The sequence below is a fragment of the Eubalaena glacialis genome, chromosome 14 (assembly GCF_028564815.1).
Source record: "Eubalaena glacialis isolate mEubGla1 chromosome 14, mEubGla1.1.hap2.+ XY, whole genome shotgun sequence".
In the NCBI taxonomy this organism is placed as follows: domain Eukaryota; kingdom Metazoa; phylum Chordata; class Mammalia; order Artiodactyla; family Balaenidae; genus Eubalaena; species Eubalaena glacialis.
The window spans coordinates 58,204,019-58,276,107 of NC_083729.1; the positions used below are offsets into that span (position 1 = coordinate 58,204,019).

General features: G+C 34.5%; 1 protein-coding gene across 3 annotated transcripts; it reads left to right on the forward strand.

The window, feature by feature from the left end:
• Positions 1-16,175: 16,175 nt before the first annotated feature.
• On the forward strand, positions 16,176-31,275 carry ETAA1 (ETAA1 activator of ATR kinase). 3 transcript variants are annotated; one of them, XM_061211155.1, is made up of 7 exons: positions 16,176-16,581; positions 17,667-17,795; positions 18,068-18,144; positions 21,245-21,357; positions 21,620-23,670; positions 29,121-29,275; positions 31,233-31,275. In XM_061211155.1, exons 1-6 carry the CDS (start codon positions 16,275-16,277, stop codon positions 29,246-29,248), a joined length of 2,805 nt encoding a protein of 934 aa, XP_061067138.1. In that variant the 5' UTR covers positions 16,176-16,274; the 3' UTR covers positions 29,249-29,275; positions 31,233-31,275. The 3 variants fall into 3 exon arrangements, with proteins under 3 accessions (XP_061067138.1, XP_061067137.1, XP_061067139.1); XM_061211154.1 differs by lacking the exon at positions 31,233-31,275 and having other exon boundaries at positions 29,121-29,606; XM_061211156.1 differs by lacking the exon at positions 31,233-31,275 and having other exon boundaries at positions 16,176-16,497; positions 29,121-29,606.
• Positions 31,276-72,089: the final 40,814 nt, after the last annotated feature.

Below are 72,089 nucleotides of genomic sequence, written 5' to 3' on the forward strand. Positions count from 1 at the left end.
TCCCTGGTGGCACAGTGGTTAAGAATCCTCCTGCCAATGCAGGTGACACAGGTTTGATCCCTGGTCTGGGAAGATCCCACATGCCACAGAGCAACTAAGCCCGTGAGCCACAACTACTGAGCCTGCATGCCACACTACTGAAGCCCGCGTGCCTAGAGCCCGTGCTCCACAACAAGAAAAGCCACCGCAATGAGAAGCCCGCACAATGCAACAAAGAGTAGCCCTCATTTGCTGCAGCTAGAGAAAGCCTGTACGCAGCAACGAAGACCAAACACAGCCCAAAATAAATTTTTAATAAAAAGAGAAAGAAAAAAATGCTTAGATTTAGTTTTATAAAAATCCAACTGTTGCTTGTAAGAAAAATATCTAAAACAAAAATTTTAAGAGTTTTAAGAGAATGAGATGGTCAGCAATATTACCAAAAAATGTTAAAAAAGCAGAAGCAGTGATATTAATATTGACAAGGAAATACCCAGAAAGAAAAAGAAAAGCATATATGGGATAAAGAGGATGCATTTCTAAGATTAAAAAGAGATATAAGAATTAGGAATTATGTGTCAGTTTGTAAAAATATTAAAAGTTCATATTGATAAAAATAGAAGACATGGACAGAAATATGACTTTAGTTGAGATCCTTTATAAACCATTATTATAAGTTTATAAAACATCATATAAATTTAATGATGAAAAGTTAATTAAGAAAGATAGATTATATGACATATATTTTGATCTATGACAAACATACAATACTTTCTTTAAAGTGTCTGAAAAATATAATTTCTTCATTTTCTGGAAATAAAGAATATCTCAGTAAACTTCAAAAAATGGATATTTTACTGGCCACTTTCTTTGATCATAATGAAATAAAATAAAGCATAACAAAAAGAAAACCACTAAAAATTAATAGTAAAAAATCAGACAAATATTTCTAATCCTTTGGGAATTAAAATAATTTCTCCCAAATAACCAATGGCTAAAAATAAAGTGAAATGCAAAATGAAATAGCATATAAAAAGGTAAGGCATTCAACCAAAATCTATATTTAAAAATAGAATCAAAAGTTTGCAGTAATTTTTTCAATTAGCAAAATAAATAGAGAAAATGCACTAATCATTTACCTTAAGATACTAGAAAAGAAACAACTACAATAATATTCTAAGGAAAATAGAAGGTAGAAAGTAATGATGGCTATGTTAAGATAGTAAATTAGAAAACAGGAAAAACAAGATAGATAAAGCCATGGTCTACTTCTCTGAGAAAAACCTAATGCAATTATAATTCTTTAATAAATCTAATAAAAAGAGATTGTGAAGAATATGGAGAAAATTTTCATCTGTGTAATTGTGTTCAATTCTACATCAATAAAATTAACAATCTTGGGACTTCCCTGGTGGTCCGGTGGTTAAGACTCTGCACTTCCAATGCAGGGGGCCCGGGTTCAATCCCTGGTCGGGGAACTAGATCCCACATGCCGCAACTAAGAGTTCGCATGTTGCAACTAAAGATCCTGCATGCCGCGATAAAGATCCTGCATGCCCCCGCAACTAAGACCCGATGCAGCCAAATAAATAAATAAATATATATTTTAAAATAAATAAATAAATAAAATTAACAATCTCGATGACAAGGAAGAAATTGAAAATCTAAGCTTTAAGGAAAATTTTAAGTTATCATTAAATAACTTCCCCCAAAGACTATAGACTCAGATAATGGAAATCTCAGTTTACCTTATGGATAAATTATTTTAATCTTCTAAGAAATTAATAATTCCCACACAATGTAAATTATTCTACAACATAACAAAATATGGAAGGATTCCCCGTGTACCAAATAAATTAAGAATTAGTCTGGGGAATAAGAGGCTTAGAATTTCCTAGATAAGTGACATTTGATGACCCTCTCAAACCCAGGTTCCTATAAAATGAGAACAGTAACAGTACAAACTTCATAAAATGTCTGTGCAATTTAAATTGGATAATTCTTGTAAACCACAACTTAGTAGATTCCCAGGGACACAGTGTAAACTCTATAAGGTTTTTTCAGCTAGAATAACCCTGATATAAAAACTTGTTAAATATAATGCTGAAGTCAACAACACACCAATTTAGTTAATGAGAAATGATGGACAAATCTAAATAAAATATATGCAATCAAATTTAATAGCCTATTAGAGAATAATCAAGCATAAATGCAATGACAATTTAGTATTAGGCCATGTGCTCATGCAATGAGTTCAGCTACATTGATGTACCAAATAAGGAAAACACTATCACATAAAGAGCCTATGCCTGATAGCATCTTATAAGTGAGGAAGGAAAGTAAGATATCTCTCTAATATGATAAGTCAACAACTTCTTAATGATGAAACACTGGAAACATGGCCACTGAAATTACAAGGAACACACAAATGGCTGCCATATCCAGTTTTGTTCAGGATAAAAGTGTAGCTAGTCAAAAAAAATCTACATGTCCAAATTGCTATTACAGGTAAATGTGGCCACGTGACACAGTTCTAGCTGGTAACCTGTAAACAGAAATCCCTAGGTGAAGCTTGAGGGAAGGGGGTGAAGAGCGAGTAGTGGAGAGGAGATATAGGTGGAGCCTATTCCTCCTCCTCCCAGGGAACATGGAACAGTCATAGGACTATGAAGCCCCAATCTAAGGACTGAGGAGCAAAAAAATTCAAGGAGCCTGAGTTCCCAAGGTATTACACAACCAAGGTGCTAGGCCTGGGTGGCTTAGCTCTAGACAGGCCTTCAGTTCCTTATCCATCAATATTCATCAAACCTTTACTCCTTTAAACCAGTCATTCTGAGTGTGGTTCCTAGACCAGCAGCATCAGTATCATCCGTGAACTTGTTAGAAATCCAAATTCTTGGACACTACCCCAGACCTACTGAATCAAAAACTCTGGAGGAGAAGCCCAACAATCTAGGCTTTAATAAACCCTCCAGGGGATTTAAGCCACTGTCCTTCAGCACTCTCCAAAAGCCAAATTCAATTCTACCTAAAAATATATTCTGCTGATGAACATGCTGAGAAAATTCACTAGTCTTTCAGGAAAGAAAAAATTAAGTTAGATATTTACTTTATACAGAAAATTGAATTTCACATGGATTCAAGATTATATACATATGCAGATATGTGTATATACACATTATATATATATATATATATATATATATATATATATATATACCTGAAAGGTAATTTTTGTGGTTCTTTTTGTCTTTGAGTTGTGGAAAGATATTATAAGCATAAAGGAAAGAAAGCAAGTCTGAATAAAAATATCAATAAATTTAACTATCTAAATCTTAGAATAAATTTTAAAGCAAGAACACACATTCATACGCAGCTTTTGGCAGGAAAGAGCTCTCTGCAGGAGGCCCTTTTGTCTAGACACTAACCTTAAATCAGGCACCCCCATGCTCTACTCTTCTCTGCCCCAAGCACACCTTTCAAATCTTCCAATCACACAATACCTTGCCTAATGTGTTGGTTCTTTCCATAGATCAAAGTAGTAGAAGTGAAGAGTAAGTAATTAACAGACGACCAGATCTCTTCCCCAGCTTCCCCTTCAGTAATCTCCTGAACAAACTGTGTGAACAAGATAACATCTAAAGAAAAATCAGAAGCCCACAAGCCTGCACACAGTGGCAGATGGCGACAACTCTGACCCCCCTATCTCAATGATTAACTGAGATTACTTCCCTTTTTCCCTTTAAAAGCTTTCATGGCTGAGCAGAATCTTCAGAGATGGTTTTTGGGGGACCCTGAGTCCACTATCTCCCCAGATTGCTGGCATTCTGATGAAAAGCAACTTTCCTTTCTACCAACATTTCTCTCTCTCTCTCTCATTTATTTTTGAGCAGAAAGCAGCGGGACCTAAGTTCAGTAACACAAACACAGTCATCTTTAAAAGGCAACTGACACACATAAATTTTTTTAGAAAATACAACAAAGAACTGCCATTCTTTCTATACAAACAATAACATAAACAAGTAAAAATTTTAAGAATAAATGAAAAGGCCCATAATATAATGTAGTATCAAATGAAAGCAATCTATATATGTTAATATATACTATGCATATATGTGAGTATATGTATTTATATCAGTATATATATTACACATATACACCTATATCCACAAGGAAATAGTCCAATATTAACAGTAGTTATCTCTGAATTATGACATTAACTAAATTTTTAATTTTTCTATAACTTCCAAGTTTTCTACAATGAACATGAATTGCCTTTAATATCAGAAAAATATATGCATGAAACATTGTATGTCATGAATGTGAACAATAGGCTTGAGAATAGATAGCATGTTAGGACTGAAGGGCCTAATTGCTAAGAATGGGTCTCCAAGACATCTTACATAAAATTGCAGAATGGAATAAGAGATTTGCTATGTTTTTAATACTTACTGTACTTAAAAAATTACACCCTGAAATGGCAATTTTTTCTCCCCAATTTCCTCGAGTTGGAAGCTTACCTAACCAAATTTCACTCTTGACCTCACCAAAGCTCCTAAACTCACAGGCCCCTCCTCCACTGTGTGGCTTGGTACCTTTAGGAATGTATCCAGAACAATGAGTAGTCTGGGGTCTCCTTTTCTGAGTGAAATCAGGAACAATCTCATCCCTTATCTCATTCTCTCTGGCTGTCGAGTTTCCCATCCTGCCTTGTTCTCTGTCCATTTTCAAGTGTCTGCCTCCTGTTTAAGTCACTGTTCACTCTACCCTCTTGTCTTTCAGTCTTCAAGCTTCACTTCTCTGGCTTTAATCCCTACTGATTTGGCATTTCCATGGACTAACAGTGCAACAGTGGCCAAGCCCTGAACTTTCCATGCAAGTGGTGTTCTGGTAAATGGTTAACGACTAGCTCCCTCTGAAAAAAAAAAAAAGAAAAATTGATACAGATACAGCCAGAAGGCACACACACACATTTATTATAAATTACTACTGATATGAAGGATACTTCATATCACATAATTTCCAAATAATAATAAAATATACAATACTTTTTATCATGAATTCAATATAGTTAATTAAATCTCACAGAATGCTTTTGTAGATTTTTGTTAAACTCTTGTATTCATAGCCAGCCTAAGGCTTTGATTGAGGAGCAAGAGTGTAGTTCCGCCATGAATGATGGCTGATATATTCCTTTAAGTTAATGAGAAAATAGAACACTGAAGATCTGTGTAGAAGTTCAATAGTTTCTCAATGATCTGAGTGACTTATTTACTCAATCAGAGAATTTTCTTTGAATTCTGGGAGAATATTCCCTCAATTTTTTCTGCTATTCACACCTTACTTGTTATTGTCAAAGCATTCTTTGAAGTGTAATCTGCGTTTTTCTCCATCACTTTCTAAGATCTAGACAATCAACAAACAGTAAATCAAGCCTTGATCTGTAGTGTTTTATCAGTTTCTATGGGGTGAGTTTTCCCATCATGGCTGATTTCATGCTGCTGAGGTAGCATCACTGAATGTGGAGTTGAAAAGAGAGGAGTAATGACAGTAATGACCATGGTGTTTCTACCGTATAGACACAATGGGTACAGATAAGCTCAAAAGCATAGATTATAGCTAAATAATTACTGATGGTGAGTTCTGAATATTTATTAACTTTGTTTTTAATATAATTTAGTAGATGTTTACATAAATTAATTTTTAATAATGGCTTTCAAAATTCCTGAAATGTTGTTTTCAACATTTCAGGGCCCCACCTCCCCTGTGTTTCCCCAGAAAAGTGCTTTTCGTCATTTGTATATTAATAAAGGGGACTGTGGAATATATACATTCATAAGTAGCCTGAATATCTTCCATCTTGCTAATGTGTTCTTCCAAGAAGAAGACAAATACTGCAGAGCATCAGGGAAACGTATTGGAAATTTGGATCATTGGCTGCATAAGCCCTAATCTATTCAAGCAGTAGGCTCATTTGAGAAGCTCAGGCCCTACCCCTCATATTCAGCCTACACATTTGCAAGAGGACAGTGCTCATGAAGGGGGTCCATGGCAGGAGCTTACTGAAGGGTCATTGAAATTCAGGCTGAGTTGTCTTGGAAGCCCAATGGATGTGTGGAGTAAGAAGCCAAAAAGACTCCTTTCTACTTTGACTGTGGCTGTACTGTTATTCTTACACATAGGTTTAGATTCTGGTCAAGTAGGGACAATAAGAAAGAATAATAATTATTTAGAGAGTACTTGTTCTGTGCTAAACACCATGCTAAATGCTATACATACATCATTTTTATAGTTCTTAAAATGACCTTGGGTGGTAAGGATTATTATTCCCACTTACAGCCAGAAAACTGAGAGACAGAGCAATTAGGGGATTTGCCCAGGATCACCCATAGAGCAAGCGATAAACTAGGATGTGAAACTGCTGGGTACCTCCAAAGCCAACGCTTTGCTATACCACCTCCTTCTCAGTCTGGAGATGCAGGGCTTTTGAGACCCATATAATAAAATATATAATAAAAACGTGGACGGTGTCCATTCATTCTTCAACATTCGTCATTAACCCATTAACCAAATATCCTTAGTATACTCCTGTTTTCAGCTGAAATTGTTCATGGTATCCCTTTTCACTATCAGAGGTGTCGTAGTTTGAGTGTTAAATTAAATGGTCCCTCTACGTTTAGAAGGACATGTTCTGTGTGTAAGCAGAAACAGAGGCAAGTTGTGTCTCTGCCCTGACTGCAGTGGGTCCAAGATGGCAGCAGCACAAAACCAGCCTCTACTCTGTTCTTCTCCACCTTACTAGATCAAGTCTGCACAGCCACCTCTCCAGGGGCCCTACACTTTCATGTGCATAGGTAAAGGGGAAGAACGAAATTTTCCAAACACAATTTCAGTAGTAATTAGAATGTGTGGGTATGACCTTTGACCTCTGAGATTACCTTCACTGAATCCCACTACCTACTACTACATCATCCTACTACTACATCATCCTACTACTACTTTCTCAACTTGAAAGAGTGATTTCCCCCCCACCCCACCTGACTTCCTGTGGAGATCTAGTCCTGACAGTCACAAGCAACTTTCTCTATGTCACACTGGAAAAGCACAAGTTTTCCCTCCTACAAAACGCAGGGGATACCTGTAAAAGGGGAAGCCCCTCAAAAAGATCCAGCTTATCTAATGCTTCTGAGATGTGAAGTCAACCATGCTCATTTTACAGCAGTATTCTTAGATTATTAAATATAACTCCAGAGAAGAGAAAAGATAAAGTAAAATTTGGAAAACTTTCCAAGGAAACATTAAAAAAAATATTGTGGAGAACTAGACAAAAATAAAGGTGTCTTAACTGATTATTTGTAGATTAGCTGTTAACTATTCTTAAAGCATGTGTAAATTGAAGGCTTTCTTCTTGTGACTGTATCAAGTGAACCCTAAGCTTAAAAAGATATCAACACAAATAATCCACTTTTAAATCTTGAAAATTATACAATCTCTTTCTCTGTAGATGAACATTATATTAAGAAAAATTATGTATCATATTAATAGCAAATGTTTTCACAACTTTAAATATGTTCTGTGTAGTCATAATTAAATTAAGATCTTCAAACACAGGCTAGTTCTTTTGATTTGAATGAAAGAAACAATCTATGGGCTATATAAGAGTAATATTTTTTGGCCTTTACCACCAGGAAAACATCTGGCTTTCTGGTCTTAACATGAACTTATTACTGGTTTTCTTATAAGGGTCAAGAAAAAAATCCAGAAAACATCAGCCTAAACAGAAAAACCATCTCTCCTGACACTGCCTAGAGCAGTAACACAAGTAAACATGCGTGTGCGTGCACGTGTGTGTAATATATGTGTGATGTTGCTGCTTTTCCTGGAATGTTTTCTCATTCCTCTCTTGCTAATACAGTTTTAATTCTTAAATATTAATGCAATCAAGGAACTAATCCCTATGGATTATACCTTAAACACAAGAGATGGCTCATAGTGATATTAAGTTGAAATCTAACACTTAGAGACTAAAGAATAATACTGTGGTCAAGTCACAAAATAGATATTGCCATAAAAATGTTTAAACTAACTACCATGGCATATTACATTTATTCTTTTCTGCTATTGATAGCTACTTGTATTGGGCTGGAATAAATGATCACATTTCTTTACCAGTATGGTCTTAATGAAAAATTATAGATTATGATTATATTCTTTTGCCAAGTGAGGACTCATGGTTTACTTTTTATGTCTTGACATCAATAAGAAAAGAAAAACTAGGTTTTTCAAATAAAAAAGTTTATTTGAAATCTCCTATTCTTATTAATAGCTTCTTTCTAAAGTAAGAAATATATCTTTTTATTGATATTAGGATACTTTTTCATAACTTTTCCTAAACCTTACCTCAAAATGTTTTAGAACATGAGGCAGACGGGAATATGAAATAACTTTAACAAATCGCTGAATGATAGAGACTGATTGCAAAACTCCATAAGAGTTAGCACCGTACCAAGAGCCCAGGATACAATTCTGGCTCTGCCATCTACGCCAGGGGTGGGCAAGCTGCTGCCCATGGACCAAATACAGCCTGGGGCTTGTTTTTGCAGGGCTCTCTACCTAGAATAGTTTTCAAAGAGTAAACAAGTCCCAAAAGAATATACAACTAAGATAGTATACAGTCTGCAAAGCCTAAAATATTTACCATGTGACCTTTTACAGAATTTCCCCTGGTCTAGAAGGTCACAATTTTGTCAGGGAAATGAGATTTGCCTATGTCCAATAATTAGTGAGAAACAGAAATTATATAGACTAAACTGAAGGTAAGGTGGGAATTCAGAGAAAAGACATTAATCATTGTGGACCAAAATTACTAGGGAAATTACTATGTGCAGATAGTCACCTCTCAAACTTTGTGATCATGAATGACCTGGGGATCTTGTAACCATGCAGATTCTGATTCAGCAGGTCTGGGACAGATTCTGCATTTCTAACAAGCTCCCTGGTGATACCCCGGTTGCTCTTCCACATACTACATTTTAAAAAATGAGCATTTAGAGGACAGTGAGGGTTTGGAAATGCCAAGAGTAGCAGGTAAAAGGGCCTGCCTGTTGCTGCACTTAGAAGCCATGGTAACAGGCTTAAGAAAATAGTTCAAGAGCAGAATAAATGTACCTGTGTTTTCCATATGTTTCTTGCCAATGAGATGACAACCTCCAGGGCCCACTTTTCCCCAACACAGTTACCCGGATTATTGATACTAGACCAAAGCCACACTCATATGAAATATACCAATCATTTTTTCCAGAAGTCTGAAAGACAGGAAAAACCCTGTTGAAAGGAAAAATTTCTTACACTGGGAACTGAATCGACATGAGTAGAGTTAGTTTTGTAATATAGACTTTGCAATTTAACTACCTTCTTGTCTATCCTTTTACATTCAAACTGATCTAAAATGTTATTTATAACTTTAATATGTTTTCAATGCTGTAATTTCATTCCTAAACAATCAAAAGCCATTTTCGGCTCTGACCAGAAGATTCTGTATAAATAACCACTCACAAAAAGAAACATTTGCATGTAGGACACTTCAAGCACCCCTAAGCATGCATTTGGCTAGGCTAACTAAAACACTATTAACAGTAGTAAAAATATTAAGAAGACTTTATTTTTACTGTGAAATAAAGAAATTTGTAATAATCTCAGATACAGTTTAGGAGTGTTTTAAAATTATGGTGGCAGAGTGAATGATGTGAATCCTGCTGCTTGAAGAAGAGTCAAGGGTAGTCTTTAAAATCAGGCCATCTTCCTGGTGTTCATAACCGCAAAGACACGCGGATGATGACTGAATTCCATTACAGCCAGGGAAAAGAAAGTTATTAACTTTGAATAAGACATTTTGGGGCTGTTCAGATTTTTTTCCCCCAAGGTTTCACTTAAAGCAGTAGAGAAAAATATCTTTTTAAATTACCTCCATGACACCCACAGACATTATTCCTGGGTAGATACAGGCCCAATGGGGGTTGGTGCCTGAAATGATCAGTGGGGTTGAATTCACTTAGTGGCACTGCTAAGTGGTGCCTGCGGAAACCACGGTGTGCAAAATATATGCCCCACTCCAGAATCTGAGTAACTTGCTCTGCTTTCTCCTAACAACATCCCCAGACTGAACTCCCGATTGTCACTCAGTTAGAAAGGGTCCCTTCCTCCAGTGAAGCTCCCTTTCCCAGCAACCTTCTAATTTCTCAGCCTTAGCAAGTTGCCCCAGGCTTTCTTTTCCTGTAACATTTACAGCTTGGCTTCATTTTTAAACCTGTAACCTATATATAGTGTAGGACTCTCTGAGTCCAATTCTGAGTGCAATCACTGAATTGGGAGGCTTAAAATTGACGGAAGGTTTGAAAAATAGGTAAGATGAGGAAATGCTGAAGGAAATGAGGTTACTTAAACTGGAGAAAAGAGCATGAAAATCAGTGGTATGCTATAGCCAACTCATCCTAGCTATTAAATTTTTAGGAATTTTGTGAGCTGATTGTTAAACACAACCATTAATCACAGGTAAATTATATAAACATATATTACAAACAAAAGTAATACAAAGGAGCACAGGAAATTTTGGGGGGTGATGGTTATGTTTATTATCTTGATTGTGGTGAAGATTTCAGGAAGTATGTTGAGTACTGTAGAGTGATTGCTAGAACATTGTAAATCTTATTTATTCCATTGTAAAATTTTATGTAAGATTTATCATAAGCCCATTGTTAGTAATTAAACCCTTCATTTCTCTTATGGTATCTATTCTTTTATAGAAAGTGGTAGAAATTTGGAATCTCTATTTTGGAGTGGGGAAGCATGCATTCTCCTAATCAATGAGATTTGTCACTTTATCATGTGACATTGAAAGCTCCTGGTGACCACAGGTTCATGGTGGCACAGTTGGGAACCTCTCCAACAAACTCAATAACTCAGGGGTAGGAGCTAAGAAAGCTAGTGGCATGACTGATCCAAAGTTTGAGGCCAGCAAGGAAAACGTACTGGCAGGTTGAGAGGTGAGGAAATTGAGGAAACATAAAACAGGTTATTCTGGAGAACGGGCTGGAAAGACAAAAAAAATACGGTCCATAGTTTCTAAACTTTTAGGTATTTATAAAATAGTGAGCCAAGAAAAGTTTTTAAAAAATGATTTTAAACAACAGCTGGTGCCCACTATAATTTGTCTCAGGTTCAAATGAATCACTAAAATATTTTAGCTCCCAACTCCATCTTTCAATGGGATTCTGTTACATTCTATTGTGAACTTTTTGAAATAATATTCCTTTAACTTATTATTTTAAAAAAACTGCTCAAATCATTTATAATTAAGCATGATTTTGCCAAAGTTCATAGCAACCTTCTTGCCCTTAAGAATGGTTTTGGTATCACGCTTTGCAAACAGCAATTAAAATAAAAGCATTCTGCAGCGGGTATTTCTCTGTTCCCAATTTGTGCCTTCTAATAAAAATTGAGAAACAATTAGACCATAACCCTTAAGCCAAAGCTTTGTTTTAGTTCAGCTTTTGTGGCTATAAGGAATACAGACTTACTGGCATTAGCTAGCTCAAGGAAAGGAAGTTTACTGTAAGGGCTCTCATTGAAAAAGAAAAGGAAATGATTGGAATTACAATAGCACCTGGTCTTAGGGACCCTGGAGCTGAATGGTTGCTCAGTTTCCAGTATCTGAAATCTATAAATATTCATCCCAATGATCCTGACGCTGCTTCTTTTGGCTCCACTATTAGAAGGTTTCCTCGGAGTTTCTGCCTCCCCCCACCCTCCACGTTTTTGCACAGGGCCCTCTAGCAAATTCTTACTTCAAATCTCTGAGAGGAAATATGATTGTCTCAGTGAATCTTTTTGTAACAGTCAGAGGTGGAGAGTCAACCTATGGATTGGCTCCCAAAGTCAAGAGCCCATCTCTACTCCAATCAGGGATAACCTGGGCAGCAGAGGCTCTCCATGGAGTAGCTCCTCCAGAAGAGGGATAGACATGGTAGGTGATTTTAATTACAATTGCCAGCAGCAAGGAACTACTGTATAGCACAGGGAGCTATATTCAATATCTTGTGATAACCTATAATGGAAAAGAATCTAAAAACTGAAACTAACACATTGTAAATCAACTATACTTCAATGAAAAAATTAACTAGTTAGTTAATTAATTTAAAAAAATTGCCAGTAGGTCAGGGCTGAGGAAAAATGGGCCCAGTACTTATCCAAGTGCATTCTGGGGTATATTTAAGAAACACAGTAACAACACTATTAAAAAAATTCTCTAGTCATTTTGTTGCCTATTCAGATTCTGTCAATTGCATCCTGATAGATTTGGAGCTGGGGTAGAGCTCTGTACACAAAGTGTGCTACGTAATAGAACATTATGATTTTAATTATTTTTTTTCTTGAAACAAAGACCTCTTACAATTGGCCATTGATCCGGAAGATAATATCATTATAATATAAGTGACAAGGCAATCACTCCACAAAAAAGCTCCTGAGAAAGGCTCTCAATGTCTCAAATTTTTGCTTAATAATCACTGTTAAACTTACGGATAATTTCTGCAGGTAAAACAAGTCAGAGTTTAACTCTGGTTTATTAAAAAGTTTTCAGTTGTACTAAAACTTACTTATATGTACATGTTATTCAAATGCCTAGAAACGTTATTTTGGCATTTTGAATCATATTGCATTCAGATGTCTACAAGACTTATCTTTTGTTTATTAAAACATTTTATCCAGAAGTTAAGTGTACTGTATTCATTTCAGGAGTTATATTCAGGAAGAACGTTTAATTTGAACTATGTTTAGAACTGCAACAGATTGTGTGAATTAAGTAATTTTAAAACTAAAACTTATGATAGTTTCCTACCACATAATGATTACAGATTACAGCCATCCTGGGGGTGCTAAGATAACAACACATGTCTGTTTTTTGAGCTCGAGTTGTTCCTTTTTACAAGGGTTACCTGGGCACTATAGAATTTGGACAGTTAGGGGAAATTATTCATTGCTATTTTATTTGCAATATTAATATGCTTTAAAGGATTACTACACGGTTATTACTCCTATAAGCATTATTAAATTCTTCAGACTCTTTAACTATCTTCTAAGTGTGAGTTAGACGTTTTTAGGATAAATTCGGTCTTAGATAGCTATGATGCCATTTATTTAAGAAAGTGTTGTAGTAGACATTTGAGTTTTTTTATTCTGCTTCTGGAATTCTTGGTCAGTTGAGAGGTAGGAGAGATCCCAGAGAAAAATTACAGTATTCCTATTAATTTAGACAATTAGAGGCTCAAGTAGTTAATTTGAATTTTAAGAGATGTGACCTCCCAAGCAGTCATATCCAGTTATAAATGTATAAAACCAAATAATGGTTTTAAAATATGTAGATTAAAAACAATCAGACAGGAAGGAAGGGGATAGGGCACAACCATTAAAAGAATGACATAGGATACTACAAAAACTGGTTAGACCCAACTAGGCCCAAGGTGGCGGAGTATTTGACTTCCGGTAGACCTTGAACCTCATTGTAATACATTAGCTAAAGGACACACCCACCAGCACCATGACAGGTGTCATGACAGTTCCGAGGCCGACCATAAAAGGCCAAAAAGTGGGCTGTGGCCCAATTCCTGGAAATCCCTGCTCCTTCCCCAAAATAGTTAGAATATTCCTCCCATTCATTAGCCTGTGAAATTACCTAGCCCATAAAAACTAACCGCCTCCACACCTTGGGGCACTCTCACTTTCTGAGATGGTCTGCATTCTGCCTATGGAATGTGTATCTCTCTAAATAAACTTGCTTTCACTTTGGCTCTTGAATGTTTTCCTGTGCAAAAGACCCTCAGTTGGCGGCCCATCCCAGGAACTTGCTTGAGACCTGGGACATGACCTTTCTCTCCCTCCCTCTTCTCCTGCAACAATGGCAAGAGAAATATTAGTAGAAAGTCAAGTGCTGAGGAAAAAGAAAATAATTATTTGATCACGATGTTTTACATAATTGCTAGAACCTCAAATTTAGGTCTAGGATTCCTGTCAGCCAGACTAAAGAATAAAAACAGAGTAAATTACAAAAAGCAATATAAATCAGCTCTTCAGTAGAAAGAAAGATTTTTCCTTACATTAAAATTTTAAAACATTTTTATTGATAAATATAACATGTATACAGGAAAGTAAACAAAATGACATGTTCAGCTCAATAAATTATCACAAAACCAGCAACTAAAACAAGACAATGAACAAAACCAACACATCAGATACTTCCCCTTCCTCTTGGCTTCTAATCATTGCCTCTTCTCCCTTCCCCAAAGTAACCATTATCCTGACTTTTATGTTAATCACTTTCTTGATTGTTCTTTATAACTTTGTCACTTAAGCTTACATCCCTATACAATATAGTTTAATCTTGCCTATTGGAATTTATGTAAATGGAGTTATATAGTATGCTTGCAGAGGAAGGAGTAGGGGAGTCTGGCTTCTTTTGCTCAAGTTTGTTTATGAGATTTTTTTCCTTGTTGTTGAAGGGAGCTGTAGTTTTTCATTTTCATTACTATGTAGCATTTTGTTGAGCAAATATAGCTCAATATATTTACCCACTCTACTGCTGAAGGGTATTGGGTTGGCTTCCAGTTTAGGGTAATTTTGAATTTACCTGCTAAAACCATTTTTATAAAATGTATCTTGATGCACAAGTCCATGAATTTCCATTGGTTATAGCCCTAGGAATGGAACTGCTAGATCAAAACCCGTTTTCCAAATTGTTGGACCAAGTCATACCCTCACCAGCAGTTCCGTGACAGTTCCCATTGATTGGGGCCTCTGGCTCTGTGTTAGCTGTGGCTGTGCTTTCATCACTGTTTTACTTACTTGATACCCACCCCTATTGTCAGTCTTCTTAATTTTAGCTATTCTGATGGGTGTAAAAGAGTATCATATTGTGGTTTTAATTTTCATTTTCCTCGTTACAAATGAGGTTGAGCAAGTTTTGAGCAAACAAACTTTAGACAAGTTTGTTGATCACTTTGATTTTCTTTTGCAGAGACTGCTAAAGCATTATATCTGACCCATTTTTCTTAACAGTGGTCAACCATTTCCTTAGTGATTTACATCTGTTCTTCATATATTTTATATATGGGCCCTTAATTTTGCATATTGTAAATATCTTCTCCCAATTTGTGCCTTGCCTTTCATTCTCTTTAATGTCTTTGGACAGACAGAAGTTCCTAAGTTATGAATTTAATGTAGTCACATTTATAATTATTTTCTTTATAGTTGGTGACTTTTTGTTCCATTTAAAATTCATTTTCTGTAATGAAGACAATTTATGCCACACTGTCTTAACTAACTGGTAGAGATCCAACTTTATTGTTTTTCAGGAGATCTTCAAGAGTTCCTTGGATATTTTTAGCCTTTTGCATTTCCATGTTTATTTTAAAATAAACTTGCCATATTACACACATAGATACACACACCTACTGCCATTTTGAATGGATTTGCATTGAATCTATAGATAAATTTGGGAAGAACATCATAACAATATTGAGTCTTGCAACCTATGAACATAGTATAATTCTCCATTTATTAGGTCTTCAATTTCTTTCAAAAATATTTCATAATTCTCTCTGTAGGGGTGTTGCAATCTGGTTAAATCTATTCCTAGTTAATTGATACCTTGTATGCTACTATAAATCATATTTTTTTAAAAAGTCAATGTTACATTATTAATCTATTGAAACATGATTGATCTTCGAATATTGACTTCATATCGGCAACTCTGTTAATTTATGAATTTAATAACTTTTCCTACATGTTTTGATTTTCTATGCACATATCCTCCATGAAAGAAGTTTCATGCCTTCCTTCCTAATCTATACCTTGTATTTCCTCTTCCTCGAAATATTAAACCCCACAAGAACCTGAATCCGAGTAAACTCAATACAAAGATGCCAGTGGATTCTTTCCACGTCGCAGGCTCTCATTCTCAGCTATGGTGGCCAGACGGCTGTCCCTTACAACCAGTTCCTATCCTGACGAATCCGAGCAGAGCACAGCAGGCTCGCGATGCGGGCTGCCGAAGCGCCCGCTCGCACCCTGGCCGCCCCGCCCCTCGTCCGGACGCAGCCAATCAGAACCCGCCTCTTACGAGCGTCCCACCGGCCAAAATGGCGGCGGCCGTTGGTGAGGGGTCTCGCTTGTAGTTCCGTTGCTCTACTCCTCCCGTTGCAAAATGTGAAAGGAGAAGCGGCTGGTGGAGGGCGTCCTACGCAATGAGTCGGCGAAGGAAATATGGGGACAGCCCTGGCCTGAAGAACACGCCGCGCAAAGCGGCGGCGACTGAGGAATGCAGCTCGGTGGTCGAAACGGGGAAGAGGCGGCTGAGGTCGGCCCGCGGTTCAGGGCCCTGTGGGGCTGGAGAGAGGCCTCCCCGGCCCCTGCCGCAGCAAGAGCAGCCTCCAGTAGCCGCTTCGTGCAGTAAAAGTAACCCCGAGGGTGAGACGTGGGCAGGGGGGCCTCCCTGGGCTTCGGCGCCACAGCTTCAGAAGCCAGCTCGTGACCGGGAAACCCCGGGTGCAGGTGGGAGTGGAGTCTGAAGTTGTGTTTTCTTTCCCTGGGCTTCTCCCTTGTGAGTCCAAAATTAACACGACACCACTCCCCCAGGGCTTTCATCCCCGAGTGTGAGCACTGCCCCGTTAGGCGTGACAACCCACTCGTCGCCCCTGCCACAGGAATAGATTGTGGGGTTTACCTGTTGGAGGGAGGAAGGCTAATTTGTAGGCTGCTCCTCCAGGCATCAATAGTGGCAGCGGGAGGAGAAATAATATCTTGTGCCTTCTGCTTATTCCTACGGGAATTATTTCCCCTTAAACTTTTTGCCCTGATCTGACTTAGAGAAGGGGCCGTGTGGAATATATAGCTGTCTTTATCCTCAAAGCCTTGGTGATGTCTCAACTCGTTATAAATAAACCGGAAGTTCCTTTGTATAATGTCCCTCATAGTAGGAAACCCAGGGCCCCTGAGTATTTCATTCTGATCACTTTTTGGTGTTCAATTTTTTCTGATAAATCCTGGTAGGAATTGAAACTCATATCAGAGCTCTTTCCTAGAGCATGTTCTTAAAATAAGCTTTTCTTAACCTTACTTGTTTTTAGTTTGACAAAGCAATTGCAGAATAAACAAAAACAAAAAGTGATACTAGACAAAACTTAACCAAGAAATGGCTCACTAAAGCTTTTTGAAGTAATTAGTGTAAGTTGGATAGAGTTGGCAAAAGGAAGCTAAACATAGACTTTTTCTGAAGTTTCTGTTGAAATGTTTTTGATTTTTGAAATGTATCTGTAAATTACAGGTGGTTCCCAAAACTTCCTAGTTCCAGGGGTAATGAATGGAATGACTAGGTTATACAGTATTGTACATTTATAGAGCTATTAGATTGTCTTAAAATACTTGCTATTTACAATGTCAAACTTACGAAGTACTACAGGGATTTTATGTGAAACATTTCAATTGTGGCTAAAGTAATATAATCATCTTTGGGAAAGAAATTTATTATTGGACTCTAAAAAAAACTTAGTCTAAGCTGGTATTTAACATTGGGATATTATGAAGTAAAGTAATGCTTTAAAATGCAACAATTGTTATTTTAATCTTTTTTAATGTAGAAATGTATGAAACACCGAAGAGAATGCTGCAAATGGATTTATTGTCATCTACCTTCAGTTCTCCTAATGATCCAGATGGACAGAATGATATCTTTTGGGATCAGAATTCTCCAATGACAAAACAGTTAGGTAAGTTGTTAAAACATTTTTATCTGGGTGAATATTTGATTAATGATTAGGATTTAACTGTAAAATTTCAGTCGGGTATCCACATCAGGAACTTTTATACAGCAATTGTTTTTCGAGAATATTAAGTGATCAGGTTGCTGTGATATGCGTGTAGTGTCAGAATGTGTAGTGATCTAAGCCATGCTAATTAAAATTGTGTTCTAAGATGTGACCACTATTTTTAAAAATTAGTTTTTTGTTTTTAATTTATAGAAATGTCTTTGTTTCTTTAGGTAAAGGAAGAAAAAAGCAGACTTACACCACAGATAGTGATGAAATCTCACATATTGTTAAGCGTATTGCTCCTCAGGTAAATATCAGTATTTTATAGTTTATTTTAAAACAGTGAAAATATGCCACTAAGTTTTTTTTTTATAGTTCATTTATGTGAAAAATATTTCATCTTATTCAATTCTCTTTTCTAAAAACAGAGCAGCAAAGATTATTTTTACCTTTTCTACCACTGAAATGCATGTTTTGAAAAAAGGACCGTAATTTAAAATTGGTAATATATATTTTCCTAAGCATATATATATATACTTTTTTAGAATGATGATTTTTAACTAGAGCTTTGTGTTTATTTTTAATGTTATTTAACAATATATGGTATCATTTTTCAAGTTACTAAAAGAGTAGAATCAGAAAATAAAAGTTTAAACTTCTAAGTTTTTTGTGATGGGTATTTTTTTTTCCTGTCTATAGCACACCTTTTCCTCATTGAAACTGCCTTTCTTAATACTTGTTGGCTTATAATATGATCAAGAAACATAAAAATGGAAAAAACATTGGATTTGGAGTTAGTTCTCAGTCTGCCTCCTATGCTGGATGACCCTAAGCAAGTCACTTAAACTCTCAGAACTTTAGTTCATTCAGCCATTAAAATAGAATTATTACTTGTATTGCTCTCTTTCTTGGATTATTATGGTGACTGAATTGGATAAAAATTCTATGTAAACTACAGAGCACTACAAATGCTAGGTTAAAGTTAATTATGATAGTTAAATTATTTGCTATAACAGAACTGTATTCAAAAATGTCTTCTTTATTTCAGCTCTTGTAATGCTTGAGTGTAAGAGAAGTATAAGTTTAGGTCAACCTCTGTTCTGGACCTCTTTCCTTTATCTTTTTCTTATTTAGCAACATTTAAAACCAGAAAACATCCAATTTTTGCTTAGTGTCTTCTCCATAGGAAGTTTAGTATTTTTCCTTGAAATGCCCTTGGATAGTGACTATATGTTGACCATAAACAATAGATGACACTGGCCCAAACTGTGATTGCAAGGATCACCATCATCCAGGTGGAGGAGACAGGAAAGAAAGTTTTTCTTAGCAACTATAAAACATCCAGAATTACAACTAACACAGTCAAAACAACTCTGTTGCTACTAGCTCTACATTCCATGTTTGGCATGTCATAGAAATGCATTTTACATACAGTTCATTAGTTAAATAGCCTTTATACCATATACTACTTGCTTCATGAGTTAACAATAGAGCTTCATTAATTGTGGGTTTCACATGAAAGAAGCATAATAAAGTGTGTTTGGGCTGGCCAGCCTCAATAGTGATAAAAAGAGAGTTGAGTAAATTATTGGACTCTTTACCTAAGTGGGCTGGAAATAATAGCTCACATAAAGAAATGGCAACAGTATGCAAGTGGTAACTTGTATATAAGAAAAAGTACAGTGAAATTAGTTGCTTTTAAATATTACCATTTTCAACTGAGCACTTTTAAAGTACATAAATCTTTGGTAATATCAAGGTCTTTTTAAGAACTTGTCATTTTCTCAGAATGACATATTCATGTTGTTTATTTTTAGGTGAGTTACCCTCCTCAAATAATTATTTAAGTCACCTTAATAGTTCCAGAGATGACATTTTTTAAAATTTGTACTTTTAATTGGTCAGTCATTTTGCTTTCTTCAGGGATACTTTTTGTACAATGTTGTTCTTTGAAGATGGTGTATATTTTTCCATCATTTTTACAACTCTGCACAGTATACTGTAGGATATGTGCTTAGATACCTTTTACACTACCTGGATTGTAATTATTGTAATTATGTAAGTATTGATGAGGAAATTTTAAAAATATAACATTTACAAATACTATAAAAAATACATAGGACCCATGTATATATATAACTAGATGTATAAAGTTATCGTACTTTTATATTCTAAAAATGGAATGAATTTAAAATTACTTGGTAAATGGACCAAAAAAAAATCCATAATTAAATCATTAAGAATCTTATTTTTCCCCAAATTCAAGATTGTTGAAACAAAAGGGAAAATATGTATTGCGTCTAAAATCAAAATTATTGCTTTCCTTGGGTATTTTGCAAAGCTAAAATCTACTAGGTTCAACTGGACATCTAAGAAAACTGCTTGTTGATTGAGGATTTTGAAGTACCAAGTTGTAGGTATCTTTTCACCTAACTTTCTAGTGAATAAACATGAACTGGCATCTTTATGCTCAGCATTTTGCTAGATGCTGAACTATCAGGAATAGTCCTTGCCTTCAAGTAATCTATAATCTAGTGATAAGATTATTTTAATTTGTGTGATAGTTGCTTGTTTATGCTCATTCTAGGTACTATAAAAATAGAGTAGAAAATGATTAACTTGTTTAATTTATTGGTTTGGTTTGTAACTAATACACAAATTTATTCTCTAATTTTATGCATGATCAAGTGACTGAAGGGTATAGCAGAAAGATCCAGGACTAAAATGGCTTTTTTCTAGCCTTAATACTGGTTAAACTTCTTTACCTGCTTTCTCTACTTACTTTTTGTTCTTATCCCTCATTCACAGCATCAGTTCTAACCTTGCATTTATCTCTAACTTGGTCCTGATTTAATTCTAAGTTGTCTTAATTCTACCTAAGTGTTGTCAGTTAAGGTCAACGTGGATTGTCCCAACTTTAGATAAGCATTATAATGGGGATAGGGAAAATTTGGAGAATCAGGTGATACAGAAAAAACTCCATATGTATCTCTCTTTATTCAAAATTCTAATGATTCCTGCTACATGGTTTATTTCTGATACTAATGTTTATTTTATGAATATCTTATGACAACTGAAATAAGTTGTTCAGTTTTCTTTTGATAAAAACACGTGCTTTTACTATTGAATATGCATTTCCTAATTAATTAAATTCTTAAAAACAAAAGTTTTTTGAAAATAAGGAATTCCCAATTCTGAGTGTTTTCATTCCCAGAAACATAAATAGATCACTTCTTGCAGCTTGTTAGTGCTGTCCTCCATCTTCTCATTGTTTTGGAGTTTGTTTAGTAGCTATCACCTTACCAGAAATTATTGCTTTAAGAAAATAATTCAGCATAATTAAAGTGGATTTTTGTTTGGTTGGTTTTGGTACTTTTACACCTCTTTTTTTTCCCCTTCTGCCAAAGGATGAGAAACCAACAACAGACTCCATGCTGGGCGTGTGGATTGGTGCAACTGCTATTCCTTGCACTCCTAGTGTAGCAAAAGGAAAATCAAGAGCAAAACTCAGCTGCACAAAGTAAGTTCAAACTTTGCAGTTTTTCTAACATTCAGTGAAGTAAATATTTTTAATATTCTGTTTTGGTTTTGTGAATATGTCAAAATGGTTATAAATTATTTTCCTAAATTTTGACATGTAAAATTTTGACTTAAAATAATTATAATATCAGTATGTGTTAAAACTTTTGAGTTTTAACATTAAAATATGTTAAATAACAACTGAATATTTATGACTCTTAGCACTTTACTTAGTTGTAATTTTTAAAATGTTTGTTTAATAGGTTAAAATCACAAAATCAGGAGGAGGAACTTATGAAATTGGCTAAGCAATTTGACAAAAATATGGAAGAGCTAGATGTGATTCAAGAGCAAAACAAGAGAAATCATGATCTTATCCAGATGATTTCAGAAGCAGAGACTTTAAATAATTACAGAGATAGTGTACAGACACAGTTGCTACATGATATAGTTCCTGAAATAGATAATGCTATGATAAAGAAGCCAGTGAAAGAAAACAGGATATTTGTAGTAAATGATCAAAATAGCAGTCAGAAGCCATTTGACCAAAATGCTGAAGCAGCCTTTATCGCCATTTTTGATGGTTCTACTCAGAAATGTAGTGGACGGTTAAGCCAAGATCTGTCAGCTGCTTTCTTGAACACCAGTAATACTACCTTCGGAAAGAAAAACGCTTTGAAAGAGGAGAACATCATTACTAATGAAACTCTGGTCACTGAAAAACTGCCAAATAAAACCGAAGGATCACTTTCTCGTCAAGTAGATAATCCTGGAATGACAAAATCGCATGTGACTTCCTGTACTAAGGAACCAGGAGCTTTTAATAAGCACATTGATACATTTACTACCAGTGATTTTGAGGATGATTGGGAAAACTTACTAAATAATGAACCTTTTGTTATGCAAAATATTGAAATGTCTGAACTTTTCCCTGCCCCTGAAACAGCCCAGATTACTGATCAAAAGGAAATTTGTACCTTTAACAGTAAAAATGGTAAAAGTAAGTCAGGAATGAATACAAGTCTAGATACCAGGTTAAGAGATTCAAAAATTTTACAAGATCTTCCTTCAAAGACATGGAACAGTGAATTAACAGATGCTGCAAAATACAGATTTTCACCAAAGCCGAATGATAAACCAAATAAATTATCATCCACTGGAAATAAAATGAAATTGGAGAAATCTTTTAATACAGTTGTTGTTCAAGACAAAATTCAAGACTGTGCAGTTGCATCTAATCTGGCAAAAGTAAATGAAGATACTCATATTAAATTTACTTCTAATGTAAATGCTTCTGAAAAGAAGTCTACTTTGAACCCAGGATGTTCTAATGAACAAAAAAATAAGTCCATTTTTAATCAGTCTTTGAAGGCACCTACTAATGTCGAGCCTTTAGGCTCTGCAACTTTGGGCAATAAAACCAGTGTTTGTAACCCAAATCAGACTAATGCGTCAAAGCTTAGTTCTTTCTTTGATGATTGGAATGATACATCATTTACCAATGAAATTGTTAAAGCCTGTCATCACTTAGAGAATACCTGGGAAGCAGATGATGTAGATGATGATTTATTATACCAAGCATGTGATGATATTGAAAGACTAACTCAGGAACAAGACATTAGAGTGGACAGCAAGACATCAGAAAGTGTACTTGGGATCAATAATAGTTCTAAACATGGAGCCAAAAATGTGTTTACTACACCTAAACAAGGAAGTCAGTTGGTGCAATCAAAGCGTTTGAATCTGAACAGCGTTTCAGTGCAAACATCTTCATTGACAGATAGCTTACAAATAAATAAATCAATGAAGACGGAGAAAAGGGAAATTTGTGGAAATTCTCCGGGGTTTTTAGGTGCCACGACAAATTTGACTATATATTCTAAGAACTCAAATTGTCGGATCAATAATCTGCATGTCTCTTGGAATAACACTGATGTTCCAAAACAAGTGAATAGTTCCAAATCGGTTCTTACAGGAAGTTCAAGTTTGAATGTGAGTTCAGATCATATGAGTACAGAAATTGCTGCTAATAAGAAGAAATTGAGTACTCCACATCTATCGCATAGCACCGTAACAGATGAAGCTCAGAGTGACCTTAACAGAACAGTGAGATTTTCTAAGTACACGTTTATAAAGATGAAAAATTCTCAAATTCTTTCTCAGTTTAATAACAATTGTATAACAGGAAGTATTTCTGGTACCAGAATCACACAGGGTTTGCAGAAAAATAAAACTGTCAACCCATTATGTGGGAATGCTGTTCAACAGCAGTCTTCGGTGAAATTTTCTGAATCTTTGAAACAAACTTCAAAAGGTATGTATGAAATAATTTTCTTTGAAAAGTAACCAAACTAGTTATTTGTTTTATTGAATTTGCATAACATACAAGTTAAAAACTATGATGTTTAACTGGAAGTCTTAAAGTGATTCTTAAAAATAATGCTGGAATATACAGACACTGGGTGATTTATGTTTTTAAAAGACGGCATCGAATTCTTTGCCAACGTTTAATACAGTGACTAGTGTATAGTAGGCACTCGATAAGTATGTGTTGAATGTTTTCTGAATTATTTCCTGGAAAATTTTACTTATAGATTCTTGTATTACTGTGTGAAGATTCCTTGTGTTCACTAAATATCTCATTGTTTTAAAATTTGAATAATCTTACTCCTGTGTTTAGCAGAATATTGAGGTGAACAATATTTGAAGATTTAGAGCATTCTAATTAAATGCCTTTGCTAGAATACCATCTGATATAAAACTGTTAGTTATGATGGTTAGAATTGTTATTTACTTACTCAGTACATCCTGTGATCTTTGATTCTTTCCAGTTCTTCTTTTCCCCAGTTCTCCTTTCTATCAAGTTCCATTGTTTCTACCTCAAAAAATATATCTGAAAACTGTCCACTTTTCTCACTGTCTCCTGCTACCACCCTTATCCAAGCCAACGTTTCCTGACTGGACTACTACAGTTCTTTTACCTGTTCCCTGTCAATTCTAGTCTCCAAACAGCAGAATCATCTTTTAAAACAAGATAAAAAATAAAAACAAATATGGCATTTGTCTGCTTAAAGACAACCTTCAGCCACTGTCCATCATATTTCAAATAAATGCAGACTTTACCCTGTGATCTACAAGGCCCTGGATTATATCTCCTTAACCTTCCTGTCCTCTTTTTTTTGCCTTACCTATTAGGCTTCAGCTACGTCAGCTGTATTTCAGTTCCTCAAACAGAGTAGGTTCTTTTCTAGTTCAGGAGCTTTGACTGCTAGGCCCAGCTAACACTGCTTCCCAGCATGTGACCCCCACCCCTCCTTTGGCTGGTGCTTTTTTTTAAAAAATAAATTTATTTATTTATTTATTTGTGGCTGCGTTGGGTCTTCATTGTTGCACGCGGTCTTTCTCCAGTTGCGGCGAGCAGGGGCTACTTTTTGTTGCGGAGCATGGGCTTCTCATTGTGGTGGCTTCTCTTGTTGCAGAGCATGGGCTCTAGGCACGTGAGCTTCAGTAGTTGTGGTGTGTGGGCTCAGTAGTTGTGGCTTGCGGGCTCTAGAGCGCAGGCTCAGTAGTTGTGGTGCGTGGGCTTAGTTGCTCCGTGGCATGTGGGATCTTCCCGGACCAGGGCTTGAACCCATGTCCCCTGCATTGGCAGGTGGATTCTTAACCACTGCGCCACCAGGGAAGTCCAGTTGGTGCTTTTTTATCCTTAGGTCTCAGTTTCAGTATTGATATTACTATCTCACAGAAGCCTTCCTTCAACAGTCTATAAATGCTTTCCTTGTTATTTTCAGTCATCTCTCTTATTTCGTTCATTTCTTTTCTCACAGTTTGCAATCAAATATTGATAACTGTCTGTCTCATCAGTGAATACCTAGGCCTACCACAGCAGCTGCCAGTTAGATGTTTAATAAATATTTGAATGAACATCATGCAATATAATGTGAAAAGTCTGTCATTCACTGATACTGTAGTAGTTTTTAAAAGGGAATATTTCTGGCATAACTACATGTGCTTCTTAATGCCCAGGGCTCTTCACTAGAAACCTAGTGCCCCCACATGCATACGCCAAATCTGCTGGCTCTTTTCTGTTTATCCTTTAAAACCCAGTGCATTTCTAACCACGCAGAGTGATTAAGATTCGCTTTCTCTGGGTTTCTCCAATACCCAGTGCTAACTTCTGTTACAGCATTTACTATGCTAGCTTGTAATTATAGATTTCCTTAATCAGTCTCCCTCACTTGGGGCTAAACATTAGGATTCTTACCTATTATGTAGATCAATGCTACTATGGTAAGGGAGTTTTTAGTTTCTTTTAACATGATTGTTGTCTGTTTAGATGATGCTTTTGTTGGCATTATTGCTACAACTTTCCTATTTAAGTGATCCTTCCCTTTAAAAAAAATTGTAACAGTAATATGTAGTTTTATAAAAATAAAGAAAACAGTATAGATTAATTTGAAGTAAAAAGGTAAGTCCTCTATTTCTCCTTTCCTCCAACCATTCCTCAGGGAAATTATATAGTATACACTATCTGGCAACTTGGTTTTGCTTTCACTTAATACATTGTAACTATCTTTTCCTGTTAGTACATATAGATTTGCTTTAGTCCTTTGAGTGACTACATAGTATGTCATTATATGGATGTACCATAATTTATTTAACTGTTTCTCTGTTGATGGAGGTTTAGTTTGATTGCAGTTTTTTGCATTATAAACAACAGTACAGTCCTCCAGTGAATATTCTTCTACATAAATTTACACACACTTGTGTGATTGTATGTTAATTACTGAAAATTTATGTAAGGTTCAGAATGTTTTAAATTTTGATGGATATCTCCAAATCGTCCCCGCAATCGCATCAATTTATATTCTTATCAACACTGACAATGAATACTTCTCTACATTGTCACCGAAACTAGATACGTTGAAGCTTTAAAATTGTTGTCAGTCTATAATAGTTTAAACATTTAAGTTTATGTTTAAATAAGTGTAATTAATTGAAGCATGCTTCCAACATGAATTTATTTACTTATAGTTGTAATTCCATTAAAAACTAAATCTCTCTGGAATATTTGAGTTTTTCCAAAACTCCTGTCTCCTGTCTTATCTGCATTTTTTTTTATGGATGGATAATCTGCCTTTCAGTTTACTTTACAATTTTTCTGTTAAGTTTATTGATAGTGCCTGATATTCTAATTAATATTAACGTTGTTGATATTTTCTGTTGTTTCTATTTCCTCTTACTTTGGTATAGCAAGCTGCTCTCCAGGAAATATCTTTGAAACAAAACCCTTCTAACTACCTCATTGCTTTAAGCTAGGTTTGGCTAACTGTGGCCTGTCCAAATCCAGCCTGTATAGCCTGTTTTTGTACAGCCAGCATACTAAGATGAGTTTCACATTTTATTTGTTTATTTATTTTTGGCCGCATTGGTTCTTCATTGCTGCAAGTGGGCTTTCTCTAGTTGTAGTGAGCAGGGGCTACTCTAAGTTGCGGTGCGTGGGCTTCTCATTGCGATTGGCTTCTGTTATTGCAGAGCATGGGCTCTAGACGTGCGGGCTTCAGTAGTTGCAGGACGCAGGCTCAGTAGTTGCGGCACACGGGCTCTAGGGCGCGTGGGCTTCAGTACTTGCGGCGCGTGGGCTCAGTAGTTGGGGCTCGCAGACTCTAGAGCGTAGTCTCAGTAGTTGTGGCGCACGGGCTTAGTTGCTCTGCAGCATATGGGATCTTCCCGGATCAGGGATCGAACCCATGTTCGTTGCATTGGCAAGCGGATTCTTAACCACTGCACCACCAGGGAAGTCCCACTTTCACATTTTAAGTGGTTGAAAAAAATCAAAAGAAGAATAATACTTCATGACTTTTGAAAACTATATGGAATTCATACTTCATTGTCCATAAACAAAGTTTTATTTGAACACAGCCACATCATTTACTTATATGTATTGTCCATTGCTGTTTTCATGCTACAAGGACAGAACTGAACAGTTGCAACAAGAAATCACATGCCTCTTAAAGGTTAACATACTTTCTGGCCTTTTACAGAAGAAAAAAGTTTCCTGACCCCTGCTTTGGGATTAAGATTAAAAAGAGCCACTCTTGCTTTGTACCTCGCAATAGTTTGAGACCTTGCTATGTGTTTTTATTGCAGATTGTGTTGAAGGAAGTGCTGATGGGAGAAATGAATGACTCTTGAAATCAAATTTGCCTAATGAGACTTTATTAATATCACAAAACCAGCTGTAAGGCCAGTTTTAGGGAGCTATGTTCTTTTCTGCCTTCATGGATTATTAACCTATTTTCCTTCCAAATTTATGGTCAACTGAATGTAAATTGTGTGTGTGTATTCTGAGTTTCTTGTGTTTCTCAGCTTTCAGACTAAAATAATAGATAAATTAGTCAAGCAAATTTTAAAGTACATTTTAGTAGTATTCTCTAAGAAAAAATAGGTACAGTCTGTGAGATAATTGATTTAGAAAATAAAAGGCAACAGAATTATCCAGGGAGTTTGAGATATATGTCTCTTACCCTGAACACCTTCTCTCATTTCTGATTATACTGAGGAAGGAAGGGGAGACAGATGATATATTTTGAGTAAATATATACCTTAGTTAACAAGAGAAATATCATAACAACTAAATTCTGAACCTCTGTCTAGATGTCAGTGTAAATAATATTTCTCTGCTGACAGTGCTGCAAATTCTTATTTACTTCTCTGAAAGGTAGATTTTACAACATAAACAGTTTTACCAATACACGGTCACTTAAATATGTATTAGGATGATGGGCTTGATTTTAAAACATTATTTAAATGAGAAAATAGGTTTGCTAATTTTAAAGTTTGATTTTTATAGCATTACATAGATAATCTAATATTTTAGCCCAGAGTGACTTAACTGTGGAATTAATTTTATTAGAACTCAGAATTTTGGTAGAGGCAGAATTGGGTGTGTTATTAAAATAGAACTTTCTCATTTTCATTTATCTAATTTAAAACATTGTTTATTTTATAGTAGGCTTATCTGAAGTATACACTAAAGTGTGTTGCATAAGAATATATCAGAATGATTCATATTTTATATATTAAAAGACATTCATATTGAAAATTTTATTCAGATATCCTGCTTCTTGAAATAGTTTTCCAATGTTTGTAGAAAATATATCTTCCGAATAAAAATGTAATATCTGATAGTGAGTTACATGTTTATTGACATGATAGATTTCACTCTATTACTCCAAAATATTTTTCCTGGATAGCTGAAATGAAAATCTTGGAGTTCTATAGAGGAAAAAAAGTAGGAGTAGGAATATTAACATAGGATATCTTATAGTAAAAATATACTCTTTGAGGTGTTGGTATCTAATTTAATCCATTATATTTTGACTACTTTTCTATTACAATTTATATAACATTTAAAATTCCAATTTGTTTTTAAAATACATTCATTTATTGGTTATATAAATTAGATGTCATTGTTCACAAAAATTATTTGCTGGGTAGTCAAAATGTACAGGTTTTAATCAAATGGATTTTATCTCACTGTGAAAAGAGTGCATCAAACAGATTGATCAGTGCTTGATTTTATTTTGGCCTAGAGCCTCGTACTGTACTGTATCTGTACTTGTAGTCTTATATTTAGTAAAGTATAGTTTAATAACGAAACCAATGTAGCAAATCTGGGTAATAAAAAAGTAAAAATTAAAACTTATTCAGAACAACTATATAGTCTGTAAAGCTAATATCTATATTTGGTTTCGTTTTTAGAGGAAGAAGAGAAAAATAGAAAGTATTCTCCTGAAGAAATTCAGAGAAAAAGACAAGAAGCGCTGGTTCGAAGAATGGCCAAAGCACAGGCATCATCTGTAAAGAAAGACAGCTCCCACTTAACTTGATTTCTTTAATGAAATGTTACTTCGGAGGTAACAAAGACAGTTGATAACTATCTATGATAGGAAATATTTTTTCTTGATTTCTCTATGAGAAATTTAATGCTGAGTTATAAAGCATGGACTTCTACTTTATTTAATAAATCAGTGTTTACAATGGTCAATGAAACCTTTCCTTGGAGATGTATGTGAAAGTAATTGCATGTAAGTTTTGGAAATTCAGGAAAGTTAGCAATTATGTAGTAGAATCATACGGAGGAAACTAGTTTTATTTTTAAATACTGTGATTGCAGAGGATCATCAAAAAATAGATAATCCACTTAATTTTTATTGTAATAAGTCTTTTCCTAATACAAAGCTTCAACTTACTAAGAGAGACTATTTCTTTATAGCTTTATTTTCAATAACTGTTCCTTAAGGTTTTTATACGTTTCTGAATTTTAATTAATACTTCCATATTCTTAGGAACATGCTTGGTAGGAAATAAAGGACTTCATAAGAAAATTACTATTTTCAATTCCTAGTTTGTAATAGATGTGAATTTAAAATTTTCTAAAATGTAATACATTTTGGAAACTTCCCACCATTTTTAGGGAAAATGCTGATTTAAGAAGTTTAGTTTCGAAAGAAGAATGTGGATTAGCTATACAAGTAGTGTACCATCAGTAACATTTAGAACTGTCAGAAACTTTAGATATCATCTGGTCCAGCTTCTTCACTGTATAGGTGAGAAATGAATACTGTTATTCCGAAAGTCAGAAGGCAAGTTGGAGCTGTGCTAGGATTAGAATGATGTCTTTCATTCTAGTGGATACCTAGGCAAATGGTACCATTTGCTTCAGAGTATTAATTAGTACCTAAAATAACTTGTTTGTGGGCGCATTAATTATTTTATAGTATAAAACTTAAAAAAAGTAACTAAAATACATTAAGCGACTGATAATAATGCTTATTGTTTCTTGTATTAAAGAATTAACCATTCCAGGATATAAAAAATGAGAATCTTTTTTCAATTTTCCTATAACTATGTAATTTTCCCTTGATTAATTTACTGACTTTGCTAATTTGTTCTTCTCTGTTACTCTCTTTTTAATTTTTGCTTGTTTGGAATTTGCAAAGCCAGAAGTAAAAATCTTAGCTGAGGGCATAAGGATGGTAAGAATGCTTTATTTATCCCAAATGGCTTTAGGAGACCTGACGAAACTTATAAATGTGAAACACCTATGAGGGTGTTCACCACTATTCAGGTATCTTAGAGCTATGATAGTATCAAAGTAATTAAGTGCATTTTAAAGTATTGCTCTATAGAGATACATAATTTTGAAAATTGTATTTTCATATAAACAGTGGAGTAACACATTCTAGGTAATGTTTATTATTTGCCTAAGAATATATAAAAAAGTATCTAAATAAATATAGGTAGTTTTTCTATGTAAGAAAATGAAGAGCTGAGAATCTATTTGTCTTTTTCTAAACTGGCTTCACTGTGTTCTTACTACTCTTTGGATATCTCTACTTTTGCTTAAGCTCCCCCCTGCCTACCACTTGATTTCTCTAGAATGCCTTTAGCCTATTCTGTCTAATCATTAAGACTCAGCCCAATAAATTTCAGTTGCTGTGACAGTTGTACCCGACCATCCTTACTGGAATTGATTTCTTTTCTCTTATCATTGTGGTACTTATTTCTTATATCTTTTGTTGGACAGTTCTGTAATGCCTTATATGTTATTCAGTTGTATATGTATTCTAGTATTATTTCTAAAAGTTCTTTGTTTGAATCTCTTCCATAATTTTGTCATATTCTCAATACAGCCTATGCTACTATTTACTTAACAGTTTTCTTTAAAGTGACCCCTTTTCTCTTTAAAGGCTGACTTATAGTACTTAGGGATGGGGGTGGAAGAGTGGCCCAGCAAATCTGAGCCTGAACATGCTCTTCACAGTTGCCTTTTCTATCCTGATTCCTCTTCTTTTTTTTTTTTTTTTTTAGATTCTCAGAATTTATTCATAACTGAAAGTATGTACCTTTTGACCAACATTGGTGGGTTGATTTTAATTGACACCTAGGACAACAAGTTGTTCTAATTGAGAATTCCCACGGCAAGGACAGTGAGCTAGCATTTGTTCGGAAAGACCTCACTCTGGTTGTTCATCTATATTATCTCTGATCAACACTTGAGGCTTTGCTGATTTGTATAATGAACATTTAAAATGTCTTTTCAGTTGCAAAATTAGTGCTTGTTATTAGCTTGTGAATGTTAAAAATGGGCTTTCAATGGTCAGATTATTGGGGTTCAGGATATATACACCAACTGAACTATTTAGGGAAATCACTGCACTGGCATGGATTAAACTGCAGCCAGCCTATCCTGAGGGATGGCTCAGACAGACATGTATTTGCGCCTCTGTGTCATAGAGAGTACATATCCTTAATGTCATTAGATAATGCCAAGCTGTTTCCTATAAATGTGCACCTTTTACAGTTCCATCACACTTTAAAATGCTTGACAATCTGTTGGCTGTGTACTAACGTCTTATTGTGGTTTTAATTGGCAATTTCCCTACTACTAGTAAGATAGAGTCCTTTTTCATATGTTTGTATACCATCTGAATTTCCTCAATTATGAGTTGCTTGTATAGACCCTTTTCTGTTGGGTTGCCCGTTTTTGTTTTGTTTTTTTTTTTTTTTCACACACACATGCTGTATTTTTACAAGAGATAAATAAACTGACACCAAGCATTGTAAATGGATAACCACAACAAAAGTAACAATGATTGCAATTACCAAACACTAAACACACTCATACTATGTCATAATATTGACATTCAGTCCAGTAATCCTCCACTGTAACAGCTCCTTTACTTTGCAGTGAAAATTGATTTGTATATTTTTTGCCTCTGAGTCCTTGTGGAATTTTTTTTTTTTTTTTTTTTTTTTTTTTATTCAAACAGAAAGTCACAAAAATTATAATCATCCTCATCAGGTCACTCAGTCCCATGTAATTAATTTTTTTTCCTCTTAATCTTTTGTTAGCACTTTTATGAATTCATCAGTTTTCCATTAGAGTTCTGAAAATGCTTATTCATTCAGTTCAGCAGTATAATCAGTTACCAGAAACCTGTACTTGTCAGAGTCTTTTCCATGAATTCCTTGAAGATGAAACTCTTTTATAGGAACATTTTTGCGAAAACATCAGAGTACACCCAGAACTGTCTGTAAATGACAAAAGACTTAAAAATGACCATGGTTAAAGTTTTGATGCAAGTTCATAATAATGCAATTGACAAGGAAATATAGTTATTTCTGAGATATACATTTTAAAGTAATAACTAGAATTATGACTTATAACACTATACCAGAACATATAAGATTTTTAGAAATTTCATGTAATGTCTGAAACATTTATATTAACATATTTCCATACAAATAACCCAAAGAAAGTTTAGTATTAGTTGTTTTTTTTGTTTGTTTGTGTTTTTTATACTGCAGGTTCCTATTAGTCATCAATTTTATACACATCAGTGTATACATGTCAATCCCAATCGCCCAATTCAGCACACCACCATCCCCACCCCACCGCAGTTTTCCCCCCTTGGTGGCCATACATTTGTTCTCTACATCTGTGTCTCAACTTCTGCCCTGCAAACCGGTTCATCGGTACCATTTTTCTAGGTTCCACATACATGCGTTAATATACGATATTTGTTTTTCTCTTTCTGACTTACTTCACTCTGTATGACAGTCTCTAGATCCATCCACATCTCAACAAATGACTCAATTTCATTCCTTTTTATGGCTGAGTAATATTCCATTGTATATATGTACCACGACTTTTTTATCCATTCGTCTGTCGATGGGCATTTAGGTTGCTTCCATGACCTGGCTATTGTAAATAGTGCTGCAATGAACATTGGGGTGCATGTGTCTTTGAATTATGGTTTTCTCTGGGTATATGCCCAGTAGTGGGATTGCTGGGTCATATGGTAATTCTATTTTTAGATTTTTAAGGAACCTCCATACTGTTCTCCATAGTGGCTGTATCAGTTTACATTCCCACCAACAGTGCAAGAGGGTTCCCTTTTCTCCACACCCTCTCCAGCAATTTGTTGTTTGTAGATTTTCTGATGATGCCCATTCTAACTGGTGTGAGGTGATACCTCATTGTAGTTTTGATTTGCATTTCTCTACTAATTAGTGATGTTGAGCAGCTTTTCATATGCTTCTTGGCCATCTGTATGTCTTCTTTGGAGAAATGTCTATTTAGGTCTTCTGCCCATTTTTAGATTGGGTTGTTTGTTTCTTTAATATTGAGCTGCATGAGCTGTTTATATATTTTGGAGATTAATCCTTTGTCTGTTGCTTTGTTTGCAAATATTTTCTCCCATTCTGAGGGTTGTCTTTTCGTCTTGTTTATGGTTTCTTTTGCTGTGGAAAAGCTTTGAAGTTTCATTAGGTCCCATTTGTTTATTTTTGTTTTTGTTTCCATTACTCTAGGAGGTGGATCAAAAAAGATATTGCTGTGACTTATGTCAAAGAGTGTTCTTCCTATGTTTTCCTCTAAGAGCTTTATAGTGTCCAGTCTTACATTTAGGTCTCGAATCCATTTTGGGTTTATTTTTGTGTATGGTGTTAGGGAGTGTTCTAATTTCATTCTTTTACATGTAGCTGTCCAGTTTGCCCAGCACCACTTATTGAAGAGACTGTCTTTTCTCCATTGTATATCTTTGCCTCCTTTGTCATAGATTAGTTGACCATAGGTGCGTGAGTTTATCTCTGGGCTTTCTATCTTGTTCCATTGATCTATGTTTCTGTTTTTGTGCCAGTACCATATTGTCTTGATTACTGTAGCTTTGTAGTATAGTGTAAAGTCAGGGAGTCTGATTCCTCCAGCTCCGTTGTTTTCCCTCAAGACTGCTTTGGCTATTTGGGGTCTTTTGTGTCTCCATACAAATTTTAAGATGATTTGTGATAGTTCCGTATAAAATGCCATTGGTAATTTGATAGGGATTGCATTGAATCTGTAGATTGCTTTGGGTAGTATGGTCATTTTCACAATATTGATTCTTCCAATCCAAGAACATGGTATATCTCTCCATCTATTGGTATCATCTTTAATTTCTTTCATCAGTGTCTTATAGTTTTCTGCATACAGGTCTTTTGTCTCCCTAGGTAGGTTTATTCCTTGGTATTTTATTCTTTTTGTTGCAGTGGTAAATGGGAGTGTTTCCTTAATTACTCTTTCAGATTTTTCATCATTAGTGTATAGGAATGCAAGAAATTTCTGTGCATTAATTTTGTATCCTGCAACTTAACCAAATTCATTGATTAGCTCTAGTAGTTTTCTGGTGGCATTTTTAGGATTCTCTATGTATAGTATCATGTCATCTGCAAACAGTGACAGCTTTACTTCTTCTTTTCCAATTTGTATTCCTTTTATTTCTTTTTCTTCTCTGATTGCCGTGGCTAGGACTTCCAAAACTATGTTGAATAATAGTGGTGAGAGTGGACATCCTTGTCTCGTTCCTGATCTTAGAGGAAATGCTTTCAGTTTTTCACCATTGAGAATGATGTTTGCTGTGGGTTTGTCGTATATGGCCTTTATTTTGTTGAGGTAGGTTCCCTCTATGCCCACTTTCTGGAGAGTTTTTATCATAAATGGGTGTTGAATTTTGTCAAAAGCTTTTTCGGCATCTATTGAGATGATCATATGGTTTCTCTTCTTCAGTTTGTTAATATGGTGTATCACATTGATTGATTTGCGTATATTGAAGAATCCTTGCATCTCTGGGATAAATCCCACTTGATCATGGTGTATGATCCTTTTAATGTGTCGTTGGATTCTGTTTGCTACTATTTTGTTGAGGATTTTTGCATCTATATTCATCAGTGATATTGGTCTGTAATTTTCTTTTTTTGTAGTGTCTTTATCTGGTTTTGGTATCAGGGTGATGGTGGCCTCATAGAATGAGTTTGGGAGTGTTCCTTCCTCTGCAATTTTTTGGAAGAGTTTGAGAAGGATGGGTGTTAGCTCTTCTCTAAATGTTTGGTAGAATTCACCTGTGAAGCCATCTGGTCCTGGACTTTTGTTTGTTGGAAGATTTGTAATTACAATTTCAGTTTCATTACTTGTGATTGGTCTGCTCATATTTTCCGTTTCTTCCTGGTTCAGTCTTGGAAGGTTATACCTTTCTAATAATTTGTCCATTTCTTCTAGGTTGTCCATTTTATTGGCATAGAGTTGCTTGTAGTAGTCTCTTAGGACGCTTTGTATTTCTGTGGTGTCTGTTGTAACTTCTCCTTTTTCATTTCTAATTTTATTGATTTGAGTCCTCTCCCTCTTTTTCTTGATGAGTTCTGCTAATGGTTTATCAATTTTGTTTATCTTCTCAAAGAACCAGCTTTTAGATTTACTGATCTTTGCTATTGTTTTCTTTGTTTCTATTTCATTTATTTCTGCTCTGATCTTTATGATTTCTTTCCTTCTGCTAACTTTGGGGTTTTTTTGTTCTTGTTTCTCTAGTTCCTTTAGGTGTAAGGTTAGATTGTTTACTTGAGATTTTTCTTGTTTCTTGAGGTAGGCTTGTATAGTTATAAACTTCCCTCTTAGAACTGCTTTTGCTGTATCCCATAGGTTTTGGATCGTCATGTTTTCATTGTCATTTGTCTAGGTATTTTTTGATTGCCTCTTTGATTTCTTCAGTGATCTCTTGGTTATTTAGTAACGTATTGTTTAGCCTCCATGTGTTTGTGTTTTTTACGATTTTTTCCCTGTAACTCATTTCTAATCTAATAGCGTTGTGGTCAGAAAAGATGCTTGATATGATTTCAGTTTTCTTAAATTTACTGAGGCTTGATTTGTGACCCAAGATGTGATCTATCCTGGAGAATGTTCCGTACGCCCTTGAGAAGAAAGTGTAATCTGCTGTTTTTGGATGGAATGTCCTATAGATATCAATTAAATCTATCTGGTCTATTGTGTCATTTAGAGCTTGTGTTTTCTTATTTATTTTCATTTTGGATGATCTGTCCATTGGTGTAAGTGAGGTGTTGAAGTCCCCCACTATTATTGTGTTACTGTCGATTTCCTCTTTTATAGCTGTTAGCAGTTGCCTTATGTATTGAGGTGTTCCTATGTTGGGTGCATATATATTTATAATTGTTATATCTTATTCTTGGATTGATCCCCTGATCATTATGTAGTGTCCTTCCTTGTCTCTTGTAACATTCTTTATTTTAAAGTTTATTTTATCTGATATGAGTATTGCTACTCCAGCTTTCTTTTGATTTCCATTTGCATGGAATATCTTTTTCCATCCCCTCACTTTCAGTCTTAATGTGTCCCTAGGTCTGAAGTGGGTCTCTTGTAGACAGCATATATATGGGTCTTATTTTCGTATCCATTCAGCAGGCCTGTGTCTTTTGGTTGGAGCATTTAATCCATTCACGTTTAGGGTAATTATCGATATGTACGTTCCTATGACCATTTTCTTAATTGCTTTGGGTTTGTTTTTGTAGGTCCTTTTCTTCTCTTGTGTTTCCCACTTAGAGAAGTTCCTTTAGCATTTGTTGTAGAGCTGGTTTGGTGGTGCTGAATTCTCTTAGCTTTTGCTTGTCTGTAAAGCTTTTGATTTCTCCATCAAATCTGAATGAGATCCTTGCCGGGTAGAGTAATCTTGGTTGTAGGTTCTTCCCTTTCATCACTTTAAGTATATCATGCCACTCCCTTCTGGCTTGTAGAGTTTCTGCTGAGAAATCAGCTGTTAACCTTATGGGAGTTCCCTTGTATGTTATTTTTCGTTTTTCCCTTGTTGCTTTCAATAATTTTTCTTTGTCTTTAATTTTTGCCAATTTGATTACTATGTGTCTCGGCGTGTTTCTCCTTGGATGTATCCTGTATGGGACTCGCTGCGCTTCCTGTACTTTGGTGACTATTTCCTTTCCCATGTTAGGGAAGTTTTCGACTGTAATCTCTTCAAATATTTTCTCTGGTCCTTTCTCTCTCTCTTCTCCTTCTGGGACCCCTATAATGTGAATGTTGTTGCATTCATTGTTGTCCCAGAGGTCTCTTAGGCTGTCTTCATTTCTTTTCATTCTTTTTTTTTTATTCTGTTCTGCAGCAGTGAATTCCAGCATTCTGTCTTCCAGGTCACTTATCCGTTCTTCTGCATCAGTTATTCTGCTATTGATTCCTTCTAGTGTAGTTTTCATTTCAGTTATTGTATTGTTCATCTATGTTTGTTCTTTAATTCTTCTAGGTCTTTGTTAAACATTTCTTGCATCTTCTCGATCTGTGCCTCCATTCTTTTTCCGAGGTCCTGGATCATCTTCACTATCATTCTGAATTCTTTTTCTGGAAGGTTGCCTATCTCCACTTCATTTAGTTGTTTTTCTGGGGTTTTATCTTGTTCCTTCATCTGGTACATAGCCCTCTGCTTTTTCATCTTGTCTAACTTTCTGTGAATGTGGTTTTTGTTCCACAGGCTGCAGGATCGTAATTCTTCTTGCTTCTGCTGTCTGCCCTCTGGTGGATGAGGCTATCTAAGAGGCTTATGCAAGTTTCCTGATGGGAGGGACTGGTGTTGGGTAGAGCTGACTGTTGTGCTGGTGGGCGGAGCTCAGTAAAACTTTAATCCACTTGACTGCTGATGGGTGGGGCTGGGTTCCCTCCCTGTTGGTTGTTTGGCCTGAGGCAACCCAACACTGGAGCCTACCTGGGCTCTTTAGTGGGGCTAATGACAGACTCTGGGAGAGCTCATGCCAAGGAGTACTTCCCAGAACTTCTGCTGTCAGTGTCCTTCTCCCCATGGTGAGCCACAGCCACCGCCCGCCTCTGCAGGAGACCCTCCAACACTAGCAGGTAGGTCTGGTTCAGTCTCCCCTGGGGTTACTGCTCCTTTCCCTGGGTCCCGATGCGCACACTTTGTGTGTGTCCTCCAAGAGTGGAGTCTCTTTTTCCCCCAGTCCTGTCAAAGTCCTGCACTCAATTCCCCCTAGGCTTCAAAGTCTGATTCTCTAGGAATTCCTCCTCCCGTTGCCGGACCCCCAGGTTGGGAAGCCTGACGTGGGTCTCAGAGCCTTCACTCCAGTGGGTGGACTTCTGCGGTATAAGTGTTCTCCAGTCTGTGAGTCACCCACCCAGCGGTTACGGGATTTGATTTTACTGTGATTGAGCCCCTCCTACCATCTCATTGTGGTTTCTCCTTTGTCTTTGGATGTGGGGTATCTTTTTTGGTGAGTTCCAGTGTCTTCCTGTTGATGATTGTGCAGCAGCTAGTTGTGATTCTGGTGTTCTCGCAAGAGAGAGTGACAGCACGTCCTTCTGCTCCGCCATCTTGTTTCCTCGGGTTGCCCATCTGATTCCTCTTTTTTAGCTGTCGTTGGAAACAGTAGGGGTTGAGTAACCCATTAATGAACACAGAGGACTGCTTAGATAGTGTGTCTAGCTTGGCTTTTTCCAATCTCTAGGGAATCTGTTTTCACATAGGAAGGGACAGCAGCTGGTAGGTCTGGCAGTTCTATGCCATCTCAAGCTCTGCTGCTGTTCATGCATCTAAAGATTGGCTGCAGATAAACTGATGATAGTAATGCCATTATTGCAGGAAAGTCTACAGAATAGAGCCTATCATTACTCTTTTTTGCTGCAAACAGTCAATTCTGATCCCAGGAAAACTTGGATTGCTTATTACAGACAGTGGTATGCATGCATGTACCACACCTTGGGAAACACTGCTTATATCATTATACTCTGTTATCACTAATTTTTAAGTTCCTGAGAACAGAGGCACCTTACTCATCTCTGTCTATCCAATGCTGATATTCAGTGGTTACTTATTAAATGTCAGATGAATTTAAATAGATTCTGGTGGCAGAGAGTCTGCCTTGCCTGACTTGAAGCATTTTGACTCTGATTCCCTGAACTTTAGGGTTGGAAAATGTTTCTAGAAAGAGTTTAACACTGATTCTTATAAGTGATAATTTATGTAGAGTATGAACATGGTTTTCATTTCTTGCTGGGGTGTAGTGATAGAATCACTTGTGGGACTCAGGAACAAAACAACAAGCTTATGTCTTTATGCTTTCCCTTAGACTTCATAAATGAGTACATTAGGGGTAGATTTCTGTGTGTATACTTTTAAAGTCCATTGGCTAAAGCCAACAAGGTTGAGAAGAAATTATAATTACTAAACTTACATAACAGTTGCTAAATGTTTTATTTACCATGCATAGTTTTAAGAAATTCACATTTAACTAAAGACCATGTAAATAACACTTTTACCACCATTTGACAGAGAAACTGAAGTAAGCACATTAAGTGACTTTCTCAAGGTCACACAATTAGAAAGATGTTGGAGCTGGAGTTTGCATTCAAGCAGTGTTATTCCAAATATTATGATCTTAACCACTGTCATTCATGGAAACTATTCATAAAAACCAGTGGTTTGTGGAAATTATCTGTATGCACAGAAAGAATTGTAGCATTTCAAGCATGTGTGCCAAAAAACTCACTAGAATTCTATAGCTTAATTTTATAGCACAGGAGAATTTTTTTCCAATCTCGATTGCTATTACAGATGACTCCGGTACTTTACGTGTATGCGAGTGGGTGGGTTGGTATTGATTATATGAATACACAGAGGTCACTTTTTTTTTTTTCATGCAACTATTAAACAAAAGAATAGAGAAATTCATAAAATGTATAGCTATTTTAAATGTCTTCATTTTACTTCACTATTTTAGTAACTTCTGGGTGTTCTGGCTTTAAATCTACTGGGGAAAACTTAATTGCCAAGATGTAATGGCATACTCCAAGCTTCTAGTAAAACTCTGATCCAGGTAGTAAAATTAAGGTTTCTGGTTAGATACATGCTATATAGAATAGTGGTATTCTGCATTTAATTTGTTATAATACGTTGTTATGGTTGAAGTATATGAACAGAGTCCCATATCACACAGATACGTAGTTGGGCAAAGAAGCACTGAAATAATCTTTTCATGTCATTGTAGATATTCTCTTTTGATATTACACAAAAACTTGAGAAGTGTTAGTTTCTTAAAAGTTAGCTGTAATTTTTGTTTCTAGCCATGATGGAAAACAAGGACTGCATGTTCCTTCCTGCTGAAACAACCAAATAAAAAAGACAGACTACATGGAAAAGTGGACTTCAAGACACTAGGCCTCAGACAGTGAGGAAAATTGGCAAACAAACAAATGGAGCCCTACAATTTTCCCAGCTTACTGACTTGAGGGAACTTCCATGTCATGAGGCAAGGAAGCGGAATGGAGGAAGAGCCAAGTAGACTCCTTGAGTTGAGGAAATGGAGCTAAGAGTCTAGGAAAACCAAGATAGCTAGAGTTCACAGGGCAGAGAACTAGTGAGGACAGAACACAGAACTCCAGATATCTGTAGATGGTCCCTTTGAGAATTAAATGCAGTCCAGATCAGCATGTGTATGTGAGGAAGCAGGCTGGAGAAAGAGCCATCTGAAAGGGTTAGAGGGCTCATGTGGGTCTAGTAACAATGCCCATTCTCAGCAGCCACTGTTTACTGGGTAGTACTTGCCTCAGTAGTAGGGAATAATTAGCCCTAGACTGCACTGCTCTGGCTCCACCCCAACAAATCATAAAACTAAGATTCAAAAGGATCAAACTATTCTCAAGTAACAACTGTGTCCCAGAACAAAGCTCAAAAGTATTTATAGCAATACTTTTATAGAAATACAAAAATGCCCAACATCTATGATAAAATTCACAATGGCTGTCATCTATTAAAGATCAGTAAGCATGCAAAGAAGCAAGAAAACACAACCCATAACAAGGAGAATAATCAATTGAAACTAGCCTAGGTCTCATACAGATGTTAGAATTAGCAGGTAAGGATATTAAAAAGTTAAAATTGTTATGTACAAAAAGTTTAGAAATTTTGGAGGGTATTAAAAAGACCGAAATCAAACTTCCAGAGTTGAAAACTATAATTTCCAAGGTGAAAAATACACTAGATGGGATGAATGGCAAATTAGACATTGCAGAAGAAAAGATTAGTGAACTTGACATACCAATAGGAACTATCCAAAATGAAATGGAAGAAAAAAAAAGAAAAAACATGAGTGAATTGTGGAACAACTTCAAGTAGCCTGGTATATGGTTGATTAAAGTCCCTGCAGGAGGGAGGGGTGGAGAGTATAAAAAATATTTGAGTAAATCATGGCCTAAAAAATTTCAAACCTTTTGAAAACTATTAACCCACAAATCTAAGAATTCAGTGAACCCCAAGCACAAGAAATATGAAGAAAACTATACCAAACTACATAACCAGTGTAAAATCATAAAAGCAGCTAAAGGAAGAAAAAGAGCAGAAGACCAAAGATGAGTATAACATCAGAATTCTCATCAGAAACAATCTGAGAACAATGGAGAAACACGTTTAAAGTACTAACATTTTTTTTAAAGTGTATATAGAATTATATAACTAGCAAAATGTCTTTCAAAAGCAAAGATGAGACTAAGTTTTCAGACATAAAAAGCCTGAAAGAATGCATCACTGCATTCACTACAAGAAATACTGAAGTCTTTCAGGCAGACAAAATGATATTAGATGAAAATGTGGATTTACATGAAGGAATGATGAACACTGAAAGTGATAAACACATGGGTTAATATATAAGAATTTTTAAAATTTAAATCTCTTTAAAAGATATTTACTTAAAAATAACAGTGTTGAGGGTTTTTTAATGTGTAAAAATTAAAATATGACAATAGTATAAAGGCCAGGAGAAAAAAGAAAGATTAGGCAGCCCTAGTTTTGCACATTTTTGACATATATTGGGTTCAGTTAGATGACACCAATTCCCTAACAACACAGTTCAAATTTTTGTGAACACAGTATATTTGCTGTGAATACTTTCATAAAAGTCCAAACTTTACAGTTAGCTTAGTACACATATCACTACTTAAATAGCAGATGTGGATCATGATGCATGACCTATCTTTCAAAGTATGTTAGTATTTGTCACCACACATGGGATTCGGTTCATATGTGATCAGCAATGCTTGTAGTTTTGCCTCCTTGTGTCCTAGTGATAGCCCATGTGACATTTTACAAAAATGGGTAATTGAAAGAAATTAACCAACAAAGATGAAAATGCAGCAAATAAAAAATAATATTGGAAGTGAAATTCAAATCAAATGTAAATTGAGTTATAGAATAAATATCTGTTCATGGGAATGTTGGCACTACCACCTTTCAGGAGTTCCCAAATATGCAGCCAGAAACACAGAATGAAGGCAAGCTTAACATAAATTAAGAGAAATTAACATGATTAAAAGTATGAAGATGTCCCTGAGGAAGTGATGCTGGCCAAAAAACAAAAAAAAACCCCAACTTTGTATTATGGGAACTCTCAGGGCCATTTTATAACATTAAAAGTACAAAGTTTAAAATGTCAGAAGTTAATCATTCAAATTTAGAAGCAGTAAGATAATTCACCAAGGCATAGAAAAGATCCTCATAACCTATGTGAGAGGAAGAAAACAAACACATTTTCTATGCTTTTAATTATAGTGTACTAAAAACAATTTTTTTTCTATTTTTAAAATTTTCATAGACATTTACAACTAACAGATCTTTTAGTTTTTTAATAAACATTTTTGAAGGTCATGAGACAATTGTAAATTTTCCCATTGATTATTAAGATTGCTTTCCATGGGTTTCAACATTCACAGTCATTGTTATGGTCCTGCATTATGTGCAAAGCATCAACTGCCTATATACTATGGTATAGTTCTTATACCGTACGTGAAGTGGTATAGTATTAAATGAAGGTAAACTGTGATAAAGATGTATACTATAAACCTTAAAGCAATTATTAAAATAACAAAGGGAAGTCAACACAGAAGATAAAATGGAATAGTTAAAAAAAAAAACTAAAGGCAGAAAAAGTAGAAAAGACATGGAACAATGCATAATGTAATAGCATTATGACAAACTGAAATCTAACCATATTAATAATCATGTAAAATGTAAATTGCCTAAACACTCTAATTAAAAGGCAGAGATGGTCAGATTGGATTAAAAAAAAAAAAAAAAGACACAACTCTATGCTCCCTACAAGAAATACATTTAAATAAATATAGAGACATAAATAGATTAAATGTAAAAAAGATGGCACATTTTTATTATGCTAACACTAGTCAAAAGAAACCTTGACTAGCTATATTAATATCAAAGTAAATTTTATAGCAAAGAACATTACCATTGATGAAGGTCATGTCATAATAATAAAGTGATCAATCAAGAGGACATACCTATCCCAAATGTTTATGGACCTAGTAACAGCTTTAAAACTCATGGAATAGAAACTGATAGAACTGCAAGGAGAAATGGATAAATCCACAATTACTGTCTGAGATTTGAATACCCCCTCATTAATTGATAGAATCAATAGAAAAATGGGCAAGAATAGAATAGACTTAAGCAAAACTATCAACCAAGTTGACCTGATTAATGTTTATGGAACACTCCACACCCAATAACAGTAGAATACACATTCTCATGAGCACATGCACAACGTATCAGGATATGACATATTCTGGACCATATAAGTCTCAGTTTAAAAGTATTCTAGTCAAAGTATTAGTATCTCTGATATTAATAGAATTAAATTAGAAGTAAATTACAAAAGGATCCCTAGAAAATCCTCAAATATTTGGAAACAACATGTCTCTAAATCACCCAATAACTTAAAAAAGGGGGGTGGATTATAAAACATTTTGAAATGAATGAAAATGAAAACACAACATACAATATGATATGCTGCTAAAGAAGTACTTAGGGATGCTAAACATGGTAAAAAACAGGAAAGGTTTCAAATCAATTACCTCAGCCTCCTGCCTAAGAGACTAGAAAAAGAAAAGCAAATTAAAACCAAAATAAGCAGAATAAAGGAAATAAAGACCAAAGCAGATTCAATAAAATATAAAAAAAAAAGCTAGAAAAAATGAAATAAAAAAATCAGTTCTTTGAGAAGATCAATAAAATTGATAGATTTTTAGTAAAACTGATCAGAGAAAAGAGAGGACACAAATTACCAATATCAGGAATGAGAGGTGATGTAACTACAGATTCTACTGATAGTAAAAGCATGATAAGGGAATATTATGAACAACTTTATGCCAATAGATTTGACAGCATAGATGAAATGGACAAATTCCTTAGAAGTCACAAATTACCAAAGCTCATTTAAGAAGAAATAGATAACCCAACAGCTCTATATTTATTAAATTGATATTGTAGTTTAAAACCTTAGAGAAAGGTTTCTTTCTTTAAGAAAACTCCAGGCCAGTTGGCTTCACTACTATATTTTACCAAACATTCAGGACAAAAATAAGACCAATTCTACACAAACTCTTCCAGAGAACTGAAGAGGATGGACTGTTTCCCAACTCACTCTATGAGGTGAGCATTATCCAAATATTAAAACTTGAAGAAGACAATAATAGAAAACTAAAGACCAATATATTTAATGAACATAATTACAAAAATTCTAAACAAAATTTTAGCAAAGCAAATCCAACATTATGTAAAAAGAATGATGCATCATGACCAAATGGCATTTACCCCCAAAATGCAGGGTTGGTTCAGCATTTGAAAGCAAACAATGAAATTCACTATATTAACAACTGTAAAAGAAAAATAATATGATGAATAGATTGGAAGGAAATTTACTCAACCTGATTAAGGGCATCTACAAAAAAGTACAAGTAACATGATAATGGTGAAAATCTGAATGTTTTTCTGCTAAGATTGGGAATAAGAAATGTCTCCTTTTACCATGTCTATTCAGTGTTGTACTGGAGGTTCTCATTAAGGCAAGAGAAAGAAATGAAAATCACCAAGATTGAGAAGAAGATATATAACTTTTTATTTGCAGAAAATATGATCATCTATTCAGAAAGTCAATGTAATCTACAAAAAAAAAATGCTGCTAGAAATAATGTTTACCAAAGTTACAGGATATAACATCAATATGCAAAAGTAAATTACATTTCTATATACTAGCAACAAATGAAATTGAAAGTTAAAAATAATATTCACAAATGCTTTTAAAAATGTGAAGTACTTAGGGATAAATCTAACAGAAGACATGAAAAACCTGTACACTGAAAACTATAAAAAAATGGCTAAAAGAAATTAAAGACCTAAATAAATGAAGAGATAGATATACCATGTTCATGATTCAGAAGACAGTTCTCCCCAAAGTAAGCTATAGATTAATCCCAATCATAATATTATAATATCAACACAATCCCAATCATATCAACAGCCAATTTTTTTGTAGAAACTGACTTTAAAATTCATATGGAAATACAAAGGACCTAGGATTGCCAAAAGCGACCTTGTAAAAGAATAAAATTGGAACACTCACATTACCTGATTTCAAGATTTGTAAATAAAGCTACAGAAATCAAGACAGTGTGGTAGTGGCCTAAAGATAGACAAATAGACCAATAAAATAGAATAGACAGTTTGTAAGTAGACTCACACTTATGTGGAAAATTGAATTTTGACAAAGGTACAAAAGCAACTCAGTAGAGAAAGAATAATCTTCAATAAATTATGCTGTAATTGAACATATGCCAAAAAAACCCCACTTTCAATTCATACCTCATGCTATACAAAAATTAGTTGAAAATGCATCATAAACCTAAATATAAGACTTAGAACTATAAACCTCCTATAAGAAAACAGAAGAAACTGTGTGACCTTGGATTACCCAAAGTTGTTTTAGATATGACACCAAAAACAATCCATAAAAGAACAAATTGATAAATAGGAATTTATCAAAATTAAGATACTTCTGCTCTTCAAAAGACACTTAATATTTTCATCAAGGGGGCCAATACTATTTAATGGGGAAAGAATAATCAAATGATGCTAGGACAACTGAATATTGACATGCAAAAGAATTAAATTTGACTACTACCTCACACCATATTAAAAAATTACTCAGAATGGATCACCGACCTAAATGTAAGAGCTAAAAGTATAAAACTTTTAGAAGAAAACATAGGAGTAAATCTTGAGGTAATAGTTTCTTAGATATGGCACAAAAATCACATGACAAAGAAAAAATAGATAATTTACATCAAAATTTTAAAATTTTGTGCTTCAAAAAATACCATCAAAAAAGAAAAAGAAAAAAGGACAACCCACAGACCAGGAGAAAAATCTTTGCAAATCACATACCGATTAAGGACTTGTATCCAGAATATATAAATTACTCTAAAAACTCAACCTTAAAAACTCAATAAAAAAGGGAGGGGAGAGCAAAGATTTGAACAGCTAATTCATCAAGATATACAGATGGCATATAAGCACATGAAAAGATCTTCATCATCAACAGTCATTAGGGAAATGAAAATTAAAACTTTAGTGAGATACCACTATACACATATCAGAATGATTAAAAACACTGACTATGTCAAGTATTGGTAACATCTGGAGAGACTGGAACTCTCATATGCTGCTGATGGCAACGTAAACTGATAAAAACCATTTAGAAAACAGTTTTATGATTTATATGAAACTCTAGTAAAAGAAAACTACCATATTGTGACAGAAAGCAGATAGTAATTGCTTGGGGATGAGATCAGAGAAGAATGGATGGAAGGGATTAAAAAGAGAATTTTGGGGGATGATGAATATGTTTACTATTTGATTTTGGTGACCTTGTCATGACTGTATATGTATTATACTTCAAAACTGATTAAATTATACAATTTAAGTATGTGCAGTTTACTGTATGCCAATTATACCTCAAAGCTGTTTATTAAAAATAAAATTAGTTGTATTTGTACACTCATGTTTGTAGCAGTATTATTCACAATAGCTAAAACATGGAAGCAACCCAGGTGTCCATCAATGGGTGAATGGATAAGCAAAATGTGCTATATACATACTAATGGAGTATTATCCAGCCTCAAAAAGGAAGGAAATTCTGACATATGCTTCAACATGAATGATCCTGAAGATCATTATGCTAAGTGAAACAAGTCACAAAAAGACAAATACTGTATGATTCCGTTTATATGAAATACTTAGATTAGTCAAAATCATTGAGACAGCCCTGATTGCAAACTATACTATGAAGCTACAGTAATCAAAACAGTATGATACTGACACAGAAACAGACACAAAGATCATTGGAACAGAACAGAGAACCCCAAAATAAACCCACACTTATATGGTCAATCTACAACAAAGGAGGTAAGAATAGACAATGAGGAAAAGACAATGTCTTTAATAAATGGTATTGGGAAAACTGGACAGCTACATGCAAAAGAATCAAACTGGATTACTTCCTCACGCCGTATACAAAAATAAACTCAAAATGGATTAAAGACTTAAATGTAAGGCCTGAAATAATAGAACTCCTAAAAGAAAACATAGGCAGTACACCCTTTGACATTAGTCTTAGCAATATTTTTTTTTTGATATGTCTCTGCAAACAAAGGAAACAAAACCAAAGTAAACAAATGGGACTACCTCAAACTGAAAAGCTTTTGCACAGTGAAGGAAACTGTCAACATAATGAAAAGTCAGCCTACTGAAGGAGAGAAGATATTTGTAAACAATATATCTGATAAGGGATTAATATCCAAAATATATAAAGAACTCATACATTCAACATCAAAAAAACAAAGGACCTGATTTTAAAAATGGGTGGAGGACCTGAATAGACATTTTTCCAAAGAAGATGTATAGATGGCCAAGGGACACATGAAAAGATGCTCAACATCATTAATCATCAGAGAAACGCAAATCAAAACCACAATGAGATATCACCTCATACCTGTCAGAATGGCAGACATCAAAAAGACCACAAATAACAAATGTTGGCAAGGATGTGGAGAAAAGGGAACCCTCATGCACTATGGGTGGGAATGTAAATTGGTGTAGGCACTATGGAAAACAGTATGGAGACTCCCCAAAAAATTAAAAATAGAACTACCACACAATTTGGCAATTTCACTCCTGGGTGTTTATTGGAAGAAAATAAAAACACTAATTCAAAAAGGTATATGCACTCCAATGTTCATTGCAGTATTTTTTTACAATAGCCTAGATATGGGAGCAACCTAAGTGCCCATCAATACATGAACGGGTAAAGACAATGTGGTATCTCTATAGATATAGAATATTTTATATATGTATATATATGTATATTCTACTGTGTGTATATATGTGTATACACACATATATATGCACACACACACACAATGGAATATTACTCAGCTCACAAAAATGAAATCTTGCCATTTGTGACAACATGTATGGATCTGTGGGATATTGTGCTAAGTAAAATAAGTCAGAGAAAAATATATTGAACTTTCACTCATGTGTGATTCCACATCCAATATAAAAACCAAAACAAACAAAAACAGACACATAGATACAGAAAACAAACAGGTGTTTGCCAGAAGAAAGAAGGGTGAGGGGGTGGGTGAAATAGGTGAAGGGGATTAGGAGGTACAAACTTCCAGTTATGTAATAAATAAGTCATGGGAATGTAATACACAGCATAAGGAATATGGTCACTAATATTGTAGTAAGTTTGTATGGGGACACATGGTTACTAGAGTTATCATTGTGATCACAAGGTATGCAGATGTCAAATCATTATGTAACTAACGTAACTGAAACTAACATAATATGGTCCGTCAACTATATTTCAATTTTTAACAAAACAATAGAGACAAAGTAGAATGGTGGTTGCCAAGGACTGGGAGTAGGAAGGAATGGGTAGTTATTGTTTAATGGGTTTAGAGTTGCAGTTTTACAAGATGATAAAAGTTCTGGAGATGGCTGGTAGTTGTGATGAGAGAACAGATATTTTGAGTTGTTGCCTGGTCATTTAACGGTATGACAACTCTGCTCACATCCAGAGTCTGGATATTTAGATAAGGACCTGAGCTTAGAATTCTTACCACAAGTTCCCAGTTTGCTTTCCCCTGGGCACCTTTTAAAATAACCACTTAGAGTTGATCCAGCAAAAAGTTAGTGACCTCCACCCCCACCACCTTATAGTAATGGTGCTTGCTACCCTGCTTTCTTATCTCCTGCTCACTCGTGAGCGGGGACAGAGGACTTCCCTTCCCCTGGCTCTTTGCACCCAGCCGCCCTTTTTCTGGGATCTGTAAGTAATAAATCTTGTGACCTTACTTCCTTTGTGTGAATGTATTGAAACTGAGCCTTCAGTCAAAGGACCCTGGGGTTTTTACTTCCCCAAAGTGGGAGCTGGGATGCTGAGTGAGCCATCTGCCAACCCTGTGTGGGTGGCTTGTGTCTTCTTCATTCAGGTCATAATCTGCATTATCCTTAATTGGCTGCACAACGTTACGAATGCATTTTATACCACTAAACTTACCACTTAAAATGGTTAAGATGATAGATTTTAAGTTATGTATAATTTACTGCAATAAAAAAGTGGAAATAAGTAAATAAAATTAGTTGCGATGTAGAATCTGAAGCCAAATCAATTAATTTTCTATACTCTGGTATATTAAAATCAGTTGGTCTATATTGTACTTTAAAGAGATCTTTTATACATGTGTAGTATATCATCACACAATGGTCATGTGGAAAACACTGGTTCACTGAGGTATGCCGATCATCAAAATGCTGACATGTCATATACAGCCACCTTTCTGTACTATTGCCACTAATCTCAGGAAATGTCTTCCATGTGTCAAAAAGCTGTCAAACTCATGGTGACTGATACAAGTTTTCCAAGATTCTAAATTTTGCTTGAAAGCTTGAATTTTATCATTGACAACAAAAATAATGTCCATTGTTTTCCTTGAAGTAACAGGCTACCTTTTTCTTTTTTGAGACAGTGTCTGCTAAATACCTAAATCTGAATAACCATACTGTGTCATTCATCCAAGTAAAAATGGTATTCCTTGTAAAAAATAAGCTCATCCAGCTTGTACCACTGATTGAGGCAACATTACACACCGGTATGCGGCCACAAGGCTTCTTGTATACTTCCCATTTGGTCTCCCAGAATGTTAAAAAGGCATACACTCAAGGGTTGAAATTTGTTAAAATTGATAATTATTGCTTCATTGCAGGCATTAAGTGAAATGCCTTTTGTTTTGTCTTTAACTGCAAGTGTATGGCAGTGACAAATACAATGAGTACTAGTACACTTTGTGGCTCCTCTTTTGATATTTACTACAGTGCTAGTAGTTTTACCCACCTTTGCTTTCAAACCCCTAGTGTAAATACAAACACAGTGAAAAAGGAAATAATGTCTTACTACTATTATGAAAACAGTTTTGACTTCACATACACTCTGAAAAAATCTCTTGAGGACTCCATGGGATCTGAAGACCACATTTTGAGAACCATTGCTACAGAGTATACCATGCCAAAATTAGAAGCAACAGACCAGAATTCCATTCGGCAACATGAATAAGCATTAATGGTTCTAGGAGGTGGGGGGAGTAGATAAATATCTATTATATGATACTTTATGGAAACACTAAAAATATATACACATAATACATGTTTAAAAGAACATTAAAGGATACATATCAAACACATTAGAGAGGCTACTGTGGGGTTGAGAAACATTGTTTTCAGCAACAGCAATTGCTAGGTCAATTTTTATGTTTTTTAACATCTCAGACCAATTTTGGGTTTTTGCATTACTGTCTAAGGAGTATTGAAATAGTTGCAGTAGTTCCTAAATATTGATGAAAATCTGGCAATGGAAAGGAACACTTAAGAACAAAAAAAAGGAAGAGTTAAGAAATGAGCTATGGGAATATGAGTCAAAATGCAAAATCCTAACTACATACTTATTTTCTTCCTCTCCTCTTGCGTAGTACCAGTAATGAAATCTAATGGTTTTTATTCTTTTTGTTGTTGATGTTACATGTTTTCAAATATGAGAGACATTTGTGCTCAGTTCATTCTTTTGAGTACAGCCCCAGAGTCTATTGCTTTATGGCACCCACCCAAACTTCCTTTTTGAGGAGAAATTTTTTTGTCTATTGACAGCTTATCTGAACTGTGATTCTTTGTCACATAATGAGAGCCTGAGTGGCAGAACTCTAGAACTCTTTACTTGATAACGTAGCTTATATTTGGACCAAACTGATTGATGGTGAGTGAAGGATTATTTCTTTTTCTCACTACTGTCATCAATCTGCATTTAGAGAAAGGGAATGCTCAGAGATCCTGGAGGTTCCTAACAGCTAATACAAAGCTTTCAAAGAAGATGCTCTTTATAACTACCTGATGATTGAAGAAATCCTTACCTCTAATCCTTTCTCTAGTAAGAAGTCTTACTCCATAATTGTTTTACCCATACATAGGTCCATTTTCTAATATTTTTGCATCTATTTTACTTCCCTGAACCCTCTTGCAATGTTAAGTCCTTCCAGATGGAGCACACCAGGTGGAACTAGCATCAATCATAAATATTAATATACTAGGTACAGAAGGCAAACTTAGTACACTGGCAGGAGTGGGGAACATTTGAGTAATTACTGGTTTTCAGATACTTTTGCTATGTGCTTTGCAAGTTTAATGTCATTTAATTGTCACAACTGCACAGTGGCGTTATTCCCAGGTCAGAGATGAGACAATAGGGACTCAATTTTACTTCCTGAGCCATACTCAATTTTAAGACCAGTTCAGGTTGACTCCAGATCTCATGCTCCATCCACAGTAATTATTTTCTACTTCATATTTTCCACAGTCACCATTATTATTCTTTTAATATTCATCCATTCTTTTGCTGTGATTTGTTTATGGTGTTGGACAAGCCTTCTACTTTTTTTCAATACAACTAGACTATTATATTAAAAGGATGAAAATTTTAAATGTTTAATAGAAAACATTTCCTTCTTTGGTATGAAAAAGTTAGTAGTATCTTCTAAATGCCAATACAGACAACATTGTTTAAGTGCTGAAGATATCCTGGACCATTTATTACATCTCCAAGTCTGGGAATACTCTCTGTAGGACAGAGTGAAACAGATGGACAAAACTCCTTGACACTGTTTAGTTACCTCAGACTTCTTTGTGTTTTAGTGTAATTTTAGCTCCCAAAAGACATGCAAAGAATACAAAATTCTAAGGGAGGAATAATTAAAATGAGGTTTAAAATAGGCTGTTTTCATTTGGCAAGACATTTAAGAATATTTAAAAATAAAATTTACTCTTAAAAATACCACCTAATTACTTGCCTGACTCCCTAGCATTATAGTTGTTTTTGTTTTCATTAAGCAGTATTTAAAATACATTCAGGGAAAGGAAATAAGGGACCTAGTAAATATGTGAAGTATTTGAGTAAAGTATATTAAATTTAGAGAAAAATATGCATTTTAATATGCATTTTACAGCTTTAAGATATGAGACATGCAAATCATTTTCTCTATATCCCAATACACAGAGAAGGAAATTTAAGCCCTGGGGCCACTAGTGCTTTAAACTCCTGGGAAGAGAAACTCCACATCTCTAAGCAGTAATTATTACCCAAACTGTTGAAATGTCATTTCTAGTAGTTGGCAATGGTTTGTTCAGAAAGAGAACCATAGTTCTAGGCTCTCTAGACAGTTTCAGCACTTGTGAGTATATCCTTTACTGATAAGCTTGTTCAAATAATTCATCAAGCTGTTAATCCTCTGCTTTGAATTTCAGTTGGCAATGATATTTTTCCACAATGTGTGGTAGTGCACTTAAAAACACAAAAGATTTATGTTAATAATTACATCTTTTAATTAGTTCTGCCATTGCACTTTTTGTGTTATCAGTGGCATAGGAAAAAAAAAATACATTTTTGAGGGGTGGAACGCTGAGACAGTATAGCTTACTTTTATTTATAACAAGATGTTTGTAGAGAAAAAAAATTTCAGGTAGTAACACTCGACTAGTTATTTAACTATTTCCAAGTATTTTAAAATCAAAATTAAGTAAATAGATAAAATATTAACTGATTTTTTAATGTCTTAAATTTTATTTTTGTGAATTGTCACCTATACATGAAACAACATCTTTTTTTTTTATTATTTCTGCTTCCATTACTGACTTATTCTGTTTTCTTAGGCATACCCTTAGTATTTTCCTGCCTCAGAGTGCTGATATACACAAAGGGAATTACATTTATTATTTTTTAATATATTTATTATATTTATTATTCACGTTCATTTGTACCTCACATTGCAGGGTCATTTTTTAAAACAGCTAATTGCTAACACTAATTGGGCACTGGCGTATGCATTTTACATGTATTATTTAATTCAGTGAAGAAGATATTGTCGCATTTTTTAGATAAGGAAATACATAAACATAAGGAAACATGAAGTGGTTAACTAGTTCAAGGTCACATAGCTTACACATGAGAGAGCCAGAATTCGAACCAGTCTGGCACAAGTGTTCACTCTCTTAACCACTACTCTATTATTTACAATGGAAAATGTGATGTCCACATCTTATATATGAGAAAATTGAGACTCAAATGAGGTTTAGTGACTCAGTCAAGGTTATATTCAAGGCTAGAACCAGTACTAGAACCCAGACCTTCCCAATATCATCCTACTTAATTTTGTACTAGATCATGCTGTTGGTCTGAACCTCTTTTCTGTTTAGAGTTAAGAAATTTAAAAATTGCTTATACATCTATAATATTCTCAAATCTTCACCTGCTCAAGAGTCTATTTTTTAAATATATTTGATTAAAATATACAATAAATAATATAAATAATTTGGCTATATTCAAAAGCCTGAAATATAACTTCCATGTTCCAAAACGCTATCTAAAATAGTATTTTATGGATTTATTTTTACTCTTGATTTTATATTTTAAAAAATTATGTTACTTTTAGTAAACCCATGACTAAAATTTTTTCCTCAGTTTTTCACAGCAATTCTATTGGCATACTTTTTTCAATAAAGTTTCCTATCAATACCTAAAATTGTTCATAAATATGTAATAAAAACTCAAGACAACAAAATGTTTTCAGAATTATATTTTCAGTATTATTTTTAAAATCAACAAACATTTATTAAGAACTTTGTGTTCTTATTTGGGGTGTTTTGACTTTGATCTTCAGCAGTTTGACTATGATATCTGTAGGCTTGATTTTATTCATATTTATCTTGTTTCAGATTCATTGAGGTGCTTGGATAGTAAATTTTTGTCTTTCAGCAAATTTGGAAAGTTTTCGCTCATTACTTCTTTATATGTTTTTCTTCTTCATTTTCTTTCTCTCTTTTTCTTCTGGAACTCCAATTACCCTTTTGATACTGTACTACAAGTACTTGAGGCTCTTTATACTTTATTTCCACCTTTTTTCCTCTCTCTTCTTCAGATTGAATATTTTTTATCGATCTTCAAGTTAACTGAATATTTTTACTGTTATCTTCATGTAGCTATTTAATCCATCATATAAATTTTTAAAATTGCACTTCTTAGTTCTAAAATTTCCATTTGTTTCTTTTTTTTATAATTTCTTTGCTAATTTTCCTATCATTTTATTCACTACAAGCACATTTTCATTTATATATTTGAGCATGGTTTTAGTAGCCACTTTAAAATCCTTGTTTGATTATGGTAACATACTGACCATCTTACAGTTGGTCCCTGTGGATTATCTTTTCTCTGGAGATTAAGATACATTTCCTGGCTCTTCATATGTCAAATAATATTGGATTATATCCTAGAAAGTGTGTTGGTTATGTTGCAGAGACTCTGAATTTGGTTATATTCCTCTGAATAGTCTTGATGTTTTTGTTTTAGCAGGCAGTTAGTTTGGTTAGACTCAGACAGCAACCTCTGCCTTGCCTGTGGTGGGTTGCAGCTCAGGTCTGTCTCAATTTACACTCCTTTCAATCAGCTCAGCACATGTGTGGTTCTAGGGACAGCCAGAGATTTGGGCAGAGTTTATACACAGAATTTTGGATTTGCCCTATCTGGCTCCCTCCTTTCTGATATTCTCTTTCTGGCAACTATGCTTACCTTGTCTCCTTCCCTTGGTTCCTCTCTACAGGAAAATGGCAGGCATTTTCTCAGGATTTTAGCCACTTTTCACTGTGCCACAACTGTGTTTGACCTCAGAGTGAAGTCTCAAATAGAGAAAATTCATCTTCTGAAGATTATTGCCTCCAATTCTTAGTTTCCCTCTAAAATCTGTCTGCTTTTGTCAACTCAACTCTTTAGAACCTTTAGGTGGTTGAACTTTTAATTTTGTCCAGAGTTTTTAGTTGTTACCTAATGGGGAGCAAGGAGAGGATCTGTTTGATAGAAGCTTTCTTTATATTAGAGGAAGAACTGCCAATTTTATTTATTTTGAATAGAAAGCAATAGTATATAGATTTTGCTCATGAGAAGCTCTCAATCTGGGCATAAATTTGTCATATTTCACAAGACCCAAAACAACACCAAACATCTACATACAGAAATCCATATTTTAACATCTAAACTAGCTAGGAGACGCAAGTTCTGCTCCTAATCTTGTCATTACCTAATTGCCTAAATAAATTTCTGTGGACATCTGTTTATTCACTATGAAAACAAAGAGTTTATATTAGATATCTAAGATACGCTCAAGGTTCTATGATTCTAAAAGAAGTAGGCTCATTTGAGGCCTTATGTTTATGTGTTACTATTTCTAATACATTTTGAAAATTATAATGCTTCAATTCAATACCAAAATTTTAATTAGAAGGTTTTAATTGTATAACTTCATATAATAGATGGTTCCCGGAAAGATTATATAAATTAATATCAAATAATATTACCAGTACATAATGGATGACTGTCATTTATAGGAATTGTATGGATTATTTTTTTGTAAAGATCATTTTTGTTAAAATAATCACTTCCTAATTTAGCTTTTGTTTAAATGTAAATTCCCACAAAAAGACTGGTTACTGACACCTGCTTTATGTTAGAAATTTCCATATAATTTATTGCCATGATTTGAGGTACCAATAACCTGTAAGCTTTGTTGTATAGAATTATTGGCTTTTACCAACAGATTATTTTTGTTGAATAAAGTATCTGTATAATATTAATTAATATGTATATTAAAAAAACTTTAAAATTTTAAAACAACATTTTCAGTCTTTTACTTAGCTAAAAATAGTTTATATAGACATTGCTAATCATTTAAAATACATTTTAAATTAAATTATGACTTATTTCATTATTGCTTAATTTATTAATATTTTGTTATGCTCTCATTTTCAAATCTATGCTGACTTTACAATTTCTTGTTATGAGCAAAGTAGTCACTGATTACTTCAACGTAATATAAATTCCCTCTTTATACAAATTCAGTCCATTTCAATATGTAGATTTTTATTTATCTCACAGTGGAGATTTTTGTTTTTATTTTTGTTGCTGTCAACTACTCCAATATGTTATCAAATTTGGCTTCTTTTCTTTTTTCAGTGAGTAAATAAAAAGTTCTTTTAGTGTCAAGATAGTTGTAGCAGGGTATGGTAGCTGATAGAAATGTTTTTTTATGTGTCTTTTGTAATTTATTTGTTATATATAATCTTGTTTGGGTTATATTCATTGTTTTAACACCACCTATGATTAGTCCCTTAATTTTTTTTCTCATAAATCATCTAAGAAATACATGTGAAAGCTGAAGTCCTAAAAATTTAACAATCAACTTTAAAAGAGGTTTTGTTTCCAAACTTTAGAATTATCTAAACCTACTAAGATTAACACATTCATTATTCAGTTTTCCACTCAATTTTGTAAAATATGGGCACAATATTTTAAAATATCCAAATAACTGCACAAACGCCATTTTATAAGGATGGTAATGCTAAGAAAACAGAACAGTAGGCTTTTATAAGGTGCATAAATTTAATTCTAATGAATGTGGCATACAAAAAGCGGTATAAGGACTATTGATATGTGGTATTTCAAATTTTAGGTTTATAGCTGTATTCTGCAAATAGGTTTGTTTCCAAAATAGTTGAAAATAGTTTAATGAAATTAACCATTTTACCCTGTTATGTAAACTCTCTTAGTCTTTTCATGCTTTAGGTATAGCTTGATCCAAGTGCTTAAATGTTGTCTTGTGGTCAGTCTGTCACTCTATCTCTATCTCTGTGTTCCTCTCTGTGTTCCTGTCTGTTGACTTCATCTTTAGCCAAGCTCTCTCTATATAGTAAGAAAAATGGATCCTAACATTTCTACTTTTACATGCCTTTTCATCTCAACCTCTAGGAGGAGACCCCACACACACAATTTCCATCTCAATCACAGAACTGGAGCTCTGGTTATCCCTGCTTGGTCACATGCAAACTTTGGGGTAGGGAAGTGGCCCCTTATTGACAACCCTACCATAATCATGTGACATACAAGAGGGGCAATTTCCAAAAAGGAGAAATGTGGGGCAGACAGAAAAGTAACAATTTTTTCTTGAGTTGGCCCTTGTCCATCCCCCTAAAATGTTGTTTATCGTTATTGTAGACTTACTGTCCTTTGTTTTCTGAGATAGCAAGAAATAATACAGTTCCTTTCAACACTAGGCAACTATATTATGTTGCAAACACATTTGCCTCTTTTTAAAACGTTGGATGTAGTATTTATACTTGAGAGAAGACAGAATGCTGCTGATGAAAGGGGTGGATTACTTTAGGAAAGTACTATTGAAATCTCACATAACTCTCATATTTTTTATTCCAAGTTGGGTATATTCCACATCAAAGAGAGCCAAATACTTTAAGCAAGTTATGGGTTATAACATAGGAACAGTAATATGTGTCTGGAAAAAGCTCTAAAATTGATGAGTTAAGCTTAAAATAACAATGAATAATCAATTCAAATGGTATCATATGACATACAGAAAATATTTAAATGTGCCCACAAATTTCCCAATGAATGTTTACATATAGAACATATAAATTTTTCCTGCCATGTCAACCTTGGTTATCCATCTATATACCATTTTCATTTCTCTGATGCTGGGCTCCTGATAAAGCTTCTACTCCTGCACTGTGTCTGGAACTATAAATGCATGAGTCATAATACTACTTTGTGAAACAAGTTGAAAAAGTCAATCTAAAAGCTTAACCACAGAAATCATGGGTTTGAAACATATCCCTCAATTAGGTAAAGAGGACAAACTAAATATTGTTCTTCTTTAGGTAACCATGTTAAAGAGGGAATTTGTGAGCAAAATTCTCCAAAGACCTACAGGTAAGGTTTACCCAATATTGAAAATGTTTCTCCAAATAATTAAAGATTACTTAATATTAGAATCTTACACTAGAATTGTTAACTAAGTGATTTAAAGTAGACTTTTAATTACTCTAGAGAGTAAAAAGCTCCCTTATCAACCCATATAGTCATGAGAGATGATAAATGTTTTTAAGTCCATAATTTTTAGGTGTGTGTTGTATACATCAATAGATAACCAAAACAATTGATAAGTTCTTTTCATTCTTTACAAATTTGATTTCTCTCATTTATGTATTTTTATTTGTAATGTCTAGTAACTGCAAGAGAACTGTTGAATAACTGTGGTCATTGTGGGTATCCTATCTTGTGTTTTTTGCTGAATATGTCTCAGGGCTTTAGAATGAGCTATGTATCCTGCTAATAGTTTTTATTATATTTATCCTATTATTTACCTCATTTTTTAAAAAATCAAGGATTTCTGGGTTTTTAAAAAATGTTTTATAATCATCATTAATGGAGATGACTATGGTGGACACTACTTGATATCCTCCAATATCTATTCTCCCTTTCTTTGTTTATTAATAAAATTTCTAATTTTAGTTAGAAAATTGGGGTCCATAAGCTTCCCAACACTAGGGTGCCACTGTATTGTTTCTGCACTGTTTTCACTCAATCTATTTCAGTAGAGAGAAGTAAAATTTTATTTTGTTTAAGCTACTGTTACTTGGAGTGTTTTTACAGCAAGTAAACTTGTTGCCTAATTAATAAAATGATTATGTGAGTTTTGTCTCTTGTTTTTCTGGTTTCAATTTTATATTTATATTGTTAGGTTTCCTCATACTAAGCCATCCTTGCAGTACTAGAATAATTCAACCCACTCAGTCATATTCTTATACTGTTCTTGGAATGTACTGACGGATTCTATGTGCTAATATTTTGTTTGGGATTTTTTTAGAGACATTGGTTTTCTTTCTTTTGTATGTGAAATCTATTTTGTACATTGGTATCAATGACATGGCCACATTATAAAAAGGATGTAGAATACTTCCTTCTTTTACTATACTCTAGAATAATCTAAATAATATAGGATTATCTATTTCTTATAGAATTAATTTTTGAAGCCCTCACAGTCTTGTACTTTTGGAGGAATAGCTATTTGACTATTTTATTTATCCTATGGTAAGTGGTCATTCAGATTTTCTATCTCTTTTCAGGTAATTTTAGGAAAATTCATGAAAAGATAATTGTCTCAAGTGAAATAGTAACAAGGTATTGTGAGGATTATGAAATATGTGGAATTAAAATATAATTCAACAATTATATAAAGTATCAATAGGAGGAACTCTAAGTATACTGTTGTAAGTTTTTTCAGTATACACAAGTGAAACCAAGTTATTTAGGTAAAATGTAATGTTAAAGATATATACTGCAAAATCTAGAGTAACAACTAAAAATTTAAAAAGGAAAACTAAGAAACCAATAGTGGAGGTACATTAACATCATTTAAATATTTGGTTAATCCAAAAGAAGGCAAGTAAGAAAAAAAAAAAAGAAAGAATAGATGACACAAATAGTGCACAATTAGCAAGATGTTGTCTTACCTGGTTTTATGGAAGCCATCTCATCTCATTCTCTGTCAAAGGTGAAGCAGTTTGTGTGTTCTGTCTCTCCTTAGAGGAACTTGTCACTTTTTAAAAAATTTTATCAATTTTTTAATTGAAGTACAGTTGATTTACAACGTGTTAATTTCTACTGTACAGCAAAAGTGATTCAGTTATACATATATATACATTCTTTTTTTAATCTTTTCCATTATGATTTATCATAGGATATTGAATATAATTCTCTATGCTATACAGTAGGACCTTGTTGTTTATCCATTCTACATATAAAAATTTACATCTGCTAAGCCCAACCTCCCACTCCATCCCTCCCCAACCCACTTCCTCTTGGCAACCACCAGTCTGTTCTCTATGTCTGTGATTCTGTTTCTATTTCATAGATAGGTTCATTTGTGTCACATTTTAGATTCCACATATAAGTGATATCATATGGCATTTGTCTTTCTCTTTCTGACTTACTCCACTTAGTATGATAACCTCTAGGTCCATCCATGTTGCTGCAAATGGCATTATTTTGTTCTTTTTTATGGCTAAGTAGTATTTCATTGTATATATGTGCCATATCTTCTTTATCCATTCATTATTGATGGACATTTAGGTTGTTTACATGTCTTGGCTATTGTGAATAGTGCTGCTATGAACATAGAGGGGCATGTAACTTTTTGAATTATAGTTTTGTCTGGATATATGCTCAGGAGTGGGATTTCTGGATCATATGGTAATTCTATTTTTAGTTTTCTGAGGAACCTCCATACTGTTTTCCACGGCTGCACCAACTTACATTCCCACCAACAGTGTAGGAGGGAGGAGCTTGTCCCTTTTTAAAATTCAGTTCCTAGGTTGCCTTGTAACCTCAGCTCTCTAATAGGTTCCAGAAAACAATATATTTTTCTGTCTGTGTTTTATTTTTATTTTTTTAGATTATCCAGCTATATCTCAATTTTAAGATGAGAAAAACGTTCTCTTTTGACTTCCTATATCTTAAACAGGTGTGGAACTCCTTTTCAATAGTTTCTGTCTTTTGACTAATGTACCCAAGTTATTTGGTATACAAATTTATAACTAATATATTTTATTTTTGAATTTTACCATATGGTTTTATAAAGTAAACTTTGTCTCATTTAGTGATTTGAAGCCTGAGTTTCATCTTGCATGATATTAAAATTGTGAATTTTGCTTTTTGTTTCTTTGTATTTGCTTGATAAACTTTTGCCCAACCTTCTATTTTCCTTTATTTCAGGTGTGGTTTTTTTACACAGTATAGAGCTGGGTTTCACTTTATCTTAATGGGTGAGTTAACTTATTTATATTTACTATGATGATAAATATATTTGGTCTTAGTTGTCATACTTTATGTTTCTCTTTTTGTTTTTATACCTGTTAAAAACCTTTCAGATGTAGCCTTTCCCCTCCCATGTGTATGTTTATTCATTTTTTTCTGTTAATTAGGAAATTTATGTTTTTGTTCTCATGAATACCTTTATAATAAGAACATTTCTTAATCCTCTATTTCCCCATTTCTTTAAATATACCTAAGTTGTTATCATAAGCAATAATAAATTTACTATAGTTCCTTTTTTCTCTTCTCCATTCCTTCACATCTAGCATTCAATTTTTGTTGATTATGTTATCTTTCATGTTATTAACCTCTATACATATATTAATGATTTGTTAGCTTTTAGCAATGTGCTTTGATCTTCAGCTATTAAAGAGGAGGAAATTGGAAAACTTAAATTACTTCTCTCTTTCTTTGCTCCTGCCCTTTCCACCTTTTATTAGTTTTATTATATCTACATTCCTAGGGCATGCAGCATTTATACTCTTTTGTACCTGTAATCCTACATCTTTTTAAATTCTTCAGCATTCATAGAATCAATGCTCAACATCAGCCATTTTTTCTATAGTTTTTCTTATTCTAGTAGATTAGTTAGGATGGACCCATGGGAATAATATTTTCTAAGTTCTCAGAGTTTTAGTATTTCCTGTGTTCTTATGCATTGGTTTATTTTTTAAATCATAGTTTGGCTAGGTATAAAATTCTTAGAGTCCCCTTCACCCCCACGACTTTCTTTTCTTAACGATGTTGTAGAATTCCTCTGCAATCTGTAGCATTGAATTTTTATATGGAAAAGTCTGAGACCAGCTTGATCCCACACCCACACCCCGTACCTTAAAAGTAACCTACACTTTGCCTGGTTACCCAAATACTCTTTTCTTTTTCATTGAAATTCTGTAAATTTGCTAAGATATGTCTTATTTATTATTTTGAATACATACTGCTTTGAAGAGTGGTTCTTTCACTATGCGAATCCAAATATTTTATTTCAGAGAAATAGACTTGAACTATATTGTAAATTACTTGTTCTTTTTCACTTTTTTTTTCTTTTAGAACTCTATGCAGATTTGGAGTCAATCTGCCTCTATTCCATTTTACCTCTTTATTTCAATTTTATTTTTCTTACTTTTCTTATATCTGTCTTCTATTTATCTTTATTGTTTTCTGGAATCTTTTATTTATTGTGCTTCCTATTTTGCCTTTATTTTTGTGATGGTTTTGTTATTTTTTTCTTTCACTTTATACGTGAACTTATATTTTCTCTCTTCCTATTGTCTTATGATTTCTTCCTTAAGCTCATAAATATAGCTTTACACTCTTTCCTCGTAAAGGGTATTGCTTGATTGAGCTATTTAAATTTCTGTTGAAAAACTGGTCCCAGTTTATCTGCTACAGTAGAAAAACAAAGCGTATACCTAATATGCTTTGTTTTTAAGATATTCTGAATTGTTTCCCCTTGTTTGTTTTCTTTTTTTCCCCTTGTAGTGTATTTCTGTAACTCTGGTGATACTTTCTTTTTTCATTACTCATTACTCATCTTTAAAGCAGATGAGTTACTCCAGGATCAATTATTTTTAGGAGCTTTGTGTATGGAAAGGTTCATGGCAATATTCCAGTTTAGCTGGAATTATTATCTTGAGGACCCAGAATTTTGTGTATGAGTTTGTCTAGTCTTTAATTTTCGCAAGTCAATGAGGATAGCCACTATGGAGGTTTTTCACAATGGTAAATCTCTATTCTCACTTTCTGTGAGAAAGACTTCTACAAATATAGCTAATTTTTATGATTCCTTGTTTGTTGACATCCTTCTGATTCTCAGAAGTAAACCAGGTCCAGAGGAGTTCCTGCCTCCAGCACATGCATCCTATTTCCATTGTTGCACACAAGGCATTTGGATTTTGCATCTCAGAGAGTGACCCTTATTTTTTTTTTTTTAACATCTTTCCTGGAGTAAAATTGCTTTACAGTGGTGTGTTAGTTTCTGCTGTATAACAAAGGGAATCAGCTATATGTATACATATATCCCCATATCCCCTCCCTCTTGCATCTCCCTCCCACCCTCCCTATCCCACTCCTCTAGGTGAACACAAAGCACTGAGCTGATCTCCCTGTGCTATGTGGCTGCTTCCCACTAGCTATCTATTTTACATTTGGTAGTGTATATATGTCCATGCCACTCTCTCACTTCGTCCCAGCTTACCCTTCCCCCTCCCCATGTCCTCAAGTCCATTCTCTACGTCTGCGTCTTTATTCCTGTCCTGCCCCTAGGTTCTTCAGAACGATTTTATTATTTTTTTTAGATTCCATATAATGTGTTAGCATACGGTATTTGTTTTTATCTTTCTGACATACTGAGTGACCCTTATTTTTAAGAAGTGTGTTTTGCTGACTCTTTCTGAGATCTGAAGCTACAATGTTATTTCTCTTGTTCCTTTTGCATACATCCTTGCCTGACCTCCCCTCTTATGGGAAGCCTACACTTATTTTTTTAGTTTATTGTTTTAGTATTTGTTTTGCAAAAAAGAAGTTTGTATTATTATCTCTTCCTCCGTATTGCTTTGGGTGACTTCCAGGAAGAAAATGGGGAAATTCTAACTTTAGCATCATCTTCATTTTTGATGCCATTCATTTGAGACATTGTATTCAACACCATAGAGCTTATCTCCATTGACTTGTTCCAATTTACAGAGATTATTAAAGCATATTTCAGAAAATACAGTTTTCAAACACATCTGCATTTGAGTTTCTGTTTGTTTTTGCCTGTTGAAGAAACTCTCAGTTATATCTCTGACTTCTCACTATTTAAGTCACAATTGTTTCATCTTAGTTTTCTTAACCAGTCAGATGTTTAGACCTAAAATATATAATAAACGAATTTAGGTAACATGGTAGCTATGTTATTGTAGCCAATTATATTTCAGCTATTTTTTGGAAAGAGCTCTTTGGAGGGTGCAGATTTAAAATCTGTACTTTCATGTATTTTACATCAATATTCCTAGAACTCTATTGGCTCAGATTTCAATTCATCAGTTCAATGGACAATTAAAACACCTGCTTTCTGGACCTGTTTTCAGGCTACAGTTTTATTTTGACTGCATTGCCATTTTATGCGGCAGTGTTTGGACCATTATATAAACAATTTAGTGCATTTTGTTCTATTTTATAAAATTTCGTGGGAAGAAAAGGAATGAAATTGCTAAACTATGATTTTAGAGGAAACATATAAAGTCCCTTTTTAGAAATTATGCTTTCTGTAACTTGCAACCAAAAAAATCTGGCCTAACATAAGAGGAAAATGAGACCCAGTTTGACATGAAACCAGGATTAAGGTTAGGATGAAAATGTATGCTGTAAGTCTGGTTCATTTTCAGCCAGTGGGTAGAAATTTGGCTTTTAAGCTTTTTCGCATGAAGGAGATTTTCTGGATTTCTTTTTTTATATAGTGGCAGGGGAGAAGGTTCTGGGTCAGTTCTGCTTTGGGCTGCTATTAGCACTATTATGCCCTCTAAAATTCTGCATTATTTCATCTATTAATCAGGAATACCAATGATAATCAGAATTTCTATTTTGTCTTCAAATGTTTTAATTTTACCCTCCATCAGTTTGCTTTTAACAGTCATGAATTTTTTATTTGTTAGTCTGATCCATTTATGCTGGACATGCAGAAGAATTCCAGAAATATCCTTGGTGCCAAGATGTTCAGCAGGCTTAGTTCTGTCTTGATCTCTTTCAGGGCCCATCGGTGCACATTTTATGTTGTAAGATGCTGATTAAGTCTGGTGTAGGTCCCTTTACATTTTACTTTACAAAAAAAATGTAAAGGATGTGCACCACATTTGAGAATCATTGTCCTAAATTTTAGCCACTGACTTGAATTAGTTAACCTTTTCAGAAGAGCCTTTGCTACCACAGAAGTGTTTTATTTTTAAGAGGTAAATGAGCTCACTACTTACTTCTTAGGGGATAGGAATTAGAGTGGCAGAAGAACTAAGGTTAACACCATGAAATAAGCAATGGAAAACAGCTGATATTTCTAACCAGGTAGTAAAGAATCTCGTTTCCTTGTGACATCTCAATCCACAGAAGCCATGTCTTTGAAATGCTCTTTCATATCAGAAAGGCTTTTTACTCCATCCTTTTCAGGATTGTGAACTGTGGAGGGCAAAGGGGGAGGGTAGTGGGGAACCTTTGGAAGCAGAACTGGTAGGGAATTTTAAAACCTCATGGACAATGTGAAAGAGGGAAAGCGATTATTTTTTTAATAGATCTTTATTGGAGTATAATTGCTTCACAATACTGTGTTAGTTTCTGTTGTACACCAAAGTGAATCAGCCATGTGCATACATATGTCCCCATATCCCCTCCCTCCTGAGCCTCCCTCCCATCCTCCCTATCCCACCCCTCTAGGTCATCGCAAAGCACCGAGCTGATCTCCCTGCGCTATGCTGCTGCTTCCCACTAGCTAACTACGTTTGGTAGTGTATATATGTCGATGCTACTCTCACTTTGCCCCAGCTTCCCCCCCCCCCACCCTGTGTCCTCAAGGCCATTCTCTATGTCTACATCTTTATTCCTGCCCTACAACTAGGTTCATCAGTACCTTTTTTTTTTTTTTTTAGATTCCGTATATATGCATTAGCATATGGTATTTGTTTTTCTCTTTCTAACTTACTTCACTCTGTATGACAGACTCTAGGTCCATCCACCTCACTACAAATAACTCAGTTTCATTTCTTTTTATTTCTGTTTTTGTGCCAGTACCATACTGTCTTGATTACTGTAGCTTTGTGGTATAGTTTGAAGTTGAGGAGTCTGATTCCTCCAACTCCATTTTTTTCCATTGTATATATGTGCCACATCTTCTTTATCCATTCATCTGTCGATGGACATTTAGGTTGGTTCCATGTCCTGGCTATTGTAAATAGTGCTGCAATGAACATTGTGGTACATGACTCTTTTTGAATTATGGTTTTCTCAGGGTATATGCCCAGTAGTAGGATTCCTGGGTCATATATTACTTCTATTTTTAGTTTTTTAAGGAACCGCTATACTGTTTTCCACAGTGGTTGTATCAATTTACATTCCCTCCAACAGTGCAAGAGGGTTCCCTTTTCACCACACCCTTTCCAGCATTTATTGTTTCTAGATTTTTTGATAATGGCCATTCTGACTGGCGTGAGGTGATACCTCATTGTAGTTTTGATTTGCATTTCTCTAATGATGAGTGATGTTAAGCATCTTTTTATGTGCCTCTTGGCCGTCTGTATATCTTCTTTGGAGAAATGTTTATTTAGGTCTTCCACCCATTTTTTAATTGGATTGTTTGTTTTTCTGATGTTGACATCCATGAGCTCTTTGTATATTTTGGAGATTAATCCTTTGTCTGTTGTTTCATTTGCAAATATTTTCTCCCATTCTGAGGGTTGTCTTTTCATCTTATTTATGGTTTCCTTTGCTGTGCAAAATTTTTAAGTTTAATTAAGTCCCATTTGTTTATTTTTGTTTTTATTTCCATTACTCTAGGAGGTGGGTCAAAAAAGATCTTGCTGTGGTTTATGTCAAACAGTGTTTTCCTTATGTTTTCCCCTAAGAGTTTTATAATATCTGGTCTTACATTTAGGTCTTTAATCCATTTTGAGTTTATTTTTGTGTATGGTGTTAGGGAGTGTTCTAATTTCCTTCTTTTACATGTAGGTGTCCAATTTTCCCAACACCACTTATTGAAGAGGCTGTCTTTTCTCCATTGTATGTCCTTGCCTCCTTTGTCATAAATTAGGTGACCATATGTGTGTGGGTTTATCTCTGGGCATTCTATCCTGTGCCATTGATCTATATTTCTGTTTTTGTGCCAGTACCATACTGCCTTGATTACTGTAGCTTTGTGGCATAGTTTGAAGTTGGGGAGCCTGATTCCTCCAACTCCGTTTTTTTTTTTCTCAAGATTGCTTTGGCTATTCAGGGGCTTTTGTGTTTCCATATGAATTGTAAAATTTTTTGTTCTAATTCTGTGAAAAATGCCATTGGTAGTTTGATAGGGATTTCACTGAATCTGTAGATTGCTTTGGGTAGTACAGTCATTTTCACAATATTGAGTCTTCCAATCCAAGAGCATGGTATATCTCTCCATCTGTTTGTATCATCTTGAATTTCTTTCATCATTGTTTTATAGTTTTCTGAGTGCAAGTCTTTCGCCTCCTTAGGCAGGTTTATTCCTAGGTATTTTATTCTTTTTTGTTGCAATGGTAAATGGGAGTGTTTCCTTAATTTTTCTGAGGGGAAGAGATTTAAGGACTTCAAATGAAATAGACGTTTCCTTTCCTGACAGATCCTAAAGAGCTGTATTGAAAGTGATCTTCAAACTATCAATTTTAATTTTATCTATTGGATATAATTTTATAGCTTGCAGTTATAGCCATTTCAGTTGATTTTCATGACTCTTGGGCAATTTTTATTAGTTATAGTTAGTGATTTGATCTTTCTATTAGATGGCATAATAATTGTACATTTTGGAAAAGTAATTATGCATATTTCTACTTCTGACTGAGTATGAAGTAAAAACTATATCTCTGAAAGAACTAGATTGACTAATGGGGTTTTGAATACTTAATCAGTGTCCCAATTCTTTTAATGAAGAGAACTGAATTAATAATAGCAAATGAAAAAAATAATAGCAAATGTTTTGTTTGGCAGAATTATAGGATAATGAACAGAAAAACATCATTCAGAATAGGCTCCTGTTAATCTATGGACCAAGGCAGGAAGTATCCTAAGCCACTGACTGCCCATTGGAATCACCTGGGAAGCATTTAAATAAATACCAGTGTCCATCTGAGGATATCATCTATGCATCAATATTTTTAAAACACTCCTCAGGCAATTTTAATCAGCATCCAGTGTTCAGAACCACTAAGTTATCCTCAGTTAGACTCATCCCAATATTTACTAAGCCCAATACTGCTAAAATTGAGATTAGAATTATGAAACAAAATATACTGAGTCTTAGTTATGGCCCTTAAAGCTTCATTGCACTGGGAGAATTATTTTAAATGAAACAAAAAATTTCAAAAACAGCATTATTAAGAGCCAAGTATGGTAGAGAATTTGTTCTAAAGGTGTTCTGAGAAGAAAGAAATCATAAAGGAGTGGTGATTAGAGAAAACTTCTGGGAGAAGCTAAGACTCAGTCTGTAACCAAGCAGGACCCTATGGGACCTTCCCAGAACACACACCCCCACATGTCCTCTGCCTGCCTCTTGTTTGTAGAAAAGTTTAGCCTCCTAGGCCTTCCCTGAGTTCCAAAGAACAAATTTAATCAGAGAAGTGAGAAAAGGCAGAAACAAAGGAAAGCAATCAAACGAGACAAAATAATAATAGTTTAGCCATTAAACAAAGCCAAGGACCTTTAGTTTCTCCTCAAGGCCCATGATAATATTCTGAGCCATATCCTTTGAGCTGTTTTGCAGATACTGAAACCCCTACCAGGTAGAAGAAGTTAAAATGAATGCTGACCATAAGCATGTAGACTCCAGACCGGTTGGAACCAGAAGGTTGATTATGTTGATTCCCAGTTACCTCACCACCAACCAATCAGAAGAATGTCTGTGAGCTGATCATGCATCCTACAACCCTCTCCATCACCCTATCTTTAAAAAACCTTTCCCTGAAAGCCACCAGGGAGTTCAGGTCTTTTGAGCATTAACAGCCCAGACTCCTTGTTTTGTGCCTACAATTAACTCTGCACTTTCCTTCGCCACAATCCAGTATGAGCATATCCAAATCTGGTTCGGTAACAAGTCTGGGCTTCTAAGTGTGATAGCTCTAGTGGATAGCCAGCCTCCAAGATGACTCCCAATAATCCCCACTCCTGGTATTCACATCCTTGTGGCTTTCATATTATTCTCCTTTTTCCCCTCTCACAACTTTGGAGGAAGCCAGTAGTGATGACATGCAAGCAGCTTATGGAGAGGCCTATGTGGGAAGGAATGGAGGTGTTGGCTAACAGACAACAGCCATGTGAGTGAGTTTGTAAGTGGATTCTTTAACACCAGCCAAGTCTTGAGATGACTGCAGCATCTGCTGACACCTGGACTGCCACCTGGTGAGAGACCTTGAGACAGAACAATTCAGGCCAAGAATAGAAGATGAGGCATTGGGAAGAACATAATGAGCAAAGGAATGAAGTGGGACTGAAATGGTATTGCTGCAATATTCTGGCTGGAGACACAGGTATGTTGCCTATGGGTGTGTGTTGGGGGGGCAAAAATTACTGAGGATATTGAAAGATTTACTAAATACTAGATGTGAGAGGGAATAAGAAGCCATTGGGCTTTTATTTCTCCTCTCAAAATTTTGGAAACATATTTTAAAAAACATAATAATTCAAATGCAGAGGGGAAAATATTTTGTTGTTTGTAAATTAGCAAAAGAAAAATATATATGTTTTATATAAAGAAAGACGAGAACCACTCATAAAAAATGTTTTTGTGCAAAGGGTTTGAGTAGAACAGATTTGATGTAGGAGGGGAGATGCATCAATCACTAGTAAACACTGAAACTAACAACAAATTTATATACCATAGATCAGTAGCCTGGCCTTTAATCTAAAAACATCTAACTATGTTTTAGAGAGACAACAAAATCCTTTTCTTCACTAAGACTTGCTTTCCAATATTGATTCCAATCGACTTCAAATATATTTACTAAAGGTCATCACATTAACAAACATTAATTGAGTGTCTTATACATTTTTCACACAGCCACTTATTTCCTACAAGCATATGCATACTAAATTGAAAGTTCAAGGGCAGCAACTTTTAATTTTTTCATGATGTTATGACAGGAGCAGGAAAGAATTTTATGAATGAAAATTCACCTGGTTTAAGTACAGGCTGACAACCTTCTTTTAGCAGTTGGAATGTTTTCCTAAAGAGTTTTGCCTTAGGCAAGTCTCTGCTTTTAGAATAAATCAGATCAAGTTCAATTTTATCAGTGTTTTACTTTTGGCTCACTGTTTATTTTGCAAGTAAAACTCAAAATCAACAGTTGGGTTTAGGGTGAACATTAAGGAAATTGTGCCCACACTGCAGGGTCTGCATGAACCACCCTTGGGGAGTAATTTATTTGCTATTTTCCACATTATTTTGGAAAAGCAGATAGAACATCTTGCCTCCTAAATTAAAAGAATTTTTTTTCCATTTTAAAACAATGCACATTTACTACATAAATTTCTGAAAATCGAAAAATAGAAGGAATTGTTTTTAATGTACATTGTAATACCACAAGCAGAAGATATCACTATTCTATTCTTCTTTCTTCCCTTCTGACATTGTTTTTCTTATATATATATATTTGGATGGTATTATATAATTATGATTATTCAGGATTCACAATTTTTATCCTGTTTCTCCCCCAACTTGGAATTCATCATTTTATTCATTCAACAAATATTCATTGAGCAATACAGCATACACTCGTACTTTAATTTTATACACATAATTTTTAATAGCTGCATAAAATCCCATAAAATACTTTTACCATAGCTTATTTAACCAACTTTCTATTATTAGATGTTAAGTTTCCTATTACTTTTTGACCTGAAAATTTTCTTTTTTTCTTTTGATTCTTAGTTTCTTTTAATTGGAAAAATAATACATACAAATCATAAATCCAAACAGTAAAAAAGGGTTTATATGACCTCCCGTCCATACCTCCAAATTCCTAGTCTTTCTCTTATTATCTGTTTCACATCTCCTTCTTTCAAAACAATCTACATATATACAAACTGCCTTTTTATCCTATACAAATAGAAGCATGCTATATACAATGTTTTCAATGCTTTATACCTTATTTTTCATTTTTATCTCAACTACATGGAATTAGTCCCTTATCTGCAGAAGACTCTTGATATTATAGGGAGAAATGATTAAGTATCATTTACTTAATCAGTTCTCTATTGATGTATACCTAGATTATTTACGATTTTTTTCTAGGTCTCTAGCCTATTGCATTGGTTAGTTAGTATGGCTTGAACAATGTTAATTTGTTCCTCACTTTAACAGGGAAGTATCTAGTTATCCAACATTAAGCACGATCCTGGCTTTTGGGTTCAGATAGAAAATCTTGTTAAGGAATTATCCATCTATTATTATATTAATGTTATAAAAATCAAGAATGGATGTATTTTTGGTATCTATGGCAAGGAATGCCATTTTCTCCATTGATCTATTAATTGGTGGAAGTATATTAAAATTTTTCTTAGAATCAAGTCATCTCTATATTCCTAGGAATTTAGGCAATATTTAGAGTTCCAATCATACTGTATATACAATTTGAATCATTTATTTTTACCTTAGCATAACAAAATCTTTTATGATTTTATTTTAAATCCTTTATAAATATTATTTTATTGACTGCATAATTTTCTATCTAGCAGATTCATTATTATTTTCTTCTTTTTCTATTGTTGAGTATTTAATTTTCCATTTCAAGCTATTCTAAACAATGGGGAACAGATTAAACAATTTTCTGACAAATGCAGTATAACTCAGATGTATGCCTCAGTCTTGTAGCCATAAGGGTTTTAACATTTGAATTCAAATAATTTGAGTGTCCATCTCACTGTGGTGGAAAATCTTGTGTGTACCCCAATGTGTATCTTTGAGGATCACCTGGGACT

Excerpts from the sequence above, each read along its gene's own strand:
- ETAA1 (XM_061211155.1), top strand. The coding sequence starts at position 16,275 with ATGAGTCGGCGAAGGAAATATGGGGACAGCCCTGGCCTGAAGAACACG. Across the intron at positions 17,796-18,067 it reads TCCAATGACAAAACAGTTAG|GTAAAGGAAGAAAAAAGCAG; the intron begins GTAAGTTGTTAA and ends TTGTTTCTTTAG. Across the intron at positions 21,358-21,619 it reads GCAAAACTCAGCTGCACAAA|GTTAAAATCACAAAATCAGG; the intron begins GTAAGTTCAAAC and ends TTTGTTTAATAG.